We start from the raw sequence: 72,089 nt of genomic DNA on the forward strand, positions 1-72,089 counted from the left end.
GATTCTGTTTTGTCTTCCCCACCTACCTATGTTCTGACCTATCAGCCCAAGCAGTTTTCTTTAATTAACCAATGAAAGCAACAGATAGATAGAAAACCCTCCTACATCAGTACTCTGCCTGTCTTTTTCAACTTGATCCTCAATTTCTTTTTATCTTTTTCGGTGGGTGTGTGTATGTTACCATGTGAGTGTTTTGGTGTGCATGTCAGTACTTACAAATATATATGTTATAGAAGGACATCAGATGTCTTTGACATATTGTTTTAAACAGAATCCTGGACCTTGAGCTCACCATTTGACTAGGCTAAATGGCCAGTAAACTCCTGAAATTTGCCTGTTTCCCTCTGTATGATGAGATTATAGGCATTCAATGGCATTTTTATCATCTTACGACAGGTTTATTTTATTTTCTTCAAATTTAGGGTAACACTATAGAGGCATTATGTGAATAGGTTTTGATTTAAAAAAATCTGTATTCCATTCTTTGCTTGACCATTTAATAACTAAAAACTCAATCTGAAGCGATCTACAAAATTACCTGAGTTTTAGTTTCATCATGTGCAAATTTTATATAATGATAATTAAAATTATATATGTAGAGACTCAGTAGAAAATCTGGAACAGAGCTAAGTGTTTTGCAGATTGCAATAACAAATAGACTCAATATATAATTTAATGATATAATGCAAGAGAAATCACACATGTTATTCATATGGTTGTTAATCCAAGTTCCACCCAGGAAGGGGAGAATGAATGAAGTCTAGGACTGTGGTACAGTAGATGTCAGAAATTAGAGCGATGAAAGCCCAGCTTTCTCTATCATGCATCAAGACACATACCTTAGACTGGTGCTTTTCTGACAACTTCAGATAGAATGCAGTTCAAAGATGGTGGTGATCCCATGAGAAAAAAATGGTGACATTCACCCCGAAGCAATTCTGATGATAGTATTAAAGATAGTAATTCTACATGGTGGTTAAAATCTTTGCTGTACATGAGTAATCCCAGAAAGATCACGCCAGTGTTCCTAGAACTCCTTTTGACTGTGTTCTGAGCCATCTGAGATGCCTGGTACCACGACAGAGAATATGTTCTACCTCAGCAGAAGCTCCTTAGGATTTGAGGTGGAAAGAGGCCATAATCTCTATCCAGAAACAATTCTTTTTCTCTTAGAAAATCACTTTCCTTAAATCCCCTGCTATGATATAGTCTTAGGAATTGAAGTAAGTTAGTTTCTTAGAAACTAAAGAAACAGAGCTAATGTTTTGTTATAACACTCTCTGGCTTCAATTTAAGCTGGGTTATGGGTGAGTTTGACCACCAGATGGAAGTTGAAACTACAATCCCATCCTGCATCTGGGTCTGTTTTATAGGGTGAAGGAACTGGAGTAGTAGTTTGACAGACAGGGATGTAAAATGTTGGTTTGAAGAGCTCCCAAGAATTAATGTTGTTCCTGCTAAGTTAACTAGAACTAAAAATCCTTTTCTTTGTTTTTACCAGATACACTGATTTAATGCAATTGTGTCATGGGCGTTCACGATAACTGTTCTCATGCCATTGTTTATATCTCATTCTGTTTCTAAGACTCATGCTACAAAACTCAGTCCATATGTAGAATTGTATCAACCCTGTGGCTATTTCAGTGTCACGTGTTTATTTTGTGTTAAAATGACTACTTTTAGCACGCCCAATACAAAGATTCAAGTTGGTTCTTAATATGGGACTACAGAAAGAAAAATGGATTAAATTAAGACTTTATCTCCAGTTTATACAAAAAGTTACCCAAAAGGTCACATTTTAGCTTTCTTCTTTATGAGACGGTTTGCATGTAATGCTTTTAAATGTTAGTCCTAGAAACTGTTGCTAAATTAACTGATTATTGTGGAATTTAAAAGGAAAGATAGTTTACAACAAAGATATGAAGTAAAAGCATGATGTCAATTTGTCATGAATAAAACTTAGATTTAAGTATTTGTTAAAAGACCTAATAACCACCCAATGCCTTATAAACTTTGGTGCTGTTGACTTCTTGAAATCCATTAAAATGGTATTCTGAGGTCTATTAAACATGTTACATCACAACTTAAAATGTTTTAAGTTGAGTATGTTGACATAAAAACATTCCTTAGAAACTCTTGACTGAAATTTAATTATGCTATAAGATAGAAATTAAAATAAATATGAACTCAGAAGACAGTAACTTTTGAAATGTTGATAACCTTACTCTGTAAGGGAAAAAGCTATCTCTGGCAGGCCACACAGGTTAAGCTTGTTCACCCCGACAATATGTAAATGAAAGAGTCAATAATTGTGAGGGACAGGAAGAAATATAGAAGCAGTAGGGCCTTGATGGGGCAAGCAAGTAGAGAAGTTTTCTGCCTCCACATTAGTCTCTTAGGGAGTAGCATGAGTTTTAAATATGCAATAATGAATGGCATGGAAAACTATTGAAATGAAGTATGGCATATTACTGATAAAGGAAAAAAGAAAACATTTTAATGAAAAGGAGATTGTTCCAAAATGCAAATCTAAAACAAGAAGACAAACTAGAAATTAAGCAAATCACAGAAGTGCTGAGCGAGTCACAAGAAGATTTGAGAGGTAAAACTTAATGATAACATACATGTTGTATGATGTTTACTATGTTGAATGTTCCTCAAATGTTTTCCTAAAGGCAAATACTGATAAATGCTACTTCATTAATAAATATATTCCAGAAAAAAAATGAGGCAATGCAAACTTAGTTGAGTCAAGTTAACTTTATGTTTGACTTTGGATTCTTTTTTTTTTTTTTTTAGGTTGTGGTAGTTAGTGCTTTATTCGCAGTAGAAGTAAGTGGATCCTCTGTGAGTTAGAGCCAGCCTGGACTACACTTTGAGTTTTAGAACAGCCAGAACTACTAAAAACTCAGAGAAAAGGAGCTACTAGTTTACATAGTTACCAAAGTCTGAGGTCAACAGACTATTGTCTGAAAATCAAATCCATCTATGTACTTAGTTCTTTTTTTTAGTTCATCCAATAAGAAGCCATAACTTTATTAGTGATAGAAACAGTACAAATTTCAAACCAAGCTGTAGTTCCACCTTTGAAACAGCAAAAAGGGGAGAGGGAATGGGAGTGTCCTCGCTGTCAAATAGTTACATTGTTAATTCTCGCTGTCAAATTGTTAATTCCATAATAGTATTTACAATATCATTACTGTTGTTTTTCAGGGCCCAGAAGGCCTTTGCTCTGGACACATTCTCCTGTGACATGACCAATTCTATGTCCTTATCTTCCACACCTGCTTCATCAACCTCTTCCTCCTCACTCTCCTCTCCTGTCGGAGTCTGAAACAGCTTCACCTTGAACTTTGAACTTCTCAGCAGCTTCTAACTGTGCTTGCTGAGACAAATCTTCAATCTTGGCTTCTCCAAATATGATGTAGGTGTCTGAAGCCGGGCTCTTGTAGACATCTGGTTTGGTGATGATGAAGAGGATATTTTTAGATTTCCGGGTAGTGACTCAAGTAACCCCTGTAACCTGTCGAAGACTCAGTTTGGACACAGCCTTCCAAGCCTTCTTTTTACTCCGGCTCTGCTTTGCTTTGCCTGACTGGTTCTTCATGGATTTCAGCTGCTGCGGCCAGCTGGGCTTGTTGTGTGGCTGGCTGTGTGGAGTCTTGTTCCTCGAGGTACTGATTCATTGTTGTCAGAATCTTTCCCCGACCCTGTCTCAGCCTGAGGCTGAGGTAGCTCCTGCTCTGTAGCAGGGACCATTTCTGTGGCTTTGCCAGGCGTTTTGTGCGGAGGACACGGAACCAAGATGGCTGTACTTAGTTTTTTTTTTTTTTCCTCATGGTTTATTTTTTTTTTATATTTAAAAAATTTCCATCTCCTTCCCTCCTCCTCCCCCCTCCCTCCGCTTCTCCCCCTTCCCTCCCCTCCTTCTCCCTCTTCCCTCCCCTTCCCTCCACCCATACCTCCCCTCCCTCCCTCTCAAGGCCAAGGAGCCATCAGGGTTCCCCACTCTATGCTAAGTCCAAGGTCCTCCCAACTCCCCCCAGGTCCAGGAAGGTGATTGACCAAGCTGAGAAGGCTCCCACAGAGCCCGTCCATGCAGAAGAATCAGAGCCCAGCGCCATTGTCATATCAATTTTTTTTCTCTCATGGTTTATTTTTTTTTATATTTAAAAATTTCCATCTCCTTCCCTCCTCCTCCCCCTCCCTCCCCTCCTTCTCCCCCTTCTCTCCCCCTCCTTCTCCCCCTTCCCTCCCCTCCCCTCCACCCATACCTCCCCTCCCTCCCTCTCAAGGCCAAGGAGCCATCAGGGTTCCCCACTCTATGCTAAGACCAAGGTCCTCCCAACTCCCCCCAGGTCCAGGAAGGTGATCGACCAAGCTGAGAAGGCTCCCACAGAGCCCGTCCATGCAGAAGAATCAGAGCCCAGAGCCATTGTCCTTTGCTTCTCAGTCAGCCCCCGCTGTTGGCCACATTCAGAGAGACGGATTTGGTCGCATGATCCATCAGTCCCATTCCAACTGGAGTTGGTGATCTCCCTTTAGTTCTGTCCCACCGTCTCCATGAGTGAACGCACCCCTCTCGTTCCTGACTTTCTCCCTCATGTTCTCGCTCCTTCTGCTCCTCATCGGGACCTTGGGAGCTCAGTCCGGTGCTCCAATGTGGGGCTCTGTCATTTTCTTCATCTATCGTCAGGTGGAGGTTCTATGGTGATATGCAAGAAATTCATCAGTATGGCTATAGGAACTGGCCTTTTCAGGCTCCCTCTCCTCAGCTGCCCAAGGAACTAACTGGGGGCGTCTCCTTCTGAATAACAGTTATAAAACAGATGGCTCAAGAGTCTTGGCCAAAAGATTATATACCCCAAAGCAAGGCTGTGTGATAACTCTAACCCTTAAAATAGTATATGTCCCTGGCAGATAACAATCCTCTGCTTCAATGAAATACCAAGCTGAGGAAGGGGATTCTAAAGGAGTGATAACTGTGAGAAACCAGTGCTTTGAAAAAAACAAAAACTGTGCCCAATGGAGATGTAAAAAAACGGGCCTTGCCTGCTTTGTACAAAAGAAAAGAAATGGAAGTTGTGACATTTTAACATCATAAGGAGGGATCGCTTCATTGACGGTGTGGATAACATATGAGTTTTCATAAGGCTTCCACATAAGGCCCACTTAGTGACTGTAGATAAACAATGAGTGACATGATATGACAGGCAAAAGTGCTGATTTTCTTTCCAGTAATGGAGCCATATTCTCTGAGTTTGTTGATACCCCAAAACCTTTCACTAAGCAACTGATGTTTATGAAATATCCCCCAAATCTAAGGAGTTGTTTTTTCCATCTCTAGCAAAAAGAATTACTTTATTCTTGTCCCCGCAATAAGACACATCATTGGGAATCCTCACCTCACAGTAAAAAGACACTCCTAGATCCATAGATAATTTTTCCAACTAGATTCTGTAGCAAATATTTATGATGTTTATAATCTACAGCAGCATTTGCAAGGTTGGGAGACGGCATGAAGTCCACCACCATTCTTCAACTTCGTTCAAAGCACAGGAACGTTCTCAAAGGACATTGATGGATTTTATTTATGCTTCTATTTTTAAAAAAAATACATATATTAACTGAAAGTGAGACTCTATGACACAGTTTCCATGTGGTTGTCATTCCTGACGAGGTGGAATGTCACTCACCCTCCCATAAACAGTTCCATAACCACCATATTATGAGTGAACCCAATAAACTCATTGAGTCGGCATGCTTGACTTGGGTTACATCCTTACTTTATTCTCATTGCTACCTTACATAAGGCAAACTGACATTTGTTTACATCTCTCTTAGAGAAGTGAATGGAATAGGGGCTGAGTAAGGTAATAACTCTTTTTTCTGAGGTAGTAGCCTGCAGTACCTGAGGAGGGGCTGCCTTGCCAATAAGCCTTGTTGATTCTGATGCAAAGCCCTTTGGAAATATATGGCATTTGACCACATATTACACGAGCAATGTATCTTCTCTAGTATGAAGTCATGACTTTTTCATGTCTATGGGGACATTTATACTCCCATATTATATATACTAAATCTTTTTTTTTAACCTTGACGTACACTTTTACATAACTCCTATTTAATTCTACTCTACTTGGTTTTGGATAACTTTTCAACATGTCAAAATAATTTTGAAACTTGATTCCCTAATCACTTAGCAATGCCTTTCTGTTGGGGTCATTTGCTCGTTTGGTAAATTGTCTCAGATGTCTTCATCAAAATCAGGCACACTCGCATTGATTATGAGTGGGTCAATGACTAAGCCCCCTTCCATGTCCCCAGGGCTTCTCAAGATGACAAAGATTCATAAGTCACTGCTCTCTGATATTCATTCAATCAGTCACATTAGTGTGCCTATGGTTTTTTATCGCAAACTAATGTGGTAACTGAAGTTATAGATGTATGAAAAAAATGAAAAATATAGTATTAATCCATGAGTTTAAAACTTTTTTCCTTTTGAAAATATGCTAGGTTGGTGGGATGGCAGAACTGATGAGCTGGAGCTGTGGACGATACATTATAGGGGAGAATGGATTCTCACAAAGTTGCCCTCCCAAGATTACCAATGGTTGGCTATAACTTTCTTTTTCCCTGTGCCATGGTCTTTCTTTCGTTTTTATTTCTTTATGCTCCTACACATTAGATTTCTTCAACTTATATTTCCCAAGAAATTCCTCATAGCATACATTCTTCAATTTAAGACTGATCTAGTCCAGTTCTATAATAATTTGCTTCTGCTCTTCTCTATCAACATTATAGAACCAATATGGGTTTATTTCGAAGGTACATTTTATCTGTCAATAGCTAAAAAAAAATTAATCAAATCATGGCAAAGATAGTTTTATGATAATTATGAAAATATATTTGTCCTCTTACCTTTCAGCTTATTATGAACTGTACATTTACTGATATTAGATTTTATGACAAATATAGTTATTAAATACAGCTAAATTTCATCCACCAAGATCACCTCGTTTTGTCAGGAAGAAGATAATTGCATGTTCAGATATGCTCTAGGAAATACCAGTGGTTAATAGTTAGAGTCAATTTAATGGATTTAAAGTCATCATTAATGGGAGATCACCAAGGCCAGTCCGAATGGGACTAATGGAGCATGTGATCAAACCAGACTCTTTGAATGTGGCTGATGGTGGAGGCTAACTGAGAAGCCAAGGACAATGGTGCTGGGTTTTGATTCTACCACATGGACAGGCTCTGTGGGAGCCTAGTCAGTTTGGATGCTCACCTTCCTGGACCTGGGGGGAACTGGGAGGACCTTGGACTTCCCATAGTGTAGGGAACCCTGACTGCTCTTTGGCCTGGAGAGGGAGGGAGTAGGGATGTGGGTGGCGGGTAGGGGAAGGAAGTGGGAGGAAGGGAGGAGATGAAAATTTTTAATATAAATAAATAAATAAATAAGTCATCAGTAAAACAAATCACTGAACATTGTAAGGAATTGGTTAGAATATATTAATTAATGTTGAACGACAGCCCTGAAATATGAACAGTGTCATTCCTGGGGGTCCTAAGCTAAATAATAATGAGATAACAGCATCTCTTTCAAAGGAAACATTTAACTGAGGGTGGCTCACTTATATTTTCAGAGGTTCAGTACGTTATGATCTTGAAGGGGAGCAAGGAGATGCGCAGGCAGACGTGGTACTGGGGCTGAGTCTTACATCTTTACTCAGAGGCAACAGGATGTGTACTGACTGTCACTCTAAGGGAAGCTTGATAAAAAGAGACCTAAAAGTCTGTCCCCACAGTGACATACTTCCTACAAAAGGGCCACACCTCCTAATACTGCCACTCCGTTTGGGTGTCATTTTCTTTCAAACCATCACATGCACAATTGTTACATCAGTCTTGATACAGTAGAAACAGGAGGGTCCCTGAGGCTCACTGGTCAATCGGGCTAGCCTTGTTGGCAAACTTCAAGCCAACAAGGCCATATCTCAGAGAATGTGGGCAGTTCACCTGAGGGACTAATTTTCCTGCAGATGAAACCTGAGGATGGTCTATGGTGCCTATATGTCTATACACATAGGCCCATACACCTACCCCTTGAAGAAATACATATACAAATATGCAGAAACAAATTCATATTTTTAAAGAAACTGGGAGTTATATCTTTTATGCATTCTTATTAGTTGAACGAGCACTGTTTTTAGAGAGATAATGAATTGGCGAGTCTGTTCATTAGCAATGAATGCCATGTTACACATTGAAGTGTAAAAAGGCATAAGAAGGAGAGCTCATATAGTTCACAATCATAATGCTTATATTAGTTATATTTTGACTTGTTTACCATCTAACATATTATTCTTATAATAAGTAAATTTTGAACAAGTTCATTTATTTTGTGTAAGCATACGTGTGTGTGTGTGTTTGTGTGTGTGTGTGTGTGATGTAGACACATATATCACAGGATACAAGTCAAAATCAGAGAATGATTTCATTAGAATACTGTCAAAAAGAACAAGGGAAATTATACTGTTGTTTTCTCCGGCAATAAAAGATCTTTACTTCTGGAAGCACCAGCTCAGTTTCTAAGTTTCGACTCCATCTGTTTTTTAAATTGTCACTGGAATGAATGAATTGAATGGACTTCTCAGTTGTCTGTGTTATTTTAATGAACATGTTCAATTTCATATAGTGGTAAATTACCAATAATGTTACTCGTTACTATATCAATACAGGGCTTTATAACAAGGGAATGCTCCTCGTTTACTAATAATAGTAAGAAGTTACGATTCAATAAGAACAGGAAAAGCTTTTTTAAAAAATGTTGATTGCAGATAGCTCCTCAAAAATCTTGACTGTGTTTATCAGCTGCTTTGTGGACCCCCCTTCACCACTGCTTGCCCCAGTGTTCTCGTGATACACTGAGAAAGTCATTTCAGCACATGTTGCTTCAGTGGTTTATGGTTCCACCAAACAGGGACAAATACTTGCATCTAAAAGGTGAGAGTGTTAAATCCAAAGAAATCTATATGTAAGGGAAAAATATTAAATATATATACATATATGCTATATTACTATTTGTCTTGTAGCTCTGAAAAAATAATAAAAAGAAAAACTGGGTGAGGAATGGCTTATATTGGCTAACATTTGGGTATATTTGACAGGACAGTCATGAAAGCAGGACCTTTCGACCACTGGTAAAAATGCAATTGTAGTCAAGAAGCAGGGAGCTGTGAATAATCATTCTTAGGATGCCTTTCTTCTACATTCAACATAGGAATCCAGTCTTCAGAGTTGTGCCATCTATGATTAGGGTGGACATTCCCACGTGAATTAATTAATCTAACCTAGATAATCTCCCCAGGTTTGCAGATAGTCTCTCAGAGACTAAACTAATCTAAAAAAAAATCATCATATGTGTACCCTAAGGCTTCTCTTCTTGGTGACTCTAGAAACTGCTAAGCTGATAATCAATATTAACCTTCAATAAATGCACAAAGAGAGAGTTATATATAAATATACATATTGTCATCTATCATGTTATTTCACCTATTAAGATCAAGAAAGATTTAAAGAGTTGAAACAAAGAAAGAAAGGCATTAAGACAGCAGAAGTACTTGTAATCCACTTAATTCAATTGGCACAATTTTTATGATCAAATATTTGATGAACTGATCCTTTTGAGTTAAATAATGATAAATATATTAATGTGTTAAAACAATGTGAATGAAGGAGAGTCAAATAGAATGTAATAATGAGTGACAACCACATTCACCTTGGTATACTTAGAAGTTATAGATGCTGTAAATTACGTCAAAGAAAATTTAATATTGTTGATTGATTTAAATCAAGACAAATAAATCATATTGGTTTATTTGTTCACATTTTTTAAAATTATTGAATAGAACAGCCTAAAACTTAATAAAAATATAGCATTGTGTATGATTTGGTAACCAGTTTTGTTTTGATGAAGGAAGGAAACCTTGATCGAAAGCGTGTACTAAGTTTATAAAATATGATGGAGGAGAGTCATCTGTCTATGTGTTACTTTCATTGGTTAATAAAGAAACTGCCTTGGCTCTTTAACAGGACAGAAAATTAGGTAGCCGGAGTAGACAGAACATGTATAAGGGATCCTGGGAGCAAACTCTAATTTGCATCATGAGGCACACTTCTATCACAAGGCTTCGTATGTGGCAACATGGTCCTATAGCCAAGCTCCTAATATACATCTTAGTTTGCATATGTGCAGTAGAGAAGGCATCTAGCAGGGATCTGTGCTAAGGGTCATACTAAAGTTAAGTTGGGAATCTGTCTCAGAGACAACTTTCAAATAAGGCCAGTACTGCAGGCCCGGGGACATTCTCTAAATAAGGGCAGGTAGAGAGTAGAAGGATTCACTGGGAGGGAGGGAGGGATTCCCATGTTCTTGAGTTTTCTATTTTTGGATCTGGGTTATCTTACTCAGGATGTTTTTTTTTTTTCTATTTCCATCCATTTGTATGCAAAATTCAAGATGTCATTGTTTTTTCACCACTGAGTAGTACTCTAATGTGTATATGTGCCACACTTTCTTTATCCATTCTTCTGTCGAGGGACATCTAGGTTGTTTCCAGGTTCTGGCTATTACAAATAATGCTGCTATGAATATAGTTGAACAAATGCTTTTGTAGTATGATTTAGCATCTTTTGAGTATATTCCCATTGGTGTTTTTGATTTTAGCCAGTCTGACAGGTGTAAGATGATATCTCAAAGTTGTTTTGATTTCCATTTTCTTGACAAACAAGTTAAACATGACCTTAAGTATCTTTTGACCATTTGAACTTCTTCTTGTATAATTTCTGTTTCATTTCATCAGTGTGTGGTTCACTTTTCTATGATGTTTCTATTATTTTAAACATGGGACATTGTTAGCATTTTTTCTCTAAATATCCTCTAACAAATTCCCTCCTCCCTTTATAGACACGTCTGTGCCTACTTCCCAAGAGTCCAGTTTGTCGCTTATTGTTCCTTACCATCCATCTGATATTTAGTCTGGGATGACCTATTTATTCTGGGATGACCTTGAGACTTGCTGGTACCAAAAAATGTGGGAGAAATGAGTTCTACACGAAGGCCTTAAGAAGATTGCAGTTGAGTTTTCTACTTGCTAGCATAAAAAAAAATCTGTGAGAAGCCAGAAGGGCTTGGAGAGTTTTCTGGAGAGTACTACAGGTCTCTTACTGCCAGTTTATACTGTGCTCTCTGCTCAGAGCTACTGCTAATCACCAGATTTCTAAGTAAATTATCTTCTCCCACCATGGCAGTTGATTAACTAAATGACCACAGGACCGGCTACCATCTCATGTGGACGAATTTTCCAGGTAAGTATAGACACCTCACAGTATCAGAAACAACGTAAGCTGCTAAATTGTTCAGCAGTGGAACTGTGTCCTATGCACAAAAGATGACTGAAAGAATTGATCACTTTCCTCCATCACAAAACTCATCATATTTTCAATAATGAATGACTTAGAGCACTTGAAAAGCTTTTGAGATAAAACATGATTATATAGAAATACTATCAAGCTGTCTTATTAATATAAGCCTCTTATAATGTAATTTTTAAAAGAATCATTTCCATTTAAAATGCTGATGAATTAAAAGTTGTGTTGTCCCTTGACACAGGGTAATTGCTACCTGACTGGGGAAACTGTTCTGGTTTTGTTTGTTGTTTGTTTGTTTGTTTACCTCAAACAGATCATCTGATTTTCAGTTGATTGCAGGGAAGTTCAGAATAGAGGCTACATTTCTTAGTTGACTGAGATTCTGTCCTGTCTGCTAAAGGAGATAGGAACAGAGCTTCCTCTGTGATCTTTTATGGACTATTTGCCCCTGTTTCCTGCCTTTGAATGAAAATGTGTGTGTGTGTGTGTGTGTGTGTGTGTGTGTGTGTGTGTGTGTGTGTGTTTGTGTATCTATTGGGCTTGAATACCAAATCCATGTAAACAGAAAATAGCCAGTACTTTACACTCTGAGACACCAGGAATAGTATTTTGGACTGTGTATTAGGAAATTTCACATGATAAACAAAACGTTTCTGAATAATTAATAAGAATTTTATTAGAATCCCTCAGAATTCTAATATTTGGAGTACCTATTAAGCTTTTCTTTATTATAGTATGCCTACTAGTTCATGTAGAAACATTTGTTGGTAATCTAGCCCTCTCTTCTAGTCTTTTGGACTGGGCTTGCTAAAGCACATTTTCCTCTAACTGAGAATTTCTATTATTAAAAAATACAGAAATAATCACAACCAGCTTCAATTAAATTTTGTCCTAGGATGCCACTACGAAGTTCAAAGTAAATGCCTGATTTTAACATTAAACTCACTTTAAAAAAATCTTGTAAGTAAAATATTTTAACAGTTTCTCAACCATAAAAATATTTTAAAAAGGAAACAGAACTGAAAGTTAAGAAGAAATCCTTTCGTACAAACAATAAGACATGAATCAAATAGATGTAAATGATAAATAGTAAATCTTTAAAGACAGCAGACCCACAAGTGAAAGCAACACCCATGAACAGTGAGAATGCAGTAGAGTAACAATGGTTCAGAACTGAGAAGACGGCTCTGATACATAAGAGGGTGTGGGGGACATCATTTTCAATGCTAAGGTAACATATTAGTACATAATTAAAGCAACATGCCAGTAGTGCCAGGTTGTGTTAACTCTCAAGCAAAACATGACTGAAGTACAAGAGAGCTCAGGAACTTAATAGTTATATAGTTTCAGGATAGCATGATATGAAAAATTAGAAGAGCTAGTTTGATACAGATTATCTTTACCCAAATAATATAGGCACAACCCCTCCACCTACATTTCTACTAGACAATACTATTTAAAATTATAGCCTTCATTTACATTCAGTTTACTAATTAGAGCCATATGTTGTGAAGTTTTGTTTGAATGATGGCAGAAAAATACACTTTATTTACCTGATTAGTATGGTTTCCTAGTGGTAGATTATTCTACATAGAAAAGCTATTTAAAGTTTACATCATTTTTATAATACAAATAGCAACAGATCCTTTTATAGCAATGTTCATAACAGTGTAAAAATTTGTACAATATACTAAACAAGCCCATAAAGAGCACATTCTCTGTATTTTTTCAGAAAATATCAAGCAATGATTTTTCATAAAAAGGATGCCTCCATGTAGGATATATTAACATTATTTCATAAGACACATGCATATGTGATTAATATAACTTTTCTATTTAATGTAGTGACAAATAAATAGTATTTTTAACATATGTAAAATTATTTTCAACCCACCAGCAATACCAGTAATTGCCAGTAAAAAAAAGAAATTTCCTACCTTCACTCTGCTCACAGAAATTTCTGAGTTATTCAGTTATCCTGGCCATTTTCTAGCTATATTTTTGAAACTAAATGATTTCTTGATGGAACTCCTCAAAGAAACCATATATGGAAATATGCCTGTGGTCATATTTATCCTAAATTAGAATTGACTCATACAAATGTAAAGTAAAAAGTGTATGGCTGAGTAATGACCTTATATGGCTACTTTAGATAGTGTCTGTTGAGAGAGGCTTCTCAGGTACATTGAAAATCCAATTTTGGATGTGTTTTATGGTATATTCTTAGCAGAAAGTTTCTTGCTTCCAAATTCCCAAATAGATTATAGCTGTTGAATTACTTCAAGAATAGCCATTTAGTAAGAAAGTCATCAGAGGGTGTTCTTTCAGTCTCATTTTTAATCTTTTTTTTTTAAAAAATAAATCAAACATTCTTTTACACTAAGATTATTTTGTATAATGAAGATGGTCCAGGGAATGTTTGCCTTATGTAGAAGACAGACATATAAGGTTTACAACTCCACTATGAACTTGGTTCTATGTTGCTAACTTGTTTTCATGAGATTTCACGGCTATAGTTCACAAAATAATGAACCTGTGCGTGCTAAGGAATAGGGTCTGCCAGCCACAAAATAAGGTAGATCCTCAGACCTTCTCTCTCTCCCTCCCTCTCTCTCTCTCTCTCTCTCTCTCTCTCTCTCTCTCTCTCTCTCTCTCTCCTCCGATAGACCCAATCTCCTCAGTCTTGTCCCTAGTGTGGCAACAGCTCACCAGTTGCAGCTTCCCCTTGCCTTTTGTACACATCTCCTGAGGATTCCACAAACCATCCCCTCCTAACCACTTACACCTAACTCAATCGCAGTATCCTAGACTCCAATACCAGCAGGCGTTTCCTGTGAACACACCATCACACTAGTAAACAGGCAACACACAGCTATTACATTCTCTAAACATCCAGAGAGGAAACAGGAAACCAAGGATCAAAACACCTATCCAACAAAGACAAATCCAGAAATCAGCATGTAGACTAATAATATCGCCAAACCCAGACTCTCGGTCTCCAGCATAAGAACACACTCAATTTACCCACTAAAACAGGGCTAACAGAATGGATGAAAAAACTTGATCCATCCTTCTTCTCCATCCAAGAAACATATCTCAACATCAAGGATATACATTCTTCAGAATAAAGGATTGGAAAAAGATATACAAAACAAATGGACCTAGGAAGCAAATTGGTGTATCCACTTTAGTATCTAAGAAAATAGACTTAAAACCAAAACACAAGTGCACCAAAGTTTGTAAAAGAAGCACCATTACAGCTGAATCACATATTTACCCTCACATTGATAGAGGGAGACTCCAACAATCCATTCTTCCCAATGCACCGGTCATTCTGGAAAAAAAAAAACCAAACAGAGAAATACTCCAGCTTATAAATGTTATAAACCAAATGAGCATTACATATAGTTACAGAACATTTTATCTGAACACAAAACAGAAGAAATATTGCCTAATTTATTTTATGATGCCATAGTTACCTTGGTCAAGTCACACAAAGATTCAAAAAGAAAGAAAATTCCAGTATAAATTTGTCATGAACATAGATATGAAAATACAAAACAAAATACTTGCAAATCAAATTCAAGAACACATCAAGATCATCCACAATGATCAAGTAGGATTCATCCCAGAGAAGCAGGTTTGGTCCAATATATGAAAATTAGTAAATGTAATCTACCATGTAAACAAACTAAAAGAGGAAAACCTACATGATCATCTCATTAGATGTAGAAAAATCTTTGAAAAATTCAACAACCCTTCCTAATAAAAATCCTGGAGAGATTAGATATACAGGAACATGCTTAAGCATAATAAAAGCAATTTATATCAAGCCTGCAGCCAACATGAAATTAAATGGTGAGAAACTCAAAGAAAATACACACACACACACACACACAAACACACACACAAACTAGTAACAAGACAAGGATGTACACTCTCCATATCTATTCAATGTAATAATTGTAGTTTTAGCTAGAGCAATCAACCAACTGAAGGTGGTCAAAGTGATACAAATTATAAAGAAAGAAGTAAAAGTATTGTTATTTACAGATGTTATAATAGTGTATATGTATAAATATGTGTGTGTGAGTGTGTGTGTGTTTTTGTGTGTATGTGTGTGTATGACACTAAAAATTCAACCTGGAATTACTACAACTGATGACACTTTCAGCAGAGCAACTAGATAGAAGATTAAATAATTTTTAAAAAGCAGCCTTCTGTGAACAAATGATAAATAGTCAAAAAATGAAAACAAGGAAATAATACTCTTTATAGTAATATCAAATAATAAATAAATAATAAATAAAATATCTTGGAGTAACTCTAAGCAAGCAAGTGAAACAAGTATGTGACTAAAAGCTTTAGTTTTTGAAGAAAGAAATTTAAGAATATATCAGAAGTTGGAGAGATCTCCCATGATCATGGATCAGTCAGGTTAACATAAAAATATATATCCTACCAAAAGGAATCTACAGATTTAAATGTAATTCCCACTAAAATCTTAACAGAATTCTTAACAGACCTAGAAAAGACAATTCTCAACCTCATATGGAAGAACAAAAACCCCAGATTGCAACAATAATTATGAACAATAAAAATAAAATTGCTAGATATATCACTATCCCAGATTTCCAGTTATACTATAGAGCTGTAAGAGTAAAAACCACATGGTATTAACATAAAAACATACACATTGATTAATAGAATAGAATTGAAGACCACTACCTTAAATCTAACACATATGGAAACCTTATACTGGGGGAAAAAACCCTAAAATCACACTGTACAAAGGACAGCTTCTTCAACAGATGATCCTGATCAAATTGGATTTCTGCATATAAAATAAATCAAATAGATCCATATTCATCACCATGAACAAAAGTCAATTCCAAGTGGATCAAAGATCTCAACCTAAAACCAGGTAACCGGAGTCTGATAGAAGAGAAAGTAGGGAGTTACCTTGCTCACATTGGCACAGGAGATACCTTTGGGTCCAGAATAGAGATAGCACAAATAAGGACTACTTAACTGTTACAAAATAATGACATCATGAAATTTGCAAGCAAATTGATAGAACAAGAAAAAAAATTATTCTGAGTGAGGTAACCCAGTCCTATTAAGACAAATATGGTATGTACTCATGTATAAGTGGATATTAGCCATTAGGCAAATAATAATCAAGGTACAGTTGATAGACTCAGAGATAAAGAGAAGATAAAGAGATAAAGAGAAGAGGTCTAGCAGGTATACATGAATCTCCCTCAGAAGGGGAAACTGAACAGATTTTATGTGTGCACTGGGGAGAGGTGGGGAAGGTAGCAGGAGAGATCACCATGGAGAGGAAGATGAGATGGAGGGTGGGAGTGTGAGGAGAGACAAATAGGTTGTGGGACTTTGGGGGAGTGTTGTGGAGACAAACTGATTGCAGTGGAAACTTCCAAGAATCTATGAAGGTTATCCCAATGAGTACTCCAAGAAATACAGAATATAGAGTACCAATTGGTCATCTCTTTTGTCTGGGCAAAGCTTCCAGTGAAGGGATTGTGTTGCATTCATTTGAGTTGTTGGCCAGGAAGGTCCCATGGAAATTCTAAAACAGTAAAGGATGAATCTAAGACAAGGGTTTGCTTTCTGAAAACTGAGAGTGGAGACCATTGCTGAAAACAACATCCATACAACTCATTGAACAAGAAGTTGTGCTGGTACATACTTGGAACCCTTTTTCCCTACATTCTAGTCTCTTTGGTGAGAGAAGGTTCTCTGCATGCAGGCTACCAAAAGAGAAATGTGGATACCAATACAGCTACAAATCCTTTGACCTACAACCTGTCCTGGCTATAAAACATTCAAGGACAAGGTGGCACAGAGCTTGTGAGAGTGGCCAGGGAATGTCTGATTTGGCATAAGGCCCAGAGGCAGAAATCCACAGCAGAACACTGGGCTGAACACCCAAAGTCCAGTTGAAGAGTGGAAGGAGTGAGAATATGAGCAAAGAGGTCAAGACCATGATGGGAATACCATCGAAACAGGTTACCAGTGCTAATGGGAGGTTACCAACTCTGGTTGGACAGGTAAAGAACCAGCAGAGGACCAAACGAGGCCCTCTGAATGTGGGTGACAGTTTTATGGCTAGGCCAAATAGTGGGGTCATTGGCAGTGGGACCAGGAATTATTCCTACTGCTTGTAATGTTTTTTGGAGCTCTTCTTTTTGGTGGGATACTTTGTTCAGCCTAGATATAGTAGGGAGGGCCTTGGTCCTTCCTCAAAGCAATTTGTCTTACCCTCTCTGAGGAGTGGATGGGAGTGGAGTGGGGAAGAAGGTAAAAGGAACAGGTGTAGAGGAGGGAGTGGGAACTGGGATTGGTATGTAAAGTAAAAAAAAAAAAAGATGGTTGTTTTCTAATGAAATAAAATAAAAAGAAAGAACCCACACCTGATACTGCATAGGTGACAAAGAACAAGAGACTAGATAATCCAGAAACCTAGTATGACACCAAACATGCCTGTTCTTAAAAAAATAAAACAAACAAACAAAAAATAGTAAAATGATTTCTAATGATATTCTACAATACATTTGGATCAGTGACTTATCCAGTTATCATTAGAGATACTAACTCTGACACTAGATGGGAACAGATGCAGAGACCCACAGTCAGACATTATTAATAAGCTAGAGCTAATGGGACAAGCTTTGATTTTATTAATACAGTTTTTGTGTATTTATTTTGGGTCTAAGCTAGCCGGGCAGCTGGGTCTCAACAAGTGGCCTCCTCCAACAAATTATGTAAATAGACTTTAAAGTAGAGATATCCATCAAATCTTTCCCCTCAAAGCTCAGAGGATCCTGTGGAAGACAAGATGGAAATATTTTAAGACTCTGAGGGGATGGAAGATACCAGGTGAACACAGTCTTTTGCATCAACTAAGCAAGGCTCACGTGAACTCAGGGAAGCTGAAGCAGCAAGCACATGGCATACATGGAACTGACCCAGGTCCTCTGCATAATTTATAGCTAATAGCTTAATGATTTTATGGGACTCCTGACTATAATATCAAGTGTGTGTCTGACTCTTGATTGTTCTTGGGAACCTTTCCTCTTGTTGACTTTGTGTGTCCAACTTCGAAAAAGATTTTGCTTCATCTTATTGTATTTTATTTTGTCATGTTTGTTTGTTATCTCTTAGATAACAATTCTTTTCTAATTTTAATTTGTTGATAGCAGTTTCTGTTCCACCGAGTCTTGCAGTTGTTCAGTCCCAAAGAAACATACAGAGGCATATATTAATTAAGAACTGTTTGCCCTGTTGTTCAGGCTTATTAATAACTACCTTTTATAACTTAAATTAACACATAATTCTTATCTATGTTTAGTCACATGACTTGGTACTTTTGTCAGTGAGGCATTCTCATCTTTCTTCCTGTGTGTCTGTGTGGTAACTCTATCTTTAACTTACCTCTTCCCAGAATTCCCTTAGTCTGTTTGTTCCACCTATACTTCTTGCCTGGCTACTGTTCAATCAGCATTTTATTAAACCAATACAAGTGACAAATCTTTACAGTGTAGAAAAGCATGTAGAAAAAAAAAGCATGTAGAAAAGCATGGACCGATGTGACCTATGGCTGCAGTTCAGGACTGGACAACATCATTGCCCTGGGTTGCAACATGGGCCACCTAGGTCTGTCTGCATGTCCCCAGCAGCAGGTTCACCTTCTAAGACCAACATGGTCTCAGGTGTCTGCTAAGACTTCAGGTATCTTCACAACCTTTGGTGGTAACAAGGGTCATGGACATCAACTCAGAGCCACATAGGGACTTGGAATAAGATATAGTCTGGTCCAGAGGTCAACATGGTCCTGGGTGATGGAACAGGAATCTTACATTAATACTATGTCTATGTGTGCAAATCTCTTGGACATCAACCTGGTCATAGGTAGTAGTCCTGATGACAGGTGTCCACTGGGTCTTCAGTGGTAACAGGAGCCATAGACATCAATTCAGACACCCACAGCTGCATCAGGGAAATGGACCAAATCATGGCCCTTGGCAGTAGCCCAGGCCCAGACAGCACCATTGTTGTAGGTAGCCATCAGGTCCTCCATGTGAGTCTATTTCTCACTGCCCTCACCTCTTCAGATCTGCCTGTCTCTCCCCTTTACCACCCTGTACTCACTCACCATAGAGGTGCCCTACAGTTTGGCATCAGATTTACATATTATTACCATTTCTTGGAAATCCCCAAATACATTTTCTGTTCACATTTTGTCATTTCTTTGCATCAGTGAGCTTTATAAACTTTAAGCTTAGATGACAGATTTTATAGCAAGTAGGTTGATTCTTTTCCTAAAGTTGGCTTCATTTATCTGGACAGATGGCCCTGTTTTTGGAACACATTGTACATACATGTTATGTACCAGAATTCAAGAATATAATGCTTTCCTTTTATGAATCAGTGTTACCGAGAAAATATTACTTTGTTCAGAAAAAGCCATACTTTGCAGTGGGTGTCACTAATTTCTCATTGACTATATTAAACCTGGAGATAACTGTAATGGCTATTTTAATGATGCTCACCATCATCTAAATTTGACTTGAAGTTTCACTTCATGTTTTTTTGAGTAGGAAATCACAGTCTTTGTGTCTTCATTCATGCTATGACTGAATGTAGACTAAAGGACTTTAGTCAAGATTTTCCTAAATTCATCCTTGGTTATGATTAATATTTCAGTGTTATTTTTGAGGACATGAACTAAAAGGCTCTAAGTAATGTACACAAAGATATTCAGTGTGATGGTTGACATATCAATTATATTCTTCAATCAATTTTCCTATAGTGTGAGTCTCCTCATATCATAAATAAATTTTAATCTATTTTTTATTTCCAACCACTAAGCTTTGAGATTCAACTGTACAATGGATAATTCATATTCTCTGAAAATGCCCAGAGCTCTCCTACTTTTGTTTCTAGCTCATGTTTTATCCTCCACATGGAATGTCTCTTTCAATCATCTATGTCTGTGAAAACTATAAAGTTTCCTCATGGCTCAGAACTGCTTCCCATAAATGTTCCATAATTCCCTCAGGTGGAATTATTTATCAGCTCATTTAAGATCACAAAATTGTATTCTCTCATTAGGAAATTAAAAAAATCCTCCAGTCTATATGTTAGTTGCTTGTATGTCTGTTCCCTTCCCTCTGATACTTATTTTTTTGAATGAAAAGTTGCCTTGTGTTTATATAATAAATGTATTAGATATAAGTTTTATTTACATATACATGCACATGCATGTGTTTTGTTTAGCTGTTTAGTTACTCACATTTAGTAAATGCTTTTCAATTAACTTTCTAATTGTTAGGATAGTTATGCATTACCTTTTTGTGTTTTTATAAATATTGGAAATGATAAAGGGCTGGTTAATCTAGAAACACTGTGACTACTATACTTATGATGCATGATGCTAATTCTCTAAATCTTAAAAGTCCAGCATATAGAGCTGAAGATGGCTCAGAAATTAAGGGTCATTTCTACTCTCCCAAAGGACATGAATTTGGTTCTCAGCACATACATCAAGTAACTCACAGCCTCCCGTGATTCCAGTTTCAAAGAAACAAATATCCTCATCTGATTTCCATGGGCACCCACACACATATGGAAAATACACACATATGCATAAATAAACAAATAAATGCTTTAAAAACATGAAACATACATTATCATTTTTTATTGTTACTCGGCGTAATTACTCTAATCTTTAGATACTCCTAGACTCAGAAGTGTCTCATTTGACATCAATTATAAATGTGGAAACAAAAAGAAGCACAGAGGAAGAGCTTCCTAATATACTAAAGACACATCATATACCTTTAGCTTTTTATATTGTTTTTGCTAAATAAGAAAATTGTTAATTCTTATCACCCTAGCTGTTGATCATTTTAGTCCTTCACTTAGTAATGTGGTCACAATGAACATATCCAAATATAGAATTAATTTTTAATATGACTACTAATGCTAGTTTGGTATTTTAAGAATTAAAATTCCAGTATCAGTTGTTAAAACATAAGGAACACCTTCTCAAGTCCTTTTAGTCCTATTTTATAGATTTAGGGATGTGGTTTTTTTATTTACATGTTATGTATTTGTATTTGTTTTCCTTGTTTTATACCTTAAATGTTATTTTGTTATTAATACAGAAGTTCAATGAGCTCTTATATCTGTGTGAATAACACACCCAAATTACAAATCAGTCTTAGGGGGATGAAAATATACACACATAACATTGATAACATGTGCCAGTTGTACATGGCTCAAGCACAGGGTGTCTTCTGGATATTATGTCAACTGAACAAAATATAAATTAATAATAAATCAATGTGTTCCTAATTGACATTGAAGGTAAATATAGAAATATATGTTAAATGATAACAAAGAAGCTAGAACTTATCCTACTTTTTCATCCATCCTTCAGGTCCTAAAGTAAACCTAAGTATGTGAAAAAGTACAAATCATGAAGTTGCAAGGTGAGCTAGGCTTTCTCGTATTCATTTGTATTTCTTTCTTGTCTGGGAAAATCTTTTCTTTGAAGTAATTAGAAGTTTGATATTTTTTTGCCTAGTACCTGAAACACACAGGGAAATGAGGGTCACCTTCAAATGCCCCTTATAAAGTATATAGGCATTTGAATTCTGATTTTGTTTAGAGAAAAGTAAATGATTGAAATGATAACAAAAATTAAGCCTTCAATTTAGTGAAATTATTTCTGAGAATGCATTTTTCCAAACAAACATAGATTCCCACTTCAACTTAAGAAAGAAAGAAAGAAAGAAAGAAAGAAAGAAAGAAAGAAAGAAAGAAAGAAAGAAGAAAGGAGGAAAGAAAAATTGGATAAACAAACTGAATCAGGCTTGGTGCATAGGAAGACGGTAATTACATTCTAAGGATTTTACTTTTCTTTCTATGTGAAAGAAGATGATAATGGTTGATTTATAGCAGCATGAGAAACTGTAGGGGGCCTCTTTCTCTAGCGGTCTGTTGACCATCATTCTGAGAGGTAAAAGAGACAGAAGAGGTAACAGAAAACTGTATGTGGCCCATGAGCCCTCTGGGAGGCAGATTTAGGTGAATCAGCTCAATTTTATTCCAGTGCGTAGGGAATATATAGAACTGGGGAGCCTGGGGACAAATCCTTATTTGATTAAGTGGCACTTTGCTATCACCAGGCTTTGTATGTTGCAGTTGGGTCCTAAAGCAGAGCTCCTAGCTCAAGTATTCTTAGCAGGAATCTATGCCTAGGGTCAAGCTAAATATGAATCAGATATCTGGTTGAAAGTCAGCTTTTAGATAAGGTCAGTCCTCCAGGCCCAGGGACTGTCTCCAGATAAGGTCAGGTAGAGGCAAGAAACTCTGCTGGAAGGAAAGCCCCAAGTTTTTGAGCTATTAAGACAAGCTCCTAGGGCCTGGAGAGGCCGTGACCTCTACCAGCCAGCACAAATCTCCCACCAAGAGACCTGCTGTAATCTACAAACTAAAGCACAAGTCAGAAGATGTGATTCTTCTCCTACAGTGTAAACTAGAGCCAGTTATACAGAGAAAAGCAATAGTGTGCCAGACATCTGTAACAGATCAGGTAACACAGCCTCTTTTATTTATTGCTTCACATGTATTTACCAGTGAAATAATACAAAGAACGAATATTTTTAAATCAGTGGTTCATATATAAGGAATGACTGTTTTTCAAACCAGCCTTCTGAGTTACTCATTGACTAAATTACAACTGTATACTTTCCCAAACAAGAATTAGAGTGGTTCTATTTCTGAAGATTTTTTAAAAAAAATTTCTTTGCAAAACTTCATATTAAGGCTAAAAGTTTCTTTTTGTGTATGTGTGTGTTTCATCTTTCCTCTCTATCATTTCTTTCTTCTCATTCCTATCTCTAACTATTAAAAGCTTTTAGCTCACTTGCTGATGGAATTATTAGAATATCATGATGTACTAACCTATACTCTGTTTAAATACATACGTACATATATTCATTCAAATATGTCTCAACTGGAGTTGATCTCAGCTGCATCAAGATCTCTGAGAAGCCTAAGAGCTTACCCTTATTGCAAGACACCAAGTTAGCCTCTTACTGTTTAGGAGATGATGAAAGACACAGAAATCTGAAAATAGTAACAAAGACTTTATCGCCCTGAGCAAAGAAGCAACCAGGTTTCATACTAACTTTGTTACCAAGGTCCCAGAGCAATAACAAGAACGAGGGTCAATAGGACGTGTTCACAAATGAGTAAGCATGAATTTAGTTGTAATTTGCTTAACCTTTTCCATAGAGAGAAATATGTATTTATTATTTTTGATGACTATAAAACTTATTTCTTCCTTAGAGGCCCATGCCATGTTTTACAATTGTAGTTCTCCGTACAGGTATCCTTGAAAAGACAATCCAAAACCAAATGTCACATGATGTTCATAAATGAGAGGGACACTGGCAAAAATTTTCCCAATGAATAGCCACAATCATGATCCTTATTTATCAAGGACAATGCATATATAAGTTAGTTACTTTTCTGCTGTTGTTATGAAACAATATGAGCAAAGACAACCTAAGAATGCTAGGGATTTTGTGTTTGTTTTTGTTTGCTTTTGTTTTTTTTTTTGTTTTTGTTTTTTGACATACAATTCCAGAGGGATGATATCATGATAAGGACACACACTACCAAGGTTCAAGCATGAAAATAGGAGCAAGAAGCATAGCGTACAAACTCAAAGTGAGGCAAGACTATAAAACTCTCAAAGCCCACCCCTAGAGATACTTTCCTTAACAAGGCAACCCCCTCGAAACCTTCCCTGATAGCACCATGGCACTGAGGACCTCAGGATATGGGGATGAGTATTTGTTTTAAATTACCAAACTATTGATAAATTGTTGTAGTGTGTTGGTAGAGGCAAGAACTGAAGCCATTAGTCATATTATTGCATGTTATTTGTCTATCTTAAGCAAAATTACCTGATACAAAATGAATCACTTAATCTTATCTGTAAACTTAATTTGACTTATGATCACCATATTGGTGTTTTGAACAAGAATGGTCCCCATATATAGGCTCATATATCTGAATACTTTATCACCACTTGGTGAGGCTGTTTGGGAAGAATAGAAAGTGTAGCCTTAGAGGAGGTGAGTCCCTGGATGTGAGCATTGAGATTTCAAAAATCCATACCATTCCCAGTTTAGCTCTTCTCTGTCTCGTGCTTCGGATCAGATGTAAACTCTCAGCTTCTGCTCTCTGCCTGCTTGCTGCTATGCTTCAAGCCACAAGTGAGAAGAACTCAAACTCTGAAACAGTAATCTTCCACAAGCACTTCTATAAATTGCCTTGGTCATGCTATTTTGTCACGGTAATACAAACTTAACTAAAACACTATGGATATACACCTCGGAGTGTGTCTATGGGTGTGTTTTCAGAAATATTTAATTGGAGAAGAAGAATGGCTCAGAATACAGGTACCTCCATCACATGAGATAGGACTGCAATTGGAATACAAAGATGCCTACTGCTTGCCAAGATTTGTCTTTCTCTGCCTCCTGTCAGTGGATGCAATGTGACCTGCTTCCTCAGGCTGCTGCTCCGATTACCTTTCTTTGCTGTGATCAGCTAAATCCATCAAACTCTCAGCTGAACGTTTTTTTCCAAGCAGTATTTGAAGCAATGAAAAAGTAGCTAATACAAATTATCAATCAACATTTAGAAAAACTACATGGATAAATGCCTAGATCTGGTGAGTCATGAAGAAACAGGCCATACTCAGTATGCTGCTGGTATTAATAAATTTAGCAAATTATTTAAGTATGTAAATTTATTATGCACATCAAGCTAAAAACCTATATGACAAATGCTTCAAACATTTCCTATAATACAAACACATGTAGGAATACTTATTATCAGTGTTTTTATAGTACAAGGGTATGAAAACTACCTATCCCTCATGCAGAAAACAAAAATCATAGAAAGAAATTACACTTCACTCTTGAGTTAAGAATTGTTTAAAATATGGAACAATAATGATCATTGCAAAATATTTAAACTTTGTTGCCAAAGACTACAAAACAGTCAGAGTCATAAAACAATGTTTTTTTTTTTTCTGTTGTTGTTTTTAAAGGAAACAATCCGTGGCTGATGGATCAGTGGTCATGAGCATTTCTTGCTCCTACAGAGGACTGTGGTTTAATTCTCAGCACCCACATGAGATCCCTCACAACCTCTTGTAACTCCATTTCCCAAGGATCCAACATCCTCTTCTGTTTCTGTGTGCAAATTTATACCCGATGTACATGCGTAAACTCAAACACATGCACATACATACTTAATTTTTAAAAACCTAGGGTAGAATGTAATTTGAAATAAAAGTTGTTTGTTATACATTTGTTTTAGAACTTTCTGCTTTGCCAGGATGATGTGGTTATTTTTATTATTGACAGCTGTTTATGCTTACTGTTGGGAATTTAAACAAATGAAGAGAAATAGTGTTCATTTGTAAAATGAGTATTATTCAATGCATACAAAGTATTAATAAATACTCTTTAGCTAATGCAATTGATTTTTTAAAATAATTGTAATAAAATATAGCTATTAACAAAGCATTAACTTTATTGTTCTTGATTTGTACTGCTGAGAATTGAAATCAGGACAGAGGCTATAGAAACAAGTGTTCTTGTTTTGATGTGTTCATGTTTGAGCCACTTGACCAGTCAGCCCTAATAATAGCTTAACTTTAGAACACATGGTCAAATGCCATGGAAAATGATATTTTATCTGTTTTACTGTTTAAACATTGCATAAAACTCAGTAGGTAACATTTTACTATATATATTAGAAAAAGAACATAAATCTGTTAGTTTAGTCACTCAATTTGAGGATTTAAAAATAAAATGCATGTCTTAAACAATGATTTCATCCATAAAATACATCTTTGACTCATAAGTCATTGTTTTACATGGTAGACAATGGGAATTTTCTTTTTTATGTTTGTTTATTTTTAATTAAAAATTTCCATCTCCTCCCCTCCTCCCATTTCCCTCTCCCTCTTTGGTCCCTGGAAGTGCATTGCACGAAATCCATTATGTTTTCAGCCCTAGGAAGCCACTCTGCAGATAAAACCCCAACTGCATGTTCAACAACGTGAAATGATTCCAGGGTGAGAATACTTACCTTGGGAAAACCCTAACAAGATACAAACCATTCTCTTTTTACCTTGTAAGCTAATGAAAAACTCTCTCATGATATCCTAACTCCTCCATCAAGCAAATGTTCTATCAGTTATGATATTTTTTGTATTCTTTTTTTCATGTTTTTTTTATATTTAAAAATTTCCATCTCCTCTCCTCCTCCTCCCCCTTCCCTCCCCTCCCCTCCACCCATAACCCCCCTCCCTCCCTCTCCAGGCCAAGGAGCCATCAGGGTTCCCTACTCTATGTTAAGACCAAGGTCCTCCCAACTCCCCCCCCCCCCAGGTCCAGGAAGGTGATCGACCAAGCTGAGAAGGCTCCCACAGAGTCCGTCCATGCAGAAGAATCAAAGCCCAGCACCATTGTCCTTGGCTTCTCAGTCATCCTCCACTGTCCGCCACATTCAGATGTTCCATCAGTCCCATTCCACCTGGAGTTGTTGATCTCCCGTTAGTTCTGTCCCACGGTCTCCATGGGTGAACGCACCCCTCACGGTCCTGACTATCTCTCTCATGTTCTCTCTCCTTCTGCTCCTCATCAGGACCTTGGGAGCTCAGTCCAGTGCTCCAATGTGGGGCTCAGTCATTTTCTTCATCTATCACCAGGTGGAGGTTCTATGGTGATATGCAAGAAATTCATCAGTATGGCTATAGGAAATGGCCTTTTCAGGCTCCCTCTCCTCATCTGCCCAAGGAACTAGCTGGGGGCGTCTCCCTGGAAACCCGGGAACCCCTCTAGAGTCAAGTCTCTTGACAACCCTCAGATGGCTCCCTTAATTAAGATATATGCTTCCCTGCTCCCATATCCACCCTTCCTGTATCCCAAGAATCCCATTCCTCCTAGCTCCCCCCATTCTCCCCTTCACGCTTTTCTCTCCCCATCTTCCCTTGGCCCCGTCTCGCCCCACCCTCAAGTTCCCAATTTTTGCCCGGCGATCGTGTCTACTTCCAATATCCAGGAGGAGTACTATATGTTTTTCTTTGGGTTCACCTTCTTATTGTCTTCTCAGGGATCCCGAATTATAGTCTCGATGTCCTTTAATTATGGCTAGAAACCGATTATGAGTGGGTACATCCCATATTCATCTTTTTGGGTCTGGGTTACCTCACTCAGAGTGTTTGTGTTTACCGAATTAAAAGAATCATAGTTATTGTTTCTTGATTGATATGGGATTTTCCTCTGTATGCTGTGAATACCATTGGTTAATAAAAAACGGGCTTGGCCTGATAGGGTAGAGTAGAACTAGGCAGGAAAAACTAAAGTGAATGCTGAGAGAAAGAAGGGCAGATTTCGGAGAAGCCATGGAGCCACTGCCAGAGAGAGACACACTGAAACTTTGCTGGTTGGCCACAATCATGTGGTGATGCACAGATTAATGGAGATGTGTTAAATTAAGATGTAAGAGTTAGCCAATAAGAAGTTAGAGGTAATAGGCCAAGCAGTGATTTAGTTAATACAATTTCTGTGTGGTTATTTTGGGAGTCTGGATGGCAGGGAAATAAACAAGAGTCCTCCTACAACACTTGATGACAACAATCTCTACTGTTCTCTTTGGATAGATTTAAAAAATAGTTTTACTGAGTGAAGTTCAAGATGAGACATAATAAAATGGAAGAATTCAGTACTCAATAAAATAACTGCTATTTGCCATTTGAATGAACAATTTGTAAAGCAAATAGACCTTAAGAAGGAAGAAATGATGCTTAATTTTTATAGGAATAATATACTAGCATGACAGTTATTTTTTATCTACTTTATAAAAAAATTTCCTCTCTTCAGAAATTCAATAAGCAGGAGCACTATTCTGACAACAGTTACTTGAATGAATGCTTGAAATCATTAAACTATTGGAAAGGAAGGCAATGAAAATTTCAACAGAACACAGAAGTAAGGGTTGCTATTGATAATATAGAGTTGACCCAAAAAGGGGGTGGTAGCTGATTATTTTATTCCATTAACATGGGAACTTGCAAGAAGCATTGACCACCTTGACCATAAAACAAACAAAGCATGCTTGTTAAGTTTTCTTGAAGTTATGCAGTTATCAAAAAAAGAAATAATTCTGGCTGAATACTTTCCTCTGGGTAGCAAATGCTGTAGTGAAGATATGCCACGAACAGATGGTGCAGAGGATGTGAAACGGCTTGAGGAAGAGAAGATAATATCACCGAACCAGAATAAATTTGTTCTTGAGCCTGAGGATGGAACAGCTCAGAGAAATAGATAAAAAGTCAACATTTTGAGGTGGAAATCATGGCGGTAACTGCTTCCTACACAGATAAGGGGACTCAGAGTCACACAAGATAGAAGATGCAGTTGAGTTGTAAGGTGTGCCACAAAAAGCAGTCTTTAACATACCGAATAACAGGACAAGGGCAGTGCCAAGGAACCCTCTGGACCCGTACAAACAGGCAAAGTTGAAATAAATGCACATCTATGAGTTCCACCAAGCATACCAGACTCTGCAAGCAAGGCATGCCTAGCATATGGCATGTGGGCAAGAAACTCTTTTATATGTGTAGAAGCTATATGCAAAGTGAGGAAAAATGTGGAATTGAAATGTGATAATTGTCCTTTTGTGCTTGTTCTTTTGGGAATGCCTGTTTGTACTGAGGATTGATGTGGGTGAGAAATAGAGTAAAGGGAAAGGCAGCAAGCCTGGTTCAAATTTAACCATCTGTGTTGACTCCAAAAAAGTCCTCATCTGTGTTTATTGATGTCCCCTTTACTAAAGTATAAGGCTAATAAAACTCAAATAATTGTCATGGGACAAATGCATAAATAATCTACCAAGAGAGTTTTAGGTACAACGAGTAGGAGGTATATATTTTTGCATAATTTAGCATACAATTAAATTCTAGTGTACCGAGTGGAGATCTGTGACTTGTGCAGGATGAATGGAATTAATAAAGGTTAATTCACTTTATTTTAAGATAAAAAATAAATCATTCATTATCAAATAATGAAAATATAATTTGTAAAAAAAAAACACCTATATGGTTATCCTTGCTTTAGTTAAATCACTTATGTTCTTTATAAAATTTTATTTTCTATCATAATCCTATTAATACCCAGGCCTAATTAAAAGATGTCTTTGATGAATATCAATATGACTTATGTAACTCTTCAGAACAGATTTAATGATGACAGAAGCTATTAAATTAGAAGTTAGAGAAAGGGGAAGGAAAAACAAATCTCAACAGGGCACAGTTTGAGAGAAGGAAACAAGAGGACAATGTCTAAGTGGAAGATTATTTTTAAAAATTAAAGGATAAGGAACATGGCTTCACAAAAGTGCTACTCAAGTGGAAAAAACATATTTGTAAGAAGGAGATGATGGTGGAAGTGTCAAGAACCTCTTTATAAGTAACATTTTATTACAATATTGCACACATGTAGTTTAATATATGTCTAAATGTGACATATTTATACCATTATGAAATAATCATGTAAAAATAATTGCTGTGCACATTATATCATAGAGTTCAGTTCTGTGAAAGTAGTAGGAAATCTTCAGATATTTTCTCTTAAAACATTTCAAGAATGAATAAAGTGTGAGTTCATATTCAGGAATTCCCCAAGATAAATGTTAATAACATTAATAAACCAATTAAAATGGGCCATTGACCAGATTAGATATTTCTCAAATAAAACAGGTAAGTGGGCAATGGATTTATGAAAAAACATGTTCAATAACATTGGTCAGCAGAAAAGTGCAAATCAAAACCACCATAACATTTTATTTTACCACAGTAAGAATGACAATTATAAAACAGAAAAAAGAAACCCACAAAAAAAAAAAACAAAACAAAAACAAAATATGTGCTGGTGAATTTATAAAGAAAGGGGAGTTCTTACACCCTGTTGAAATGTAAATTAGTAAGGATATTATGGAAAACAGTATGAACATTACTCAAAAAACTGAAACTGGGACTAGAATTATGAGGCAGAAATCTGAAGTTTTTCAGCATTATTTATAATAAACAAAAAATGAAAGCAGCCTAAATACCCTTGAACTGATATGTGAATTCAGCAATACTCTATGCATATATGTGGAAATATTATCCTGCATTAAAAATTTCAATTATATTTTTTCAAAAACATTGATTGAATGGAAAGCCATATGTTAGATAAAATTAACCTGATATAGAAATATGAAGACATGATTTTATTGATGTGTAAAATATAACAAAAAATTTCCCTTCCCATTTTAAAGTTTCACTTCATGTCATTCATATCTTACTTTTCTCCTCTCTAGCAAGACAGAGACACACACATACACACACAGACACACACAGACTTACAAACAGACACACAGACAGACATACACACAGCAAACAGACACAGGCACACACACATAACACACCACGCAGCACATACACAGACACACACAGCACACACATAGACATACACACAGCAAATAGACACAGGCATACACACAACACACATGCAGCACACACACAGACACACAGCACACACACAACACACATACAACACACACAGCACTCATACACATAGACACACACTAACACACACAACACTCACATACACAACACACACAACACTCACACACACACAACACACACACACAACACACACACATACACACACATGGTATATTGTTACTCTGTATTTTTTACTTTCCTAGGTTCTGTGATTACTTCAGGTTGTATACTCACATATACAGGTTTACAGCTAGGAACTACAGTTAAACAATGACATAAAGTGTTGTGCAATAGCAGTATCGATTTCTTGGCAGTAACCAGCAGCTCTGTAATTGGACTTAACAGGAGAGAGAGCATGTCTGGTACTGCAAATCTAAACGACTAGATGTGACTGCCAAAGTCAGGGAGTATAGAGGAGAACCTGCTACCACCATTTTTTTAAAGCAGACTACTTCCTCACTGAATTATAAATACTGATTCTTATACCCAGAGACAAGTATGTCTCTCAACCTTCATCAAAGAAACTCTTTGTAACAGATGGAGATCATTAAAACACACACACACACACACACACACACACACACACACACACACACACACAAATGGTCAAAATTCAAAGACCAACTGATCATGGGTGCCTGAAACATGTACAACACAATTCCTCATCTAAGACTCTAGGAACAACGTGGAAGATGGGGACAAAGATTGGAATAACCAGAGGACTAAGAATCACGTGTGAGATCCTGTTTCTTAGAAATAACAGAGAAGCTACACCCATGGTACCTCAACAGTATAGTTGCTTAAAAGACATGAATAAGGGGAAAAAAGAAAAGCATGCTGATATTGAAGAAGCAAATCTCCCAGGTCCCAACCACTAACCTAAAAAACAACAGGCAACCAAGGAAGGCTGATAGAAGGAGAAACAGTCTTCTAGAAAAATGGTTCCCTTCATTGGTAATCAGACACTAGAAGTCAATACTGAAATCATACATATATAGTGAATACTAAGCAGATTCAGTGTGTTTTATTCATATATTTTAGCATATATATATACATATATAATAGGTATGTATATATAATAATGCATGTCTGTAACAATAACAATTGAGAAAAGAGGCCTGGAATTTGAAATGGATCAAAAGTATGGAATGTGGGAATATTTGGAGGTGGAAAAAAGAGGAGCATAATATAACTATATTTTAATTTTAAAAGAAGCTGAAGCTTCACAGTAAAACAATCAATCCCTTATGAAATGGCTGAATTCCATTATCTTAAAATTCTGTGCTGCAATGTAGCTAATATGCATTTGATTCAGAAAGATTTAGAAAAATTGTAATAACTTTCTAATGTAATTGTTTTCTAAATATTTAGGTATTAATTCAATATCATATTTTACTATATAATATTAGAATGACCTATAGTAACATTATTAGTAATTGATACATTCAATAGTGTTTAGTAGTTTCTGTAATTGATACTAAATATTTTAGGTAATAATTTAGTTCAATGACATAAAACACACTTTTAGGATAAGAAAACTGAGGCAAATACTTTACTCTCCCTGGGCAATAATAATAGTAAATGATACAAATGACATTCAAATGTAGCCTTTCTGGAATTTTCTTCTATACCACACTGAAACCATATTCTGACCAAAAGTTAGTTCATATAAAATTATGAGAAATTTTTATATACCTGAAATGAGAAAAAAATTCTAAATTGTGTAACATATTTGAGGATTGTTGGTAAATACAAAAATGTGTAATCATGTGGCTTATGTAATCTGGACTAAATACTATCTTATTATCATACAATATAATTGACCTATGTAAATTCTACTATTAGTTCAATAAGAACTAAAGTTTTTTAGTCTCACTTAACTGATTTAACACTTCAAAATATTTATTTATTTTTTTCTGTACTATTTGAATCTTTAAATGGAATGGTGGCTGCATTTTGCCTGGTTGTGAGTGTCTATATATATTGGGGCATGAAAAGAGGCATTAGGGATGGACTAGAAGCAGGGACTGAGAGGGTTCCCAGGAAGAAGTGGATCTTGGAATAGCACAAGGTTCACCAATCTTCTCAGATTGGTTGTAGGCTAAGAGAACAGGCCCTTGCAAATTATTAGCCCTGAGTAATTGGGCAGGGAGTGGGGGAAATGAGAAATTTAACTGGGGGATAAGGAGAGTGAGGGTTGTATACCTGTGTGATCACTGGGGATCCAGGGTAGACAGGGTTGATATAAAGAACTGGGAGTGGCCTAAAGTGGTTATTAGAAGGAACCAGAGGAAGCAAGAGAACTGGGTCTGTCACAAGGTTTGATGGAGTCCTCAGGGAAGGAGGAATTATGTTGGAACTTTGATGGGGATTTTATCGAAATTGTAGATTGGCTTTGGTAAGATGGCCATTTTTACTATGCTAACCCTATAATATGAGAAACATGAGCACGGGAGAGCCTTCCCTCTTCTGGTATCTTCCCCAATTTCTTTCTTCAAAGACTTGAAGTTCTTGTCAACAGGTCCTTCACATGATTGGCTAGAGTTATCCCACAATATTTTGTATTGTTTGCAGCTGTTGTAAAAGGTGTTATTTTCCTGATTTCTTTTTCAGCCCGGTGAGTTTCAGTCATTGGAATGCCCTCCTGATACTTCTTATGTTTTCTGTCTTATTATTTTTATGTATCTTTATATTCTTTATTTATATTTCTTCAGTTCCCATGCCCCTACCCTGGTAGGAAGTATTTTTGTGGAGGCCAATCTTCAACACATTTGCAGGACCTCTCTCTGATGCCATTCAAGTGATGTTTGCCCCCCGGATACTCTGAAGAGCATTCTCAAGTGTGGATGTTTAGTGCCATATAATGTTACTTAGAATGATGGTTTTTTCCTTACCTGCCACTCTTACACAGTAGCATGATTATGAATTTAATGCTATTCAATCAAAGCAGACATGTTGTTTGGAATATTTCCTGTACAATGTCTATGTAGTTTATATTATGGGATCAAATTGTGTATTTTAACCTATGAATAGCAATATTTGTTCTACTCATGGACCTGTTATAAACTCTAGTGGAAGATGAGAGTGGGTATGGCCAGAGAGTTCACCATATTTACTCATATTTTGCAAATGTAAACACTTTGTTGTTTAAGAAGCCTGCAGTTTCACATAAAAGTCCTTTTGAATTCCTTAGTGTGAATTCTTTAGGTTCAGTGGGTATGGCATTATGGATGAATAATTTCTCCTATTTTCTGCATTAAAAAGTCTTTCTTTAGCATGAATCATTAAACTGTGTCATTAACTGAAGAAATCTTGAACAGGTAAAGCATTTCTCCAGTGGGAATTCTTTGGTATATGAATAGAAGGAATTTATAGTTAAGTAATTTCTGGTGTTTAGTGCATTCATAAGAATTTTATATGGTGTATAAAATTTGTACAGCAGAACAAATGTTTTATGAATGAAGTCTTTGCACCAACAAGGTGTTTGCTAATCCCTTCTCCAGGGCTGAGTCTTTGCTGTGTGGCCACCTTAAGGTTTTCTCTTTCATGTTTAGCTTCTGCTGTTGACCACTGGAGAAATTTCTTTCTCCTCAAAACACACTGTGCCCTATAGTTGGCCTTGCAGGCAGACATATTTGTATTAGGACCCTTGACCTCTGACTCTTCAATACGTACATATTTTGCTCTGAAAACTTGTGTTTTACTGTTTGCCACAAACCAAGTCATGATCCTTAGAAAGGATCCTTAGATCCTTTCTTATTGTAAGTACATCTTGCCTTGCCATTGTATTAGTGTTGGAGAGATGTCACAACAATATACTAGAGGTTGAGTCATTTAAACAACATAAATTAACTTTCTTTTAATTTTGGTGGGTGAATATTGAAGAAAAAGTTGTTCCAGGCATGGTTTCTCCTGGAATGTTCTTAATAACCATAATTAGCAGCCTTCTTGTTTTGTCTTGCACTTCTTTGTAGTCCTGCTTCTGTACTTCTCTGGCATTACTTTTAAGAACTATACTTTTAGTTACATTGGGTTAAATCATCACTATTAAGAACCCATGCAATACTAATTTTTTTACTAATGACTATATTCTAAATACAAGCACTTTGGCAATTGAGACTTTAATATATGAAATTGGATTTGGGAAGAGAAACAGTTCTGCCTCTATCAGACTCTCCCAATAACCACAGCTAGATAATTTTATGGTCTTTGAGAGATACCTTGACGCATGGCCCTAAATACTTCTGTAGTTAAAAGTACCCAAGGATAGTCAATAACCATAGCTTACTGGGTTTGTTTGCTTGTTTTATGGGCATTTTTTGGTAGTTTGGGACACATATTCCTATATTTTGAATGATACAGATATATTTTAAATATGTTTTCTGAGGCTAACTTGTAGTGGCATTTTATTTTTATTGTAATACATAAAGCTTGCTTGACGTTCAGAAGGTAAAACAGCCACACTGACCACCTTACAGACCAGGCTGCAATAACCCACACCTTTAGTGTCAGTAGCCACACTAGCTTGTCATAGAAACTGGGTGGTACATTCCCTTACTCCCAGTGGTGCACCCTTTACTCGCAGAACTAGAGAGGATTATAAAATGGGAAAATTCTCAGTCTCATTCTGAGGTTTCCTGGAGGCAGGTTTGCCATTTTTTTTTTGACTGAGGTCATGGTAAGATCCAGTGGCTGGCTGCCTTGCTTTTTGGATCTTTAGGTCAAACCCCAATTTCAGTCTCTAAGTATTTTTTAACTGTACTTCAAGGTGTAACAAAATTCCAGCATTCTTTCAAAGCAAATAGTAACAATAATAACACCATTTCTAAGAATTTCTTTCAAAACAAGTAATCGAAATGCAGAGATTTACTGTCTATTATTGTAGTTTAACATGTAAATAAATTATAAATAGTACTGGAGGCATACTTTTTGGTCAGTATATTGCTACATATTTTAGCTTCTCTCATATTGGTATTACTTATAACTTGTCAATATAATAAACTTAGAGAACTGTCATGTAAATTTTAAGGATTGTGGTATGCCATAATATATTTTCACCTTAAAATTGTAATTTAGAGCAAAACGCTTATCTGTGGTATAAAATATACATAAAGATTTTGTTTTAGTAAGCTGGCAAATTGTGGCCAAATTGAGTGTGAGGGTCAAGAAGTGAGAAATATTTGAAAGATATATCCTTTATTTTTAAAGCAAACATAAATTTGGCTTAAGAAAGTAAGTAGTCTATTCTCTTGTAACAATGCTTCAAACACAGATGTTTCAGATGAGATACAAAGTATGATTTAAATTAGGTTTATCTATAACCAAATATTTGTCCTTAAATGATTAGAGAATGCCTTTGCCTAAATATTTAAACTACTGAGTTGCTTGAAATTACACATGGTGTAATTTCAGTCAGAACAAACAAGTTGTAGGAAATATATTAAAAATGACTGGATTGCCTTGTCAACGCCAAAGGAAAAAACATTCACTCAAATGCCTGACTATATCCTAGCAGTGGGGATGGGGGTGGGGATGGAGGTTTCCCCTGAAGGAAACAGCCCTGGCCACTGCCCTTCCTGCTGTGGAGATAATTAGATGCCTTTAGGAAAATAGAGAGAACAAAAGTGTTTCTTATCCCTGTGGTCAAAGGACTGAGAGTCTTTGTGATTAAAGTGTCCAGAGATTTTCGTTAGCGTTATGTGGCAATAATATCCAGTTTGGAGATACATAAATGTGAACAGCAAATTAGCAGGGCCCTTCATCTAGGTCAAGGTCCTTTGACTTACAAGTATTTGGACAGATTAAGAAACCACTCTGTGCAAATCAGGCAAAGCTAAAAATAAGGGTAATAAATTCTCTTCTTAGGAAAGCTAGTAGAAGAGTAAGAAAATAATAATGTGTAATACCTTCACCATGAAGCTGCTGGAAGCTCCTCCCACCTAGCACACAGTTGCATCAGATTGCCATGCTCAGCTGGTATCAGTAGTAGCTGCCATAGAGATGATCTTTCCTCCTGAATATAGACACTGGGAGCAGAGAACTAAAGAACAACTGACCAGGTAATAAATATGCAAGTAGGAGAAGAATGCCCCATGATTAGTGAGACGTGGGGGCAGTTCAGACTGAGGAGAGGGCCGAAGAGAGATGCATGAGCCTGAGGCTGAGAATTGCCATGGATGTTCTGGAATTAATAGTCTAAGAAGGATCTATCCTGACACTACCAGGGCTGCCCAAATCACAGGGAAGTGTGAAGTGCTTCTGGGAAACACGGTGTAGTCTTGATAATAGACACGACTAGGAAGTCACTGCCTGGTGATAAAGCTAAACAGGAGCAGGTAGCGCTGCACATCCCCTCACAGCTTCAGTTACTGAAAGGCCAGAAGAGAGTGATCACCAAAACATCGAAGAGCAAACTTCATACTGTGAAGTTCACGGAGAAGGCGAGGGCATACGTATTACAGAGGGAAATACCCGCTGAGTTAAGGGTATTACAATTACTAGGCCTTGTAGCACTATGTTCAACTGGAGAGTCTACTACAGAGGCCGGGCTACAGAGTGAGGCTACACTTCACATAGGTAGGAAGAAATTCTTACTGGTACTATCTGTGTTAATTTAGTTTTCATTTCTTTTAATTTTTGTTTTTATTATGCCTTCATACTTAAATTGTTGAGATGCTTTGTTGGTGTCTGTATCCTTCCAGAATATGCATTTTATGGCTATATTTGGTTCTCTGTACCCATTTTTTTCCTTTGGTATTTTTTCCTAACTCTAGCTATTATACTTCCTTTTTATTCGTGGTTTACTACCTTTATTATTATAATTATTAATTATTATTATTATTTATTAAAAATTTCTGCCTCCTCCCCGCCTCCCGTTCCCCCCCCTTCCCTCACTTCCCTCCCCTTCCCTCTCCAGTCCGAAGAGCAGTCAGGCTTCCCTGCCCTTCGGGAAGTCCAAGGTCCTCCTCCCTCCATCCAGGTCTAGGAAGGTGAGCATCCAAACAGGCTAGGTCCCCCCCCCCAAGCCAGTCCATGCAGTGGGATCAAAACCCAGTGCCATTGTCCTTGGCTTCTCAGCAGCCCTCATTGTCCGCCATGTTCAGGGAGTCCGGTTTTATCCCATGCTTTTTCAGTCCCAGTCCAGCTGACCTTAGTGAGCTCCCATTTACTTAAATTTCCAGACCATACTATTTTTTTGAGTTACACATTGATATCCCTAACTCTAAAACAAAGAACAAACAAACAAAAAAGAATCAACTCAAATGATGTTTTACCCCTCATTGCTGCAAGTATTGCTGTCACCACACTTTGTTATGTGTACAAAAAGAAATACACACATGGCATCGGTTATTGGCTAGCACCAAATCTGATATTAAACAAATGTGCCTGTTATTCTAGTCAGATTTTTCCATAAATAGTAGTGGAAATTATAAGTCCAGGTGAAATCGGCTTATTAGGAAGACATATATAAAGCAATACAAACAAAACTTTGGAATATGAAAAAATGACAAATTCTAGAAACATTTTAGCTAGTAGATGCATATGAAACAATAAAGAAACAAACTGTAAGATGCCCTGATTATACTCCCATTAGCTTTCAGTTCTTTGGGGAAAACTATATATAATGAAATATATGAAATTTGAAAAAGGATCAATGTTCATGTGGAGAACAAAATAAACTGATAAATGTAGTAATGAAATAAATTCATAGACAACACAAAAATATTAAAGAATGAAGTAAGGAAGAAAATTCATGAACAAGACAAAAAAGTTAGCAAAGTAGATAAAATGTTCAATAATTTAGAAGAGAAATTTAAAAACAAAGGAAGAAAAACTTATTAAGGAATTTGAAACTCTGAATAAGAACCAAATGAAATTTTGAAAAAAAATATGTACTTTTCAAATAAAATATGGTAGAAAAATAGTAGCAACCTATAAAACCAAGAAAAAATAAAAATTTGATATATGGAACAAGTTTTAGACAATGGTATTCTAATGTAAATTTAAATTTGAGTGCTAAGAAAACAGAAACAGGAAGATAACTGGGACTTACTGATGAGGCAGGCTGGTCCAGTCTAAACAAATTGGTGAGCTTGAGGTTCAGTGAGATGGCTAGAATCAAAACAAAACAAAACAAAACAAAATGGTAGTAAAGCAACTGAGGAAGGTATTCAGTGTTGACATTTGATTTTACCTTAATGCACACCTACATGAATGCAAAAATATACAAGCGTGTACACTCATACATATATGCAAACACCTACATCTTTGAAGTCCATAAGAAATAGCATGTATGAGAGATTAAAAAATATAAGCAAAGCAAAGAAAAAACTTTAAATGTCATAAAGAAAGAAAAGAAAAAAGCCAACTTATCTACAAGGCAAATATATTGGAGTAACATAAACAATAGGCCAAAAGTCTAATAAAGAATAAATGATATGTTTCAATTCCTTAATACAAGTAATTGGCAACTAAGATTGGTAAACAAAATATAGTTTTCTTTCAAAACTGGTGTATAAATAAGAACATTTCTGGGCAATAGCAAACCAAAACATTTTTGTCACCACGGTAGAAAATACTGTATACAGAAGAAAAATCAATTCCAATTCTGAGAGCACAGAGGAGAAAAATTATATGAAAGCGGTAGATGAACATTGCAGAACTGAGAGGAAATTCATTATATCTAGTGTAGTGACAGAGAAAACATGTAAGAAATAAAGAAAATAATTAATAGTCTCACTCATAAGGAAATGCCAAAAAATTCTCATAGGAAGTAGTGTATCCCTTCAATAACAACATTAACACATTGACCTCAGCTCATCATTTAAAATACACAAACTTGCTTATAAAATTTATCAGATTCAACTTAATTGTTTACATGAAACAAATCATATTAGCAAAGAAAACCACAAACTGATAGCTGATGGCTTAAATCCATTTAGCAGGAAAATAGAAGTCAAAATAATTCAGCATAGCTATTCTATTATCTGACAGCAAAAATTTAAAACAATAGTAGTCATATTCAATAAAAGACATTTCATATTAACAGAGGGAACAATTCATTATGAAGATTTAGTAATTATAAATGTGTGAACACAAGTATTAGAGCTCTCTATTTCATAAAATAAAAACTGAGAGCCATGAAAGGCCACATATATAAATTCATGAACATATATACACATATATATGTGTGTATCTGCATATGTGTGTATATACACATATATAGGTTTTCTATAATAAACATTAACACAAAGTAATATATGATTTACCAAAGATCATTGTACTTAAAAGCTAGCCACAGAGTACTCTATTCAATAAATGCAGAAGACATATTCTCTCTATAGCCCACAAAGCTCACCTAAAAAATACTACAATATTGTCAATAAAGTCAATAGAGAAAAACCAGAACCAAAGTCCAATGCACCAGAAAGCAAGAAATATCGCAAAGAATTATGGAAGAAATTAATTAGGGGTAGACTAAATGACCAGTGTTTAGATCAATGAAAGATAGTTGTCTTAGCTGGGTGGTGGTGGTGCACACCTTTAATTCCAGCACCTGGGAGGCACAGGCAGGCAGATCTCTGAGAATTCAAGGCCAGCCTGGTCTACAAGAGCAAGTTCTTGAACAGTCTCCAAAGCTACAGAGAAATCTTGTCTCAAAAAAACAAAAAAAGGAAAAAAGTAAATTGAAAAAAGATAATTTTTACTTTGAAAAGAAATACAAATAAACTAAGCTTTAACTTGTGTGTGTGTGTGTGTGTGTGTGTGTGTGTGTGTGAGAGAGAGAGAGAGAGAGAGAGGTTGAGAGAAAGAGAGAGAGAGAGAGAGAGAGAGAGAGAGAGAGGTTGAGAGAAAGAGAGAAATCCAAATAACCGAAAATGTAAATGAAAATGGAGTTGTTACAACAGAGGACTATGAAATCCATAGAATACTGAAGAACTATTTTGAATATTTACAAATCAAAAAAGTTAGAAAATTTACAAAGATGTATAAAGATCTAAATCATTTGTTTTTATCAAAATGAAACCAAGAAAGCAAAGAAACTTACACATGGAACAAATGCTGATGATCAGTCACTGAGAGTTCTCTTTACAAAGAACAGCCCAGACCAGAATTTACTGCGCTGTCCTTCTAGAGTCTGAGTAAGTTGTAACACAAATGCTTCTCCACATCATTGAGATGAAGAAAATTTTAATATCTGAAAAAATAAGCAATACAAAATTTCAATTGAATTTAAGTTGCAACACTATCTTTCTGTAGACCAGAAAAACACCTTAATCTCACATTATTTAATAGTAAATCATGTCCAATGTGATTCTGAGTTACTGTCTGTTGCTCTGAAGAATATTTTACTTGTCCAAAGAGGGAATAAAACTTCACTTATTTCTGTTAATTAAAAGCAGTGGAAGTTAGCTTATGCTTTCAAGTACTGGGGATCATCATTAGACTGTGCTCATAATCTGTTTCATTCATTTTACCCATTCTAGAAAAATGTTTCATTTCTTTTCAAAGTGAATTTTCAGAAACCAGAAGCATACTAAACTCTGGGAAGATTTTGTTCCCAAAAGATCATTTCCCATTGCCTTTTCACAGAGGAATTTAACCCATTTAGGGTGTTGGGAAACATTTCATGGAAGAACTTTGAAATCAAATAAAATCAAGTTATTATTGTTATTATTATTATTATTATTATTATTATAGTCATAAAACTGTGTTTTGGAATAAGAGGAAGGTGTGGGTTCCTTTCTTCATGAGAAATGATCATCTCTTGCAATTTGAAGCTGTTGATGTTATTAGAAATTCTGCCATCACCATCAGAACCCATAAGAGCATTTTGTTAAGTGTGCTAGGAAGTATTTCCACCTGCGTGATCAACTAATACGTCCTTGTTCATTTAATCTGCACTCTAAAATTTGCTTAAGGGGAGTCTTCACTGGTTGCTTTTGGAAGAGCAAACCTTATGCTTCTGAAAAACATTCAGTACTAACAGTTTCATGCTCCACCCCACATTAAATGACAAGTTCTTTACAGGTGTCAGTGGCCATTCTGAGAATGATTTTTGAGTAAACCAATCCAGCAAGTATCTTTTCCCTGTTTTCAGATTCCTTGGTCAATATCCTGGGGCACAGAGGAAACACTGAAAACACTGGATCTTACTATCTATAAAGAGAAATGAAGCAACTGAGAATAGAAAATTCTTTCCTTGAAATGATTTTTATACATTATTTCTGAATGTGAACTTCTTTTGGCCTCCTGCCCTTAAAGTCAAACTTCCTGTACTTACTTTTATTAAATCCATTTGTTCTGATATTATTTGTTCCAACTACTTACAATATTATAATTATTAGCAATGTATTGCTCATTGCAATCACATCTTGGAAAATGTTGGGTTGAGTGAAGAAACATGACTTGCAAGTATTTTAGTAGTGTATCTCTGTGTATTCTTTTATTTTTTATATGGAAATTGACTGATTCAAAATAGACACTTTAAAAACTGAGGACATGAGAATATACAAAAATTTCCTCAAGATCATAGTAACCAAGTACAACTCTAAATAATATTGGAAGAGTGAGGTCATTACAGCATTTAAAATCCTCTACAATAATATATATTATTTCTTGATATAGGAGGCATTTAAAAAATGTTAAGCTTTTTTTCTGGCACTCAAACAAAGGCAGTCAGGCATCGGAAGAAGGAATAACAAATTGGTGTTGCTATTTTATTTCCTCTTTGGCTATCTCTTAGGAAACTGCACGTGTCCTGTTAATTACAACACCCACATCTTTGAATGATATTCAAATTGAACTCATGGTGGTCATTAATTAAGTTCAGTACTCTTCTGTATATTGGATTTGATAGGCCATTGTCCTAGTTAGAGTTTCTATTCCTGTGATAAAACATCATGGCTAAAAGCAACTTGGAGAGGAAATAGTTTACTTAATTTATCTCTAGATAGTATTCTACCATCTAGAGAATTTAGGACAAGCACAGAGGAATGAAACTGTAGGCAAAGCCTGAAGCAGGGGCCATGAAAGGATGCTATTTACTGGAAAGTTCCTCATGGCTTCCTCAGCCTCTGCTCTTATAGCCCTTGGACTATCAGTTTGTAGGTAAAATTGCCTACTGTGAGTTGGGCCTTTTTATCTAATTCATTAGTCAAAAAATGAATGAATGAATAAATAAATAAATAATAAATAATAAAATTTAAAAATACACCACAGGTCTATTTGTAGGGCATTTCCTCAAATGAAACTTTCTTTTTCAAAATGACACCAGTTTTTATGAAGTTAACATAAAAACTAATCAGCATAGCATGACAATTTTAATAAGACATTTAGGGATTTTCTTTCTTAACTGTAAAGTGACTCTTAGTATAATAAGTATTATGTTTTGGTATGTCTAGATTTCTGAAACAAGTTACTTTATTATGTTCTCAACTCGACTCAAGTTATCTTTCTTATAGTCTCATGATGCATCATTATTTGGTCTTCTTCAAGCGCAGAAGAAAGAAACACAATCGTTGAAGGTATTTTTACAAATATATTTGTTGTTATTGGAAGACTTGTATTTTGACCATTTATTTCCAGATGCTGGTAGTACTTTTGGAGACTTTTAAATCTTTTGGATATGAGAATTGGCTGGAAGAGGGAGGTCACTAGTAAGTAAATAGACCTTTGCAGGATAGACCCTGAGCTCCCTCCCTCTGATTGAACAGCCTCTGCCACATGCTCCCCCTTCTAGGAGCAGAGCTGTGTTCCTATGCCTTCCCTGCTTTAAGACTGAATCGTCAGCAAAGTAAGTCTTCCCTCTTCTAAGCTGTTTCTTTCAGGTATTAGGCATCAGAATGGAGAAAAATAAATGACCTAAATCTGATTTAAAGTTATAAAATGTGTCTAAGTGGTTTTGCTGAGCATGGAAACTTTCTTAAAAACAACATGCACAATTTAGAAAACGCAGATTAGCTCGGGCTTCTTATTAATGCTTACTTCTTACATTAACCCATAATTCTTGTCTGTGTTATCCATGTGGATTGGTACTTTTTGTCAGTGAGGCATTTTCATCTTGCTTCCTCTGTGTCTGGATAATGACTGCACACTGAGCTTTTCCTCTTCAAAGATTTCTCCTGTTCTGGTTACCCTGCCTATACTTTCTGATTGGCTATTGACTAATCAGCATTTTAATAAAGCAATACAAATGACAAATCTATACACGGTACAAGACCATTGTCCTACAGCAGGAAGGGATACTCTGGTTGGTATATAAAAGAATAAATAAATTTATTTGAAATAAAAATGTCCATGAGTTCTTTAAAATAAACTTCTTAAGATATGTATCAAAAATTTAAATGTTATTTATTTTAAGCACTATAAATATAGTGATTCCTATTATCATGTATGGCACTTAGATATTGCTTTTTATAAAATATCTCAGGCTAGTGAGATGGCTCAGTAGATAAATGCACCCCTCTTATTTTCAGAGAACCCAGTTTGGTTTCCAGCACTCCTGTCACACAGTTCACAAGTATCTGTAACTCTATTTCCAGAGTGTCCCATGCCCTTGGAACTTCACATGTACATACGTGATACACATAAACTCACACAAGTTCACACACATACACATAAAAATAAAAAAAATATTTTAAAAGTATTTCTTGGTCACATTTCTACCCTAATTTAAGCTTAGAAAATTTCTTCTGTACTTAATAGGGTTCTATCTGTTAAACAGAAAATGAATCTGTTTTCTATGCACAAATTATCACTAAATTTTCCCTGGGAAATGCAAATTTTGCATTATTACTGGGTTTGAAACTGGGATTAACAGTTTAGCTCTTATTTTGTCAGTCAGTTCTTACAAATTCCTGAGCCTGGTTAATAAGAAGGGCCTTGGAGCTACATCGTAAGCATATAAATCAGCTCCATGTGTCTGGAATGTAGACCACAAGCTCTGAATGCAGAGCACATCAGTGGAGTCTTCACAAACTCTGATAGAAAGGCCATCTTTAGCTTCTTAATTACTTTATAGAACATTTTACTTCTTTTGTAAGATTAATTTTTGCCTTTAATTTGTTTTATTAGGAAGTCTTCCCTTATTCCTTCAGTTTTAAGACAAACAACAAAATCTGCATATACTAGCAACAAAGAATAAGGAAAACTGCTCTATTGGTGGGCAAGTCAGAGCCTTGACTTAATGCATTTGATTTAAATTAAAACTCCAAAAGCACAAGATCTTTGATGTTGTTTGGGGTATTATTAACTGCAGAAATTCTTCAGTTCAGATATGTCTGCATAATCTTCTAATTAGTATATTCCAGTGTTTTCCCTTCTGGCCTACTGCTAATTTGAAGTCTTCATTCATTTTTTAAAAGACAAAATAAAAACAAAAGCACACAGCTATATTTTGTCATGGAAACAGCTCATAGTCTCAGATTATGAGATAATATTAATAATTATGGTTGCTAATTTGAATAAGATTGATGTGATATCAACTCTATGTATGGATCTGAACATTTTTCCAAAGAAAATTCCAGAGCATACTTTAATTAATCTAATTTGAAAGAAATATTTAGAATTGTGAGGTATTTGCCAGAGGAGTTTAAACATTTTACAATTCAGGCTTTGTCTATTCACTCTTTGATGTAAATCTCTTTTTACCTACTCTTTTTAAGTTATTAATATTTCCTTTTATTTATATGCATGCATGTTTCCCTTGCACGTGTTTCAATGCTTTGTTTATACGTAATTCTTGTGGAGGCCGGAAGAAAGCACAAGATCCCTGAGATATTATATCCAAAATGATAGTATCTGATAAACCATTCAGTCCAGGGACGTCCACGAGATTAGTCAATCCTGACCAGTTAATATCTAAAAGTGGTTTCCTGAGGAAGAAGTTGGGCAATGCTCCAACCAAAGGCATGTCACCAATCAAGGGCTCCAGGATCACCCACTTTGTCTCATGAATCTGAATACATTCATTTCACGCAAGCTCTACAAAAAATGATGCTTGATCTTCAAATCAATCTTATAATTTTCTCCAAAACTAACCTGAAGGTTCAGAATAATTTGTCTTTTCTCTTCATTTTCTATATAAACTTAAACACCACTGACTTTAAGGTGCTGCTGACCCATATTCACTTTTGTGAAGTGTAAGGTGCTGAGGTGGTCATTGGCTCCCCACACAGCTTATTCTATGATTTAGTGAAAGAACTCCTTTTAACTTGACAAATGAAGGGTCTCATGTGCTTTACCATCTCATTTAGCCATTCTACTCTTTTGGTGTCTGGAAAATGGACCCAGGTGGGCAGATTGCAGGAAGCAATCCCAGTTGCACAGCTTGCTGCTTGTCCTCCAATAGCACCAGCACATAGCAGAGTCAGGTGGCCTTGGGGCTGCGACTCCAAATGCACCAGGTAAGAAGCCCAAGTGGCAGCAGCCTCCAGGTAAAGATTAGTCCCAGGAAGCCAAGAGTCTACACGGGCAGCAGTAGTGCAAAGCTGTGGCCACTTCTGCATCTACCTACCAGCTGTTGATAGTCAAAGGCAGGCCCTAGGTTCTCCTTATTCACTACGACTGCGATATCTGCAGGGTCAGCTGTGCAGGGTAGCAGACCTGTTGGGACCATCTGGAAGGATAGAAGCACCAGAAGGAGCAGGTGGTTTAGGGAGAACAACCCAGCAGAGGACAGAGAGGGGCCAAGATCCTTCGGTCCTACACTGTGTCCTACACTGGAGCAGATGCCTGTGCTGCCCATATGAGGGGAGCCGGGCACCAATAGAGAGAGAGAGAGAGAGAGAGAGAGAGAGAGAGAGAGAGAGAGAGAGAGAAGATGAGAAGAGAGAGAGAGAGAGAGAGATAGGGAGAGTGAGAGGGAGAAAGAGAGGAGAGAGAGAGAGAGAGAGAGAGAGAGAGAGAGAGAGAGAGAGAGAGAGAGAGAGAGAGAGAGAGAGAGAGAAGGAATCATAGAGAAGCCATGTAGCTCCCACAGGAGACAGATGTCTCCACCGGAGCCTGCTGAAAGTTTACCTGTAGGTCACGACTTCATGGTGATGCAGAGATTAATGGAGATGAGTTAGTTTAGGATATAAGACCTAGCTAGAAATACACGTAAGTTACTGGCTAAACAGTATTGCAAATAATGTAGTTTCTATGTGATTATTTAGGTCTAAGCAGCTGGAAACAGGCTTTGTTTACAGATTGGCATTCAACTCTGCCAATAATCGGCACCAACATGGCCAACTAAATCCCCTTAAAAACCTTAGAGAGCTTGAAAAGGAATTCTAGACACACACACACACACACAGAGAGAGAGAGAGAGAGAGAGAGAGAGAGAGAGAGAGAGAGAGAGAGAGAGAGAGAGAGAGAGAGAGAGAGAGAGAGAGAGTTTAACACAGCTTCTTGTTCTGTTTGTTGGCAGAAAACAGAGACATGGCTACTGTAAGAGGTTTCTTGACTCAGCTTTAGCACTAAAAACTGAGCAGCTTCTTTAAAAATGGCAGCTTCCTGATTCACCAGCACAAATAACTCTGACTGTTTCAGGGGGTCTGGCTACAGAGATTTTAAATGGGGTTTGTGAGCAGAGAGCTATAACGTGTTTAATGGCAATATAGACCTGCTGTGTTCCTGAAAATGGGGAAGTATTCACTGCCTAATCTCTTCCTAGCTCTTGGGAACTTTTTTTAATTACACCTATCATAGCAATACATTGTACAATACAGTGAAGTCTACTATACAGTACAATACAGTGTACAAATGTCCCACATTTCTTTTTCACAGAAGTTGGCTGGGATCCTGTAGACAGCTTAGATTTGAAGAGATTAAAGAAAACAGTCATTTCATATGGTATGAATTCACTCTTTGTGAAATATGTTTAATTCATGGACAAAAATAAACAGGATTTTTACACAATACTCAAAGATTTAGTCATAACAATATTAGAAACTGATCTCAGTTATAAAGATAAACATGATAGAGAGATATTCAGCCATTTTACTCTCTGCTGTTCCTTGGATTTATCTCCATCTCAATTTATAAATCCAAATTTTTATTATATTGGAACAATTTAAGTAATCCTTATATCTTATACCCCACCCATGTTGGGCACCACATAAAACAAGTATTCTCTTAGGAACCTTCCAATTACCAAACAATGACATGGAGACTTCTCATAAATATGAAAGTTAAGCTGTTTTCTTAGACTTGCTCCTAACTAGTTCTTATGACTTAAACTAACCCATTTCTTTTAACCTATATCCTGTCACATGTATCCTGTCAGTTACTTTCCTCCTGAATGTCCTGCTTCCTCTACATTTTTCTTGTGACTCTGCCTTTCTTCTTCCCAGAGTTTTTGCTCTTCCTTGATATCTTGCCTATACCTCCTAATTAGCTATTGGCCATTCAGCTTTTTATTACACTAATCACAGCAATACATCTTGACACAGTGTAAAAATATCCCACAACAACCTTTTCCATTCTGTAGTCTGCCACGTTGTCTGATTGATGATGTCTTTTGTTTAACAGGAGCTTTCAGTCCAACTGAAGAATTATTAATCTTAGTGCCTAGACTTATCCATATGAAAATGGGAATTATCTTTTCAAGGTCTGTAAAGAACTATGTTGAAATTTAAGTGAGGGTTGTGTTAAATCTGTAGATTGCTGTAAGTCAAATAGCCATTTTTGCTGTTAATTATACCATTTCATGAGTGTGGAAGATCTCTCCATCTTCTAATATCCTCTTTAATTTCTTTCTCAAGATTTAAAGTTTTTATCATAGAATATTTTCCATTTCTTGGCTAGAGTTATCCCAGGATATTTTGTATTATGTGAGACTATTTTGAAAGGTTTGTTTTCTTGATTTTTTCTCATACCTTTTGCTATTTATATATTGTAGGGCTACTAATTTTTTTAGTTAATCTTTTTGTTTATCTACTTTGATGAATGTGTTTAAAAGCTGTAGGAGTTCCCTGATAAAAATTTTAGGATGACTTCTATGTACTATCAAATCATTGAAAATTACAATTCTTTGACTTCTTCCATTTCAATTTTGTTCACTTTGATCTCCATCGGTTGTGTTATGATTTTAGCTAAAACTTCAAGTATAATATTGAATAAATATTGAGAGAGTAGGAAACTTTGTTTTTTCTTATTTTAATGAAATTGTTTTAAGTTTCTCCATATGATTTGATGTTGCCTATAGACTTTCTGTAAATTCCGCTTACTATGTTTTGGCATGACAATGTATCCTTAATTTCTGGAGGACTTTTTATCATGACATGGTGTTGTATTTTTTTCAAAGACCCTTTCTGCATCTAATGAAATGATCATATTTTTCCTTCTGTTTGTTTATATGGTGAATTTTACTTACTGATTTTTGTATACAAACTGATCCCTGCATCTGTGGAATGAAGTCTATGTCATCAGCATGAATGATCTTTCTGATGTGCTTTTATTTATTCAGATTGCAAGTATTTTATTGAACATTTTTCATATATATTCATAATAAAAATTGGTCTGTAATTCTCTTTTTGTGTTTTTGTATGGTTCGGGTATCAGGGTAACTGTGGCCTCATAAAATTAATTGGGCAATGTTTTTTTCTTTTTGTGTGTGTGTAATAATTTGAAGAGTGTAGACACTAAGTTGTATTTGAAAATATGGCAGATTTCTGTACTTAAGCCACCTGGCCCTGGGCTTTATTTGATTGGGATATATCTATTTCATTAGTGGTTATAGATCTACTTCAGTTGTTTATCTTATCTTGATTAACTTTGATTAGCGGCATCTATTGAGAAAAATTTCCATTTCTTTTAGATTTTCTAATTTGATGGAGTGAAGTTTTTAAAGTATGTCCTTATGATTCTCTGTAGTTCTTTGCTATTATAAAGAAGCTCAATTAAAAAAAGATATTATGCCGTGAAAATATCGAGACCCAATATCTACAAAGTGAGAACAGTCATTTGGCAATGGTGGAATTTCATTCTGGATTTCACATTTTCATTATCAAATATATGTTTATGCACCTATTCACTATAAATAATCAAATATCTATGAGAACTGTTACCTTTATATCCTCTTTCATGACTCGAATGTCCATATCCTCTATTCAACCATTTCTTATTATTTAGTATTCATGCTTTCTTGTTTGCTTTTCTTCAAATTATACTGCACCCTCAAGTATATTTGTTTTATATACATATGTATATACATGCATTTTATACCCACACACAATCACACACACACACACACACATGAATGGACTTTTGGGACACTTAAGATCTAATGATACCAAGTTCAATCCATGTGATTTCTAAGAGAAGGTTCTGACAGAAGCATCTACTAGATGTATTTATTATGTTCATATTTGTATGTGCTTTTATTCCAGTTATTTTTTTTCTATCTGACACACATTTAAGACATCTGGGAAGAGGGAACCTTAAATGAGTAAAGATGTCCATCAGATTGGCCTGTGGGCAAACTTGTAGGGCATTTTCTTGATTAATGATTGATAGAGAAGGCCCTAAGTCTCTGTAGCAGTGCCATCTCATGGCACTTGGTGCTGAATTATATTAAAGAGCAGACTGAGAAAACCTGGAAGAATAAATTATCAGGCAATATTCCTCCATGGCATCTTCTCCAGTTCCTCCTCCATTCCCTTCCATGCTTTAGTTCCTGCCTGAATTCCATCAGTGAGAACTATAACCTGCTTGTTTTAAAATGGAATAAACTCTTTCCTTCCCTGTTTTCTTTTGGTCATGGTCTTTATTACAGCAACAGAAAGAAAACAAAGGCAGTCCTCTATTTGCACTTTTAGAGCCAAATTACATGACCAGCATATAAATACCTTAGTAATATTCAGTGCTGATAGTTTATGACTTCCTTCTGCATAATGTACCCCAAGGGAATGAACTGCTTCGTTTTTTTCTCATAGTATGTTATCCTGGAATATGCTACTTGGTACTTTCGTCCTTAGAATCTTATCCCTCCAACTAAATATAGCATATAGCTGATTCCTTTTCTTTTAGAGTAGAGATAATATGGAGGAGTGTAACATCTTAAAGACTAGTACGCCAATGTTTGGAAGTGAACTAAAGCACATGAAAGTAGATGTTAAAAGATGAATTCTTTCAGAGGGATAATAGGGGATTGCAGAGTAGGCTTAGTGGGTAAAATGTTTGTCATGCAAATGTGAGGGCCTGAGTTTAAACTTCCAGAGTTTATGTAAAACTGAGTAAAATGCCTTAACCCCAATGTTGTCAAAGCCAGATGAAAATGGAGACAGGACAATCCATGAAAGCTATAGGACCAGCTGTACTGTTATATGCAGCACAGTGGTAAATAAGAAATACTCCATTGCAGACAAAGATGGTATGGATCAACACCTGACCTCTAAATATACCATGTGTTACACATGTACCTACATGCACTTATCATACACAAATACACACACACACACCACAAAACGCTCTCCCATTTCTCATCTGTCTTGCGGCAGCATGGAAGGGGGGATGATGCCCCCTCCCACCCATACCAGAGGCAGGTGGAAGAGCTGACTTGTATCACTCCAGAGAGCACACCCTGTCCTTCACCAGGGCAGCACAGTACAGCTAACCTTGTAAGCATAGGAGTGGGTGAGCCATCCCCAATACTGTAAGTATGGGAAAGTGGTACCCATTCTTCATCTGTCTTGTGGAAGTATAGGCAGGGGGAAAGCTGCCTTACACTCCTCATGGACCCTCCAAAACCTGGCACAGGTAGGAGAGCTACCCTTGTTGTCATAAGAGGATCCAAGCCTGTTAGTGCAGGTTTGTGTGAGATAACCCCAAAGTTGTGAGCATGGAAGGGCTGTCACCATTTTACATCTGGTGGACCAACCCTACAACCGCCCAGACCCAAGGTTATAACCTGGCCCTCCCCATCATCAACCCCATCTATGATCAGCAGGAGCATGTGAAGGGACCTGATCCACAGATCCAAAGTTTCAGGATCTTCACAACATAGGATAACAACAGGATATCCAGGAAGAATCCTAGTGAGGGCAAAGCATTGTTAGTGTAGTAGAAACCAGACCAATGACTTTACAATGAACCTTGCAAGTAAAGATGCTTAAACCTATAGTAAAGGTACATTAAATATATAGAGAAATGTCTTCCTATATCATTCTTCAGTTACATTTTTAATAGTAAAAGTTCTTATTCACTCACATAGAAATTTCTTAACATATATGACTACAGACTTAATTATAAGCATTAATTTCTAGGATTATTAATAATTGATGTCAGATCTAAAGGAATTAATTAAAAAATAAATCTGTATTTGTTCTTCACATTAACATCTGAAATGGTAATTTTTCTACATGTGATTCTTCATCTCAATAAATTTTAGGGAGCAGCTTGCTGGGTTGGAGCAGTGTTCTCTACTGTATGGCTATGTTCTGTAATTGCTGTTATACAGGAGTTTGATGGCCTTTATGTCACATTTGAAAACCCTGTTGCAACACTTTCTGAGACTATCTTTACTGTCAGTCAAATTTCAATTTGTTTCTATTTAGGTCAACTGACAGGCACAACTAGCATATCCAGTACTTGCCAAACTCACCTTTAAAATAACTACCCACTGATTTGCTACAGGAGACACTTTAACACTCTAGGTTAGTGAGGTTTTATTTAATGTGATTTCCCACATGACTCTTGATGAGTCAATACATAACATTAATGAAGGAACAGATTTCATGATTATGTAGGGGAGGCTGAATCATTGTTCTTTTTGTTTTAAAGTTTGATCTGTAAACCAAGGTTTGGGGATCATATTAAGAAAGTAGTTAGATTATAATTTTCTTTGGAAGCTGTATGCTTTCTTGACTCCAAACACATTCTTTGATGTCTAAAATGTCTGTCATAGTCACTTTTTTTCTGTTAAAGCAATGCATCAAATTAAAATTTTCATGCTGATGTGAAAATAAGTATTTTAGCTATTAACACCTGGGTAGAAATAGCACTTCTAATTAGTGAGGTCCTTCTAAAATGGAAAATGGATCAAACAAGATTTGATTGAAACCAAAGAAAAAACATAAAAAGAAAAAGAGCAAAATGGAAACTTCAAAAACTCATGGGAAAATTTTATTCTGTAGGGTATCAAAGAAAAGACATCTGGGTGTGGTCATGCATTCATACATCCAGGGTGTCTTATCGGGATTCTATGTTCTATTCGAAATAAATGTTTTTTTCTCTACTTTAGTATACTGACAGTATTGGTACTTGGTCAGTGACAATTTCTTGATGTTTGTACTTCCTTACTTCACCTTCCATGTCAGAGGGACAGGTATATCTTCTAAAATAAGAACACCATCTCATTCAAGAGGGCTCTAAATTGAAACCCCTCTTTTTTGATGTAATATCCAAATATATATTTTGGTAGAGCATAAAGAGAGCAAGAGCATTATAATAAAAAGGGAAGAAACTGTCGAGCCTTCTCCTCTTCCTGAATTTGCTCAGTTTTCATTTTGTTGACTGTGTCTTTTCAAATTATCGAGGACATTTGGGAAATATCTCCAAATGTTTAGTAAATTTTAATTAGCTATAATATTGAATATGTAAAATTAATCAGTTATAAGGATTGAATCATATGTTTCAAGTAAGCACAAAAATGAGTACTTGTAAATATATGAATACTTGTAGAGATGATCAACTTATCGTCTATGAGGTTGATATCCACACTTCAATATTTTCTGTACAAAAGTCATCAAGGAAACTGTGTGCAGAGTATATAAAGTGCACAAAGAATACTTTACTCAAGAATAGTGCAGTGTGGGCATTTTGGCCCCAACCTGTTAATACAAATGGTGGGGGATCTAAGTTGAAAGTTGAACAGAGGCAAGGTGCTGCAGAAAGGGTGGCAGAGGCTCTCAGTGTGATTAGGTGATAACTGTGAGTGGATTTCAAATTCATAGAGGTAAGATCTTACACCCCTAGATAGTAGAAATTGTGGGACTGTCTTATGTTATGGCATAATTCAAAGACAAGGTTCCTAGGAGATTGTTGTGTTTTTGATATAGTCTTCCATGGGTGTCAGTCCAACTTTGAATTTACTACATAGCTGAACATGACCTTTAAGTCCAGAATCTCCTAGTTCTACTTCCCAGAGGCAGGGGATATGTTCTTGAAGTGCCTGGGACCAAACTCAGGGCTTCAAGCATGTTAACTAAGCAATCTATTGACTTAGCTACAACCCCAGCCTACTCTTAGGTTCTTGAAATATATATTTTTGGTTGCAGAAGGAATTTCTCTTTTGTTTCCACAGGAGGAGAAAAGCTATGGATATCATCAAAATAAATAAAGATTTTATTTGAAAAAGAGAACCTCTTGAGAAAGAGAAATGTCACCCACAGAGGTGACAATCATATAAGTTGTAAAGAAACCTCATGAGGGTTAGGTCAGGGTTCTAATCTTGTTTTTGCAGGAAAATCCTCATCTTCAAAAAGTCAAGAGACCTTTGATAATGATTCCACCTGGTTGATATGATTTCATGATGCTGATAGCACTGCTTTTGGATACAAGCTAAGATGATTCCAACTTGCTTAGCTAAGACAGTGCACCTTATGCTGTTCTGAACAGAACTTCAACTAAGAACTTCAGAAAAACCCTACTGACTACTCAGAGACTATTTGCAACTATACCAGACAGTAATCCTAAAACGTAACCATCAGTTTAGTTTTTACAAGATCCCATAGAAATAATATTGCCCCATGTCAGCTGGAAGTAATTTGTTCTCAGGGGTTAGGGACATTTATTAGGGGTTGATTATAAGTGGTATGGGGTTGGGGTAGAAATTAAGTAGGCTCAGGGATCTATTTTGAAAAATGTGTGTGTGTGTGTGTGGTGTGTGAAAACAGCTAATGAAAACCTGCCCTATTTAAATGTCCACACTTCCCTCCTCATTGATAATATGATCCTATAATACCTTGGGAATCCCTTTACAAAACCCTCCATTAAGAGGCATCATTTTTCTTATGATCCTCTCCTATATTGCAGCTACTACTTCCACTACTCAATGAAGTCAAAATCTCAATTGTCACGCTTCTCTCCTTTCTCGAGTGTTACTTTCTATTTGTCTTATAACTGCAAACTAGCTCTTGATTGGCCAACCAATGTATTGTCCTGTTACCACATGGGCTCAATAAGACATTCTCTGATGATGTTTGGATCCTGAATAAAAAAAGAGATCCCTTTCAATATATTTCATTCTTTATTCTTCAGATATATAATAACATGAAAAGTTTCTCTATATTCACATTGTTCTTTGTAAATGAGTACTTTGTTTAGAATTTCTCTCTTTAAATCAAAGTGCCCCTAGCACTGATTATATCCTCACTGCAATGGAAATTCATAACCATTGTACTTTCTTGGTAAATTAAAGATTTTGAGATGACTTTTTTCTATTATCTTCCTATTGTTGTCACAAAGCACCAGTAATAAATTATATAAAGGAAAAAATTCATTTTGACTCAGAATTTCAGTATATGGTTGCTTGGTGCTCTTGTTCTGAGTCTGGGTTAGTATAATACATCACTAAGGTCAGAAAACAAAAGACACCTAGGAAAGCCCCAGTGCCATGTCCTTTCAAGGACATACCCTCAATGATTTCATTTCCCTTCTGTAGATGGCATTTCCTAAATATTCTGCCTTTTACTGGCTCTGAAAACACAGAACTTTGGGGAAAATTCTGAAGAAGCTAAAACACACAGCTACCTCTTCTAGTTTCCTTTCAATTGCTGTAATAAACTAAAGCAAACTGGGGCAGGGAGGGTTTATTTGGATTATACTTCAGTTCCATTGCACAATCTATCACTGAGGGAAGTTGGAATAGGAGTACACACAGGAGCAGAGGAAGAAAGGCCTCTATTGGCTTTACATATGGATTGTGCTTTCTTATACAACCTAGGATGGCCTGCCCAGGAGTGGCACCCGCATTGTCAGCTGAGAGCTCTCCTACATCAATCACTAATCAAAATTAATTAATTAACTAATTAATTAATTAAAAATACTCCACAGATATGCTGAAGGACAATCTGATGAAGACAGTTCCTTATCTGAGGTTTGTTCTTCCCAGATGACTCCAGTTTGTATCAAGCTTACTAAAAAACAAATCTGTAAATATGCCAAATATTTTAAATACGTTCATAAAGCATTTTCAGAGAGTGCAGAATGAAAATCAATCTCCTATGGCATTTTTTTTATGTGTATGGCTTTGGTGGAAAGAATCAGAGTTTGTAGGATATTCTCCAAGATGAAGTAACCAAGAACAGATTAACTATATTTTTCTCTAGCCTAGAAAGTGAAGCCCTAATCTTCTTGTGTTTTAAAATATCTAGTGGAGCTTTTAAAAGTACCGCTGCTGAGGATCCATTGTGGACCAGTCACACCCAATTTTTAGAAGCAGATACTGATGTTTACATGTTATTATCTGCTTAGTCATTCTTGTATAAGTCCTGCTTGAAATGGAAGGAGCTTAGTCTGATAGTAGCTTGTCAGTCACTGTGTGTCTTTGACTACCATCTTAATTGTTACCTCGTTTGCCTTGTGATCCTTCACTGGAACATGTGCCTGGGAATAGAAAATCCGGAAAATTGTAGGACCCCTGAGTTAACACCCAGAGCATTAAACTTTTCAATTTTTTGTGGAATTTAGGTTGTATGATGCCCCTTATTAGGTAAATAACATTCTCACGACTCTAAGAAAAAGATCTTTCAAGTGGTAGATTTTTTTTTTTTTTTTTTTTTTTTTTTGGATAAAACTTCCTTAGCACTGTTTCAAGGGTTCATTTAGAAAATGCCACCTCATCACTGAGGAAAATCACATTCTAAACAAAATTATTTTATATTTAGTTTGAACTTTATGCAAGCAATTTGGCTGTTCTTGATATAGCTTATAGTGAGAAGAAAAGAGCCTGACAACATTCTTTCTAAGCACTGAAGTAAAAAATGACCGAATAGCTAAGCCTCAATTTACATTTTCAAGTGGTGTCATGGTGAGTTTATTTTTGCCACAGAGATTTAACTGGGCTGTAATAGAAAATTTGAAAATTGACATAGCATAATATATCCTAAAAGAAGCAAGGAAGAAACATTGTTACATTTAGTTTATATTCCTTTTGACATTTTCTAAATAGTATTAACATTTTCTAAGTGATATATGAATTGGCTTCTGAGTGCCTGTGTGTTTGTATTGGTAATCTTACTAAGTAAAGATGTCAGGTTCTAGTCTTCCAGCTAATTTTCTCATCTTGTCTGACAGTCTTGGTTCAATAAACAGTCCTTTATAAGAGATCTGAAGGTTAACAGAATATTTAGTGAAACCAGAGTTGGCAACTATTAAAAAAATAGTAATGGAGATGGGCCAGATGATAAAGAACATGTTCTGCAAAGATACTAATACTGAATCTCTGGTACACACATAAGACCTGTAGGCAATGGTGTATAGCTGTAATCCTGGAAGAAATCTACAGGTTCCCATCTTCTGTGGAAAAAAAAAAGCAGAACATCTTTTACAATGTCTCATATCCTTAGACTCAAATTTTGAAGTCAAGATACCTTTGAAATATATATGTTGGTTTATCTTAGCAGCCTGTACTGTCTTTCTGTATTTAACCCATTCAGAGTCAAAAAATTAAGAGAAAATACAATAATATACATAATGTACACTCTCTGTGTATTTACATCTTTACTTGGCTTTTTTTGCTAATTTAACTCCTTTAATCTATGTTTGTCTGTACTCTCTTATCTTACTTTGACTGTCTCTTTAAAGACATTCTTTTATTTTTTAAAACTAGCTCTTTCTATAACTGTCTATACCCATTTATTTTTTTATTCTCTTAAGCCTATGTACATTTTAAACACACTGTGTTTAAACCAATTCAGTGGTTTATTTCTATTTGAATCTGTCTTTATTGCCTATCTGTAATCTTTTTTTTTTTTTTTTTGATGACTATTGCAAACTGTTAAGTGGGTGTTACTAGGACCAGAGCAGATGCTTTGACTGTTGGTTCTACCCTGCTCGGCTTTCCAGCAAGGCATAGTTCTGTTTACCACCCCAACTCAGCAGTTGGTCCATACCACCACCAAGTAACTAGCAGCACACTGCCCAGAGACGCCTGAAGAAGTCAGAGCTATTGGTGCTGTCAGCGTGAACCAGGAAGCTGTCTCTCAAAGAAGCTGTGCAGTTATTGCTGCTAATGCTGAGTCATGAAGCCTTCTCTTAACACAGCCACACATATGCTCGCTGCCAGCAAACAGAGCCTATCTGTAAATAAATGCAGCTACCAAGAAGCTGTGCTTGGCTCCTGTTTTTGTGGGTCTAGAAGCCCCCTTCCTCTTTTATTTTTTAAAGCTTTTTTAGGTCTTATGTGAATTCATGCCCCATACAGTGGGTGACATTTTATAAGTAGAGACTGCCAAATAATCACACAGAAACTATATTAATTACAATACTTTTTGGCCTATTAGTTTAGGCTTCTTCTTAATTAACTCTTACATCTTAAATTAACCTATTTCTATTAATCTGTGTTTCACCATGAGGCTGTGGTCTAATGTTAAGTTTCTGGTGTCTGTCTCCTTTGGCAGCTACATTGTTTCTCCTTGACTCCCCTTACTCTTTCTCTATATCTGTTAGGATTTCCTGTCTGGATTTACTCTGCTAAGCCATTGGCTGAAACATCTTTATTTATCAACCTGTAGAAACAACACATATACAGAAGGACTTCCCACATCAATAAGATTGATGTGGTCTAGAAAAATTCCTTAAAATTTTTTCATATCACAACTTCACTTCTAAATGGTAGCATGAAATTTTGTTTCAATTAATGCATAGAAAGTGGGGATAATAGTACTAACTTTGTAGTTGCACTACGTAAGCTATAGTGTCTTAGATCTTTAAGAAGAATGTAAACATCCAGGTGAAAGTATACTTCTACAGTGACTTATATTTTAATGAGGTACAAAAGTAGAGCTCATAATGCTGTTCTATCTGGCGAATCTTATTATATACTGAAAGAATCATGCTAATGTTTTTGTTTTGACATAGGAATCATTGCTAGTGTTTTAAATTTTGTTTTCATTTAATTTTATTTTTCAAATAGAAATGTGTTAATTTTTAAGATTTAAGAACAATTCACAATATTTTAATAAATATAATAGAGACAAAATATATCTTAAGGAATTGAAAATGAAGACACAAATTCTATTGTTGTGAATTTTTCTTCCTTAAGGTGCTTTGCTCAGTGCTCTGGAATTAGTCTGTTGTAAGATTGTCCTGAACCATGCATATTAATTAAAGATTAAATGAGAGAAATATATCAAAGTCATTGCTGCCATCATAAAAAGTAGAATCTTGTGCACAGACAGGTAAGAATTGCAATGCATCTGCAAAGCATGTACATACAGTGACTCCCTGTGTCTGGCTGGACTGCCTGAGACCTGGGCAACAGTGCTTCTTTTAGAAGGTGCTGCGGGCATAAGGCATTTACAGCAGTGATCCGAGTAATGTTGCCTCTTCCGTGATGTTTAGCTTCTTGTACAAATAATCAAGACACATTTGCTTTCTTTCATCAGAAGGTGCTTAATTATTAACCAATAGTTATGCTGCCTTATGGAGATAAAGAGTAAATCCTTTGAGGAAAAAAATACAACCCTTACCTCAAAAAGAGTAAAAGGTAATTTAATCTTCACCTAAATGTGAGTGACCATGGAAAGGAAATTTAAATTCAAGTTCTCCCTAAAAGATGTTTTATTGTAAAGTACTTAAAAGAAATTTTATCAGTTAAAGATCATCAAACAAAAGGTATAAATTAAACCATGTACCAAAAACCCTATGGGGACCAAGCAAATAAATTATAGTACAATGTGTAATATTCCATTATAGGTCACAGGTGCTATCTAATGACTTACTTTTTGGGCTAGCAGAAGATAATACTTTTTTTATAAATATGTTTTCAAGGCTTTGATGACTTATGCCTAATAGTAAGGCATAAGTATGGGCAACAGATGACTTTTAAAAATTATATAATATTTTCAAAAATTTAGTCTATTTTCCTATATATTATTTCTCCTCCATGACCACAAAGTATTTTCTTTTGATCATGAATGTTTAAGACAGAAATAGCTTTGTTTTGAGGGGTACATCTTCAGTTTACACTTCTGCTGGCCAAGAATGGAATTTTGTGTACAGAACAGTCAAATGTGGTTTTACATACCATGCTTCAAGGATGGTACATTCCTAGTATTGGATGTAGATCAGCCTGAATTGATAGGAAAGCAGCTTTTAGCAAACAAAGAAGTTGACAAAGCTATTAAGGAAGAATTCCCAGATTGTAACAGATTTAGCAGTCTGTATGATATGAATATGTTATTCTCTGCTTCATAACTGATGTGATATTTACAAGGAACCCAATAGGAGCAACATAGAAGTAAAGTTAAAGTAATGAAGAACACAGTATTCTCTAAAGACCTAAGGAGGCACTTGAGGAAAAAAAAAAAAACATTTTGGTGAACCAACAGTTATGCCCTTTAACTATATTGGCTGCTTTCTTCTGTCTCTATAGCTATTTCTAGTCTATGAACTATTTCATCTGAGGGTTAGAAAATGGGAAGAACTAATAACCTTCTAATTCTATTTTCAACCATGTTGATTTGATTGCACTCATAGTATAATTTCAAGTGAAAATAAAAATTGTAATTTTCAGAAAACTAGTAAATTGTGTCATAGCTATTCGTGATTAATAATTTTATTTCTTCTATTATCTTGGTATCCCATATAGTTAAAGTATAGGAAAATAAATAATCACATTGTATAGAAGTTTAGATAACAATATAGTCACTTTAAAATTTTTAAAACAAAGTTATCTTTTGTTATGTAATAAATATTCCTAACAGGGATCAAAACAAGAGCTTGGATTTGTGAGAAAATCAACCAGATTGCATAAATTTTGTGAGCACAGTAAAAATCTTACTTCTTAACCAGAAAGACAAATGAGACTCCAATACTATTGTTCATTTGTTCATCTATTTTTCACCGGCAAAATCTGAATATATATACATATATATATATATGTATGTATATATATATATATAACTGTATTAGGTGATAACTTAAATACTCATTAAACCAAGAAAAATCAGTTGCTATTATAATATAGAATGCATATGCTTTATCAATTGATACTTGTTTTTGTACTATTTGGTACAACTATAGAGCCAGCCCATGTCAGTAGGTATTCATAACAAAATGTCAGTAGAATCACAAGTCAGTCCCTTTGTAACAGGCAGAGGTCTGATTATGTCAAATGATTTCTCAGAGCTTTTAATTTATTTTATTATTTTAATTTATTTTATTAGTATGAATTGTTATGGAAATAAAATTGATTTTACCCATTTAACATTCTATGGATTGATATCTAAAATAGGGTACCATTTATAATTGAATTCCCTTTGGAAGATTTTAAAATGAGTCTTCTACAGTTTAAAATTAAAATTATACTGAGGAATGAGAGAATTTATTATGGCTGTGAAATTTTTGAATCTTCTAAGAATGAAAAGCTGGTTCTTCTGAAGTAAGTAGTCTTGGCAAGCAAATGTTCATTTAAAACATGATTAATTAGAAAGTATTATAAGCACATTTGGAATTTTAGTAAAACAACTATCAACATTTATTTCAATCACGTAAGGTTTTGGCCAAAAATTGCCAAAAGATTAAACAACTCGGCTTTAGAAATAACTAAATAAAACAAAACTAAGAAACACAAAATGTGATATTTAGTGTAGATATGGCTTGAGAGGTTTTTAATTTTGTTAAGCAGGGTGCTCAGTTGTTGAAGAAAACACTGTGAGTACCACCTAGATTTTTTATAATCGACGCAGACGCTGGCTTGGAAACTGAAATAAGGAATACAATAGATAATTAGTAATACCCGATAGAATCCTTTTTTGTTGGGCCTCATGAGGCCCGGGCATTAGGCTCAGTGTAACTTCCTGAGCCTAAGGGGTTTGGTGACCTGTCCCTGGCCATAACTTTGGCACATGGGGGACTCAGCACAGCCCGACCTAATACTGCCTCTGCCCAGCCACTGCTAATGTGGTAAAATTCTGTAGGCCCTTATTCCCTACACCATCTCTCGCAGCCTGAGGGAGAGAATGGCGGCATCGGCTCTGCCTTAGCCCTATCTGCTGGAGAACCCAGCACCTTTACTCTAGACAGAAAAAAGTCTCTGATGCGGTGCATTTGACAAACCATCTGGATTTAATTTTCATTATTTTAGATTGTCATCTGCTTGGAGTTCACTGCCAAAGTACCCTACAACCAATTATGAAGTTTTAGTTTGCATTTAGAAAATTATAATTATATGTATATTTTCTTTTTTAGTGAACTGGTATATAAATATTTTTTAGTATGACATTACAGGATGCACAGCAACCATTTTGTAAAAAAAAAGTGCATTTTTTTTTCTAACGAGAAACAGATTGCAGAAATAAAAATAAAGTAGATTGTAAAGTCTTTGGTCAAAGTTACACATGATCAATTTTAATTAGTTATTAGTAACATTGGTTTATTTAAGTCACTAATTCAGAAAGATTGCATGTTGTAAATTTTGTGCACTAGGTTAAGTTTCACAAATAGATTTAAATATTTGTTCATAAAATGTGTTCTTTTATTACTATGTAATTTAGCCCAAATGCTCCAAGAGGGGAAATTCTTTTCCATGTTTTTCACGCAACAATGAATCAGTTTTCTGTAAAGCTTTATCAAAGGCAGAACATACAACCTTTACTAAAATGTATTGATGTCTTTGGGTTCAAGGCATGTGAATAAATTCTAATTTTTATGTTTTAATTGTCCCATTGAAATAGCAATAAAAGATATCTTATTTTCTAAAATGTCCTAAATGTATCCATTATCTTTACATTTCATCTTTTGCAAATCTTTATAGGACATATTTTAACTTTTCTTTTTTCTCTTTTGGAAAAAGTCAAATTAATTAATAGTCAACATTTTTATTTTACTATATACAATTTCTCTCCTAACACTATGGTATAAAACAACAGGAAAACACATTTTTAATCATATTAAAGAATAAATTTCAAATCACATTTATGAAATAATGAAGCAACCTAAGATAACTTATATACATGCTATTAAACAATAAATTTCTAGTCAAGTTTAGATTTTATGCAAACATTTTGGCTGTTTTTGTTTATTTGCTTCTAATTAAATCTTAGCTAAATTTTGTTTGTAATTTAATTTTAATTGATACAGTTTGGTAATTGTATCATAAAAATAAGATACAGGTTAAAGGAACACTTTTTGGGTTAAAAACTACTGTTTGAAAGTAAAATGGAAATTTGTATATTTTTGCAGAATATTCTTCATTAGTTTGTTAGTGCGTAATTTCCTCACAGACTTTTAAAGTTGTTTTCTGCCTCACAGTGCCAAGTGAATGGTGTACATCAAGATAATTGACTTGATTCACCTGATTTATGAATACATTCCATATTTATAACCCAGCTCACTAATCATTTATATATATTTGTTCTGTTTGGTTAGGCTTTTGAAGTGGATATTTTTATCTATGTTGTCCCTTGCATGAGATGCATAAAATAAGTAACATATACACATTTTAAGGTCTTTATGCAAGTTATCAGTTCACATAATTTGCCCTTTAAAATAGAATTGGTTTTAATTTAGTAGTCGTAAGTAAAATTATAGAGGACACTGTTGGGTTCTACTGTATAAATACAGCGTGGAATGACTGAAGTGAACTAATTAACATATCCATGACCTTACTAATATTTAAAGTTATTTTTTATTTTTACACGTATGGGTATTTTCTGGCATAAATGTGTGTTACACATGCATGCAGTGTCCCTAGAGGCCAGAAGACATCCAATCTCCTGGAACTAGAGTTACAGACAGGTGTTAGTTAACATGTGGGGACTGGGAACTGAACTCAAGACCTCTGGAAGAACAGTAAATTTTCCTAATCAATGAGTCGTTTCTCCAATGCCAACATGACCCACAGATTGAGATCTGCTGTTAGTGGTTAAAGGCTAATTCAAAGCAGAGATGACTAAGATCAGGAAAACAAGGAACAACATTGCAAATGATATGAGGAAAACAGAACCCTTACTCGCAACTGGTCAGGCTGCAAACTGGTCCAGTATTGGAATGAGGAAATCAGTATTGAGAATTCTCAAAAAGCTGAAAATAGATCTAAACTTTGACTCAGGTAAACCACATCTCGTCATATGTTCAAGGGACTCAACATATTACTACACAGATACTTGGTCAGCCATGTTCATTGCCCTTCTTCACAAGGACAAGGAAACAGAAATAAGCTAAATGGCTGCCAACTGATAAATGAAAATGTGGTACCTATACACACTGGAATCATATTCAACTGGAAAGAAAAATTGCAACCATGAAATTTTCAGCTAAATGGATATAAACAAGTAGTACATATTGAGTGGGGTAAACAAGATCCAGAAAGACAACATCACATGTTCTCTCTCATCTGTGGATCCTAGTTCTTCATCTTTAGATGTGATTATATAACCTTGAGCAACCTCAGAAATCAAGAAAGTAAACAGAGATCAGGTTGGGGGATGAAGGGAGAAGGAACTATAAACTATAAACTGGGAAATAATGGGGCCCAGGTTCTATCAGGGGGGAATGGGGAAACGACAGGGAGAGAATCTGGGGGGTGGAAGGAAAACAGCATGGAAGAAAGGGAAAAATAACACTGCGTATACTTGAAAAGGCCGTAGAGAATAACTGTATTTAGTGTTTACAAATAATAGATACATAGATACATGAAACTAAATAGGGATTCAGAGAATTCTCAAAAGAAGGAATGCAAATGGCTGAGCGTTTTTTTTTTTTTTTTTAACGTTTCCCTGCTCCTAAAAATGCTAATTAAAATTACTTGGTGTGGTGGTGTGGCAAAAGAGACGGCTCAACTGTGAAGAACACGTACTGCCTTTGCAGAGGACCCAAATATGATTCTCAGCATCAAAATGTCGACCAGCCAGCTGCAATTCCAGTTCCAGAGCATTTGAGAACCTCTTCTAACCGCCTTGGGAACCACTCCCACATGTGGAGCACATACGTGCATACAGATAAGACATTCATAAATATAACAAAAGAGTCACACAAGTAAATAAATGTAAAAAATTTAAAGAAGCTACTCTGGTGTTTTTTGTTGAACCAGGGATTATGATATTTTCCCAGTGCCTTAATTTTTTATCAGTAAATTTAATTATTTTTCATACTATGTTTTTGTTTATGTATATGAGTAATAATTTTACTATTTTTTTGTAAATAAATTTCCAACATTTTCTACACTGTGCTAATAGAGAATTTACAATTATGTGATTTAAGAGTTACCAAAAACAATGGCAGGTTATATTACAAGTAAAGTGCATGCATTTTCTTGTTTTTTTTTTTTTTTTTTTTTTTTTTTTTTTTTTTTTTTTTTTTTTTTCTTTTTTGGTTTTTCGAGACAGGGTTTCTCTACAGCTTTTTTAGAGCCTGTCCTGGAACTAGCTCTTGTAGACCAGGCTGGCCTCGAACTCACAGAGATCCGCCTGCCTCTGCCTCCCGAGTGCTGGGATTAAAGGCGTGCGCCACCACTGCCCGGCTTAAGTGCATGCATTTTCTAACAGATTTTGTACTCCAAGTGGTGATAAAATTGAGTATCTATAAAAGGACACAGAGGAAATTAAAGAAAATAGGTGCTTTTTTTTAGCCTTAATTGCAATACAGATTTATAAGACAAAACTGTTTTTATCTATTTATTGAAGAAATCAAGGCTGGCCAACTTCATTAAGGGTCTATAAATGATATATATTGGCTATTACTGTCAGAAATAGTAAATGAACAGTGGAATTGTGCCAATATTGATAAAGCAGCTACTATAGAAGCTGTTTTCCTTAAGTCCTATTAAATTTTATATGTACAGATAGCTTTTACTTATCATTCATACTTAGTATCTTGAGTTGCTTTTTATAACAAAGTTTGCAATCTTGTTTACATAAAAATAATAAAGGCTTTTATTTCTATGGAGAATAACCACAAAGATAATTTTTTATTCATCTGCTTTGCTCTCAGTTTTTAATCACTGTAATTAGAAGAACATAAACATTTAAAATCTCAATCAGACTCTGACTTAGGGAGCAAAAATCCCTTGTTTAATGACAAAAACACTCATTTTGTTTTAAATAACATTTTTTTTTACCAATAAATTAACAAGTTAAGCCAATCAAGGGAGTCATTCTTCTTTAATATTAATGTCCTAATGGACAAAGCAGGCACAACTCACTGGTGACTTCCCGATCCCAACATGCTCATAAAAGTGCTATCAGGTTTATAAGATCCAATTTTTATTGAATTAAACATGATTTAAAGTTTTGTTTCCATCCTAATCTTAAGTTTCTTATTTATAAGTCATGCTTGCTTTGTTTCAAGGAAGGCAACGGTCCTGGCTGCTCAGCCTCAAAATAAAAATACAGAAACTATATTATTTAAAACACTGCTTGCCCTATTAGCTCTAAATTCTTATCAGCTAGCTCTTACATTTTAATTTAACCCATTTCTAGTAATCTGTGTTTTGCCACATGGCTGTGGCTTACCAGATAAAGTTCCATATGACTCCAGCAGGGTTATGTGGCTTCTCTCTGACTCCTCCTCCTTTCTCCCAGCATTCTGTTTAGTTTTCCCCACCTAGCTCTGTTCCCCTATAGCTCTGCTATAGGCCCAAAGCAATTCCTTTATGAACCAATGATATTAACAGCAGACAGTGGGGAATCCCAAATCACTACTTAAGGACTTTGGGTTGACAAATATCTTTCTAAATCAGGATATATGCAGTCCATGATTGACATAGTTACAGTTCCTGCTTGGTTATGAAATGAATGACTAAAATCAAGTAGGTGTTATCTCAATTAAATCTGCAGTATCTCATCTAAATCCTGTGTTGGAAAAAAACAATCAAGTATCACAGAAATCTTGCATGAGATGCTCTGATAACATATTTATATTACAAATCGGTTTAGGCAGTACATCACATAAACTTAAGAAATCTTTCCCAGTGTTGATAGGAGGAAAAAAAAAACATTGCTGTTTTCATGATGAAATAATTGCTGTTCTCTTGAGGCTCAAAGGGTTAGCATGAGATTTCTAGACTTACCAATTACAATCAAAATCTAAAAATATTATAATTAGGATGTCAGATAAGACTAAGGGCCCTGAAATTAAACAGTTAATTGAATTCGAGGGAAAAACATGAGGCATAAACCTCTAAGTATCTTGAGGTTTAGAATTAGAGAAAGTAGACTCAAAAAAGTCCCATAGTAATGCTTCCTGTGTGTGGTAAATGCAATCAAGATAAACTTATTTATGAACCCACTGGGAACACATCATAAAATGATGATCACTTAAATTGGAAACATAAAATAAACCTCTGTTCCCTTTGGCAATGATTTCTACTAATAGCAGTTCACCCACATGGCAATTTCCTGATTCAGCATTCATATATAAATAAACTATGACAGTTTGGGGGCAGTAAAGTCTTTTTTTTTTCTTAATTTCTTGTGAGTCTATATTTTAAAAATTTTTCTTGGCCATTACTAGCTTTGAACCTGACTAATTCCACCAGGACATTAACACACATTTCCTAGTGGACAAGTGTCAGCTTCCTTTGTATATAGCTGAGTAGGAAACAAGAGCATGCCTTTGTTGTTTAGAAAATTTAAGCTGGCTTTTGAAAATTGAAACCTTTCCTTGAGATAAAAAAGACATCATAGGTCAGTTCAAAGCAATGGGATGGTTACTAGAAAGCATACAGTGGTTTTAGCCCTTTAAATTATGCATAATCTCAGAGATATTTAGAATCAGTAAAGAGCTTTATGTTGTGGAAAGGAGAAAGGAGAAGAATAACACACATTTAAAGAAAAAGATTCTAGCAGAGTGAGTCTTTGAAGCTATCCCCATATTTTTAGGTGGCACATAGGCATATACCAAGAGAAATGCCTCAAACCTGACAATTCCCTTAAGTATCTTCAGTGTCCACTGAAAGGAGATTCTGTCTGATTAGTAAAACTCTCATTGTTTTTGGCTTGTAACATGCTCATGGCATGTTTTTTCCATATTATGTTTATTTCTTTCTTTCCATGCCCTTTAGTAATTTGCAAATACAATGACAGTCAAATTTATTTTGTCATATTTTTCAAGTTCTCTCCATGATATCAGTTTTACATTACTGTTTCATTACCTGCACAAATACATTGTTGAGTAATCTAGGAAGGTGACAACTAAAACAATTAGCCTGTGATTTTTGTGTCCCTAAGGGTCCCTTGCAATTGAAAGCTTAGTTCCCAGGTTATTGTTGGAGTTGGTGAAGTTCTTAGACAAGCAGAGGTATGAAGTATTTTTCTAAGGAGAGCTATTATCATAGATCATGCCTGTTCTCTTCACCTCCATACTTTCTCCATGTTCTCTTCTCTCTGGGACTTCTTGCTCTTACAAGTAACATGCATGTGATAGAACTGTCATGTCCCAAACTTTAGCCTCCAACAACACAAACTAAGAAAACCTTTCCTTCTTTGTAAGTTAGTGCTCCAGGTGTTACATCAGTTTCACAAAGTTGCTAATTACATCTGATTAGTACAAATTTGGTAAATGGATGTGCTTCATTTTGTGGAATTTGGAAAATTAAAATATATACATTATACAATAGATACATTTTTTTATAACTTCAATGGATAATTGTTTTGAGTTCTGAAAAGACTGATTCTGTAATTACATACCAATTAGTAGTCATGGCTGTCATGAGAATATCTGCAAAATTAAGACTGACACCTGTCTTTAGCAAAATGAAACAGTGTTTTGAATATTATAATTTATAAGACATCATGCTACATATATACCACACAATTCTACAGGTGAAGTGTTAGTAGCAAGACTAATCACATATTAAAAGAAATGCTTAATAAACAAGTAGGGGAAGCTAAGACCCTCAGAGATAGGTTGCATAATGCCTTATTAACATCAAATTTTCTCAATGCTAATGAGAAAATAACAACAGCTGCAGAAAGACATTGGACAATAAAGAAAACTACTGAGTTAAATTAATCTGTGTACTTAAAGATGTGTTGACCTCAGAATGGAAATCAAGCTATGTGTTATGTTGGGAAAAATGGTTTCACTTTTGTTTCCACAGGAAAAAAAAAGCTATGATAAAATCAAAATAAATAAAGACTCGATTCAAACAGGAGAGACCTCTTAATAACGAGAAGTGACAACTCATCAAACAATATGGCATGTTGAAAGGAAAACTCAGTCAATAAGTGTTGGGATAGGGTTCTGTTTGCTTGATTGCTTGCTTGCTTGCTTGCTTGCTTGCTTGTTTGTTGGCTTTACAGGAAAGTAGACATACCCACCTTCAATAAATCAAAAGACCTTGTACATCTAGATGTCTAGAAAAAAGGAAAAACTATCTAGAAAAAAATTACCAACCAAAGAAAAATCTGTCCTATGGTACCAATATTCTTTGCAGGTCACAATCTCACTACTTAAATATCTAAGCTTTTTAATTCTCAGAAAAATTATAGTTCCAACTCAATTAAAAATCAAAGAGGGCTTAGGCATTAGAGCTTAGCTCTTTCCTTTTCCAAATCCAAGGAAAAAAAATCTGAGTTCCCAATTATATGTTGTAGAGCCTAAACCATGTCTTGAATATCAAATTGTAATGAATGTCTCAAAGTACTGTATTGAAGTCTTTTTTTTTTTTTTTTTTTTGGTTTTTCGAGACAGGGTTTCCCTGTAGTTTCTAGAGCCTGTCCTGGAGCTAGCTCTTGTAGACCAGGCTGGCCTCGAACTCAGAGATCCGCCTGCCTCTGCCTCCTGAGTGCTGGGATTAAAGGCTTGCGCCACCACCGCCCGGCCATGTATTGAAGTCTTAAACTCCTATGTTAACATTTCTTTTACCATAGGAAGTTCTTCCCTCAAACTGAGTATTTTATTAGAAATAGAATTAAGAATAGTTTCCCTCAAATTGTGTATTTTGATAGAAATAGGATTAAGAATTTTCCTGTCTACCTTATTGGGATACTAAATACATATCATAATGTGAAAAATCATTAAATAAATGTAACAGCATATAGTCTTCATTGTCATTAGATAATTTCTTATACACTTTAAATTTAACTAAGCCTATCACATTCCATCCATTAGAGGGCAGTAACATTTCATTGCCAGTGTTACCTTACATAAAGAGGCCAGGAAGCATAGAACAATCTCTACCTAAACTAAACTTCAGGGATATATTGATGATCTGATGCTCATATGACTTTTTCAAAAAATATCATTGTGCCTAGTGATTAACCACAAAACAACTTAAACCACAATTCAGTTAATCTATTTGGACAGTTCCCTTTCTACTCTGATTACATGATTTTTTTTTTTCTGGTGTAAGATAAAAGACACAGGACTCTATAATCCAAAATGAATTTTAAGATATTAATCTATGCTTTTTCAGAGGTTGTCCTTTGCCCTGGCAGTCAAATGTGGTAGTAGAAGAGTTAGCAAGGTGGTGGTGGTTTTAAAGCTGAGCCTTTGGCACTGTGAGGGGTCAGAAAAGGCATTGGTAACAGTATAGCCTCCTCTTTCACATTGCTTTCCAAGCCCCAAAGACAGGGGTTTGATGACGACATTCCATTTTGGATCAAGTGTTTTAAATTTTTTTCTTCCCTGTGCTCATCATTGGTGGGCTCTGTGTTAGTTCCAATCTACTGCAAGAGAAAGCTTTTGTGATGACATCCAAGTGAGAGGTAGCTCTGTAGTCATAGCAGAATGTCATTAGGTATTATTTTATAGCTATATTCTTTTAGCAGAACAATAGTGTTTGCTTTTCTCCTAGACTTTTGGCATAATCACTCTCAGAAACTTGGCCACCAATTGTAATGCAATGGTTATATCCTGTGTATTGGGCCTTAAATACAAACAGTGGTGTTGATCTCTCCAGCAATTTTTGTGCTACTATTACACACACATACCATGTATACATGTACTGTTTTCAAAGTTAAGAGTAACTTAAGTCAAGAAAATTAAATATTTTCAGTTTGGTGAAGTGTTTGCTATTTATCATGAATGGGTGACAATTATTTTAAATATTATTATGTATCTATAGATGTAATGTGGGATAGATTTCTTACATTTTATCATGTCAATATAGTTATTGAACTTAATTGATTTTGTACAGCTAAGCAAATTAAATGATTAGCATGAATTCTGTTGGATCATGGTATAAAAATTTTTAAATGAAAGTTTGGGTTTAACTCACTAATGTATCATTGAGGCCTTTATTTTCTTATCTGCATTAATGATTAATACTGATTCTTAATTTTCTTTTAACATCATGGGCCAATTCCAATATTAAAATAATAAAAATCATATACACTGAGTATAAACATACTTTTTATCTTCTTGTAATCTAAAAAAATACCTCAGTGAAGTAGTACTGTGCCTTCCTTCCTTAGATGTTGAGGAGAACTTACCAGTGAAAGTACTGGACTTGGGGCTTTTTCTCTTGGAATGAATTGACCCATTTCATCTACTTATCAATTATATATATATATATATATATATATATATATATATATATATATAGTTACATATTTTCTTCAATTTCATTTTGGTACTCAAAAATTATAAGCTGAAATTTCATATTTGATATTAATATGTGACTTTTATACCCTTGATCAATATTTGCTAATTTTTAAAGTATTTTAAAAGAAATTTCTTTTTATTTTATTGTTTTATTGACCTTCTACTTTTTTCATTTGTTTATATTGTATTGTGATTCTCTTGCTTATTTGTTTTCAATTACCTTGGATTCAATCTGTCATTATCTTTCTTTTAGTAGAAATGAAAACTTTTGTTTGTTTTTTATAAT

General features: G+C 35.6%; 1 pseudogene; it reads right to left on the reverse strand.

The window, feature by feature from the left end:
- Positions 1–3,159: 3,159 nt before the first annotated feature.
- LOC119826036 lies at positions 3,160–46,856 on the reverse strand (annotated as a pseudogene).
- Between the last annotated feature and the right edge of the window lie 25,233 nt (positions 46,857–72,089).

The sequence above is a fragment of the Arvicola amphibius genome, chromosome 11, assembly GCF_903992535.2.
Source record: "Arvicola amphibius chromosome 11, mArvAmp1.2, whole genome shotgun sequence".
Lineage (NCBI taxonomy): Eukaryota > Metazoa > Chordata > Mammalia > Rodentia > Cricetidae > Arvicola > Arvicola amphibius.